The sequence below is a fragment of the Taudactylus pleione genome, unplaced genomic scaffold (assembly GCF_031769625.1).
Source record: "Taudactylus pleione unplaced genomic scaffold, aTauple2 ptg000016l, whole genome shotgun sequence".
In the NCBI taxonomy this organism is placed as follows: domain Eukaryota; kingdom Metazoa; phylum Chordata; class Amphibia; order Anura; family Myobatrachidae; genus Taudactylus; species Taudactylus pleione.
Window position 1 is genome coordinate 26,868,069 of NW_028284418.1, and position 72,089 is coordinate 26,940,157.

Sequence of the window (72,089 nt, forward strand, 5' to 3'; positions counted from 1 at the left end):
AACGGTCAAGCCAGCCGGCCCTTTACTTATGACACAGGCGCACGCTTGGCACTACTTTGTTGATGCACGTGCGGCTACTGCGCGCACAATTCACAAACACAGAAAATAATTTTTCTTTTGGTTTGGAGTGTACTTTGGGGGTTACAGCACCCTTTAACGGTCAAGCCAGCCGGCCCTTTACTTATGACACAGGCGCACGCTTGGCACTACTTTGTTGATGCACGTGCGGCTACTGCGCACACAATTCACAAACACAGAAAATATTTTTTTTTTGGTTTGGAGTGTACTTTGGGGGTTACAGCATCCTTTAACGGTCAAGCCAGCCGGCCCGTTACTTATGACACAGGCGCACGCTTGGCACTACTTTGCTGATGCACGTGCGGCTACTGCGCACACAATTCACAAACACAGAAAATATTTTTTTTTTGGTTTGGACTGGAGTGTACTTTGGGGGTTACAGCACCCTTTAACGGTCAAGCCAGCCGGCCCTTTACTTATGACACAGGCGCACGCTTGGCACTACTTTGTTGATGCACGTGCGGCTACTGCGCACACAATTCACAAACACAGAAAATATATATTTTTTTGGTTTGGACTGGAGTGTACTTTGGGGGTTACAGCACCCTTTAACGGTCAAGCCAGCCGGCCCTTTACTTATGACACAGGCGCACGCTTGGCACTACTTTGTTGATGCACGTGCGGCTACTGCGCACACAATTCACAAACACAGAAAATAATTTTTTTTTTTGGTTTGGACTGGAGTGTACTTTGGGGGTTACAGCACCCTTTAACGGTCAAGCCAGCCGGCCCTTTACTTATGACACAGGCGCACGCTTGGCACTACTTTGTTGATGCACGTGCGGCTACTGCGCACACAATTCACAAACACAGAAAATATTTTTTTTTTGGTTTGGAGTGTACTTTGGGGGTTACAGCACCCTTTAGCGGTCAAGCTAGCTGGCCCTTTACTTATGACACAGGCGCACGCTTGGCACTACTTTGTTGATGCACGTGCGGCTACTGCGCACACAATTCACAAACACAGAAAATATTTTTTTTTTGGTTTGGAGTGTACTTTGGGGGTTACATCACCCTTTAGCGGTCAAGCTAGCTGGCCCTTTACTTATGACACAGGCGCACGCTTGGCACTACTTTGTTGATGCACGTGCGGCTACTGCGCACACAATTCACAAACACAGAAAATTATTTTTTTTTTGGTTTGGACTGGAGTGTACTTTGGGGGTTACAGCACCCTTTAATGGTCAAGCCAGCCGGCCCTTTACTTATGACACAGGCGCACGCTTGGCACTACTTTGTTGATGCACGTGCGGCTACTGCGCACACAATTCACAAACACAGAAAATTATTTTTTTTTTGGTTTGGACTGGAGTGTACTTTGGGGGTTACAGCACCCTTTAATGGTCAAGCCAGCCGGCCCTTTACTTATGACAAAGGCGCACGCTTGGCACTACTTTGTTGATGCACGTGCGGCTACTGCGCAGACAATTCACAAACACACAAAAAATATTATTTTTTTAGCACTTGGGGGGAGCACCCCTGATGGACAGAGCACCCCCTGGACAACACTACAGCACCCCTTTAGGACTGGGACACTGCACAGGACTTTGGAGTGGACACAGCCCCTATGGAGAACTGACTGCACAACACAGTCCAGCCAGCCCCTATGGACTTTGAAGTAGTGGACACAGCCCCTATAAACAACAGCAGCACAGCACAACACAGCCAGCCCCTATGGACTTTGAAGTAGTGGACAACAGCAGCGCAGCACAGCACAGCACAAACTACTCTGCACTACACTACACTACACAGCCCAGCCAGCCCTAACTCCCACCCTCCCTCTTCACTGTCCACAGCCGAGTGAGAAAATGGCGCCGACGCGGGTACCTTATATAGGATCCAAAACCCGCGAGACTCGGAAGGCGGGATGATGACGTTTTGCCTCGATTTCAGATCCGAGTCAGGCGGGAAAAGTCGAGCCTGACTCGGATCTGCCTCGGATCGGGGGGGCTCGGGGGGGTTCGGATTTCAGAAATCCGAAACCGCTCACCCCTAATATATATATATATATTTATATATATAGATATATATAATGACTGTAGAAACTGCCATATTTATCCATGAATTAGAAAAGTGAATCTTCAGACCATGCTCTGATTTATATTTGCATCTTTTATTTATACGGCACAGTGTTTGTAATAGTTATTCTAACAAAGAATCCATGCCATGCCAACTATCCCGATTTAGGCACAACAATTCCCTTTTGAGGGGACTGCCCAGCTGTCCTGATTGCTGGGACTGTTGGGAGTTGGATCCCGCTCACAGCAGTTTGAGTGACAATGCAGTGTTTTAGGGCAGGGAAGGAGAAAAGGTGCCAAAAAAAAGTGGCACGACCAATGTGATGTGGCGGACACACCTCCAGTGGGGCATGACCATACCCTTTATTAAACAGCATAGGCCTGAATCAGTAAGGATCGCTATTGCGATAGCGATTACGCACGCACTTCAACTGCGATAGTATGCTAATCCATTGCAATCGCTATGTCGCCGCAGTACTACATAAGGATGCCCACTTTACCTTACACACATCCGTAATGTTTAGTAAAACTGTGAAAACATCGGTACAATTGAGTACCATCACAGCCTCATGCACAAGGTCAGACCTTACTCAGGAATTGCTAATTTCCTCGCATGCTATGAAGCCTCAGGCTGTGTATGGCATCGCAGTTGATAATTTATGCACGCACCTGTAACAGCGTTCAAACGCATTGGCACGCCTGCGTTTCCCTGACCACCCCCCCCCATCACCACCCACAAATGGCAATTTCTGTCAATCACTCTGTGATGGGTCTGCGTAGTCCCGATCGAAGTACGCAACAATCTGCCAATCATGTACGTATTAGCAACTGTGATCCAAGCTGAATCAGGCCCAGTGACTGTGAGACATGACAAAGTTCATTTTTACTTATACCTCACTTGATGCACCACTAGGGGTGTGCACCGGCCACTTTTCGTGTTTTGTGTTTTGGTTTTGGATCTGGATCTTTCTTCGTGTTTTGGATCTGGATTGGTTTTGCCAAAACCACCCTTCGGTGTTTTGGGTTCTGGGTTTTGTGTTTTGGATCTGTATTTTTTTTTTAAAAAAAGCATAAAAACAGCTAAAATCACAGAATGTGTTGATTTTTCTGCTCCTATGCTATTATTAACCTCAAAAACCTTAATTTCCACTCATTTCCAGTCTATTCTGAACACCTCACAATAGTGTTTTTATGTCCAAAAGGTTGCACCGAGGTAGATGGATGACTATGCTAAGCGACACGAGTGGGCGGCACAAACATGTGGCCCATCTAGGAGTGACACTGCAGTGGCCGACAGGATGGCAGTTTGAAAAACTAGGCCCCAAACAGTACATAATTCAAGAGAAAAAAAAGAGGTGCAAGATGGAATTGTCCTTGGGCCCTCCCACCCACCCTTATGTTGTATAAACAGGACATGCACACTTTAACAAACCAATCATTTCAGCGCCATGGTCTGCCACACGACTGTGGCTGAAATGATTGGTTCGTTTGGGCCCCCACAAAACAAGCTGGCAATTAATCTGTCCCTGCACAAACTGGCTCTACGGAGGCAAGATGTCGTCCTCATCCTCATCCACCGATTCCTCACCCTCTTCAGTGTTGTGTACATCCTCATCCTCACAGAGTATTAACTCGTCCCCGCTGGAATCCACCACCACAGGTCCCTCTGTACGTTCTGGAGGCTGGTCTCCCTGGAAGAGTTGATAATTCATTTTTATGAACATCATCTTTTCCACATTTTGAGGAACCAACCTCCTACGCCTTTCACTGACAAGGTTCCCGGCTGCACTAAACACTCTTTCGGAGTACACACTGGAGGGGGGGCAACTCAGGTAAAATAGAGCCAGTTTGTACAGGGGCCTCCAAATTGCCTCTTTTTCTTGCCAGTACAGGTACGGACTGTCTGACATGCCTACTTGGATGCTGTCACCGATGTAATCCTCCACCATTCTGTCAATGGTGACAGTATCATATGCAGTGACAGTAGACATGTCAGAAATTGTTGCCAGGTCCTTCAGTCCGGACCAGATGTCCAAACTTGGTCCTGCCTGCCCTGCATCACCGCCAGCGGGTTGCTTAGGATACCTAAGTTTTTTCCTGGCAGCCCCAGTTGCGGGAGAAAATGAAGAAGGAGCTGTTGACGTGTCACGTTCCGCTTCAGCTGACAGTGTTTTCACCAGCAGGTCTTTGCACCTCTGCAGGCTTGTGTCGGCCGGAAAGAGAGACACCACATAGGCTTTAAACCTAGGATCGAGCACGGTGGCCAAAATGTAGTGGTCTGATTTCAACAGATTGACCACCCTGGAATCCTGGCAAAGCGAAAGAAGGGCTTCAGCCACAAGTCCCACATGCTGAGTGGAATCGCTCCGTCTTAGCTCCTCCTTCACTTTCTCCAGCTGCTTCTGCAAAAGCCTGATGAGGGGAATGACCTGACTCAAGCTGGCAGTGTCTAAACTGACTTCACGTGTGGCAAGTTCGAAGGGCTGGAGAACCTTGCACAATACGGAAATCATTCTCCACTGTGCTTGAGTCAGGTGCATACCCCCTCCTTTGCCTATGTCATAGGTGGATGTATAGGCTTGAATGGCCTTTTGCTGCTCCTCCATCCTCTGAAGCATATAGAGGGTTGAGTTCCACCGCGTCACAACCTCTTGCTTCAGATGATGGCGGGGCAGGTTCAAGAGTGTTTGCTGGCGCTCCAGTCTTTGGCACGCAGTCGCTGAATGGCGAAAGTGGCCAGAAATTTTTCGGGCCACCCAAAGTGTCTCCTGCACGTCCCTGTCGCTTTTCAGAAAATTCTGCACCACCAAGTTTATTGTGTGAGCAAAACATGGGACGTACTGGAATTTGCCCAGATGTAATGCCCGCACAATATTGGTGGCATTGTCAGATATCACAAATCCCCAGGAGAGTCTAAGTGGGGTAAGCCACTGGGCGATGATTTCCCTCAGTTTCTCTAAGAGGTTGTCGGCGGTGTGCCTTTTACTGAAACCGGTGATACACAGCGTAGCCTGCCTTGGAACGAGCTGGCGTTTCTGAGATGCTGCTACTGGTGACGCTGCTGCTGTTGCTGCGTAAGGTGATACATCTACCCAGTGGGCTGTCACAGTCATATAGTCCTTAGTCTGCCCTGTTCCACTTGTCCACATGTCCGTGGTTAAGTGGACATTGGGTACAACGGCATTTTTCAGGACACTGAGGACACTTTTGTTGACGTTTCTGTACAGTTTCGGTATCGCCTGCCTAGTGAAGTGGAATCTAGATGGGATTTGGAACCGGGGACACACTACATCCATCAACTGTCTAAATCCCACTGCACTAATGGCGGATACCGGATGCACATCTAACACCAACATAGCAGTCAAGGCCTCAGTTATACGTTTTGCTTCAGGATGACTGCTGTCGTACTTAAAGGACTGTTGGAGGGTCAATTGTTTAGTAAAAGTAGTGGTGTTCCTACTTCCTCTCTGGGATGATGAACGACTCCCAGCAGCAGCAACAGCAGCAGCGGCAGCAGGAGGCGTAGCAATGCAGGATCCTCCGTAGGAATCCCGGATAGGAGAGTCAGTCATGCCAGTGACATGGCCTGCAGGACTACTTCCGATCCTGACTAAGGAGGAAATTGACAAGGAGGGAGTTGACGGTGTGGTATGCAGGCGCTTGGATACATCAGGACAACGGGATTTAGGTGTCCCTGGACTGCTTACGGTCTTAGCCAAAGTTTCTGAACTTGACAGTAACTTATTATGAATGTGCTGTAGGTGCCGTATAAGGGAGGATGTTCCTAGGTGGTTAACGTCCCTACCCCTACTTATTCCACGTTTACATATGGTACATATGGCAAGACAGTTGTTGTCCGGATTTGGATAGAAATATTGCCAGACCAAAGAGGTGGAATGTTTGGTCTTCTGCCCAGGCATGACCGTGATGGGCTTTTTCATCCCACGGACAACAACTGTCTCCCCCGGAGCCTGATTTAAACAAACCACATCACCATCAGAATCCTCCTCGCCAACTTCCTCCTCAGCGCCAGCTACACCAGTATCCTCATCCTGTTGTACTTCAACAGTGACATCTTCAATTTGCATATCAGCAAGTGGACTGTGGGTGCTCCTTTCAGCACTTGCAGGGGGCGTGCAAATGGTGGAAAGAGCCACCTCTTCCCGTCCAGTGCTGGGAAGGTCAGGCATCGCAACCACCACCACACTTGGACTCTCCTTGGGGATTTGTGATATCTTCTTAGAACGCACAGTTCTTTGCTGTGCTTTTGCCAGCTTAACTCGTTTGATTTTTTTAGCGGGAGGAGGGCTTCCATCGTCATGTGAAGCTGAATCACTAGTCATGAACATACTAGTCATACTAGTATGACACACACTAGTCATAGGGAAAGACCTTAGCCATTCCTTGCCACTCTGTGTCATAAATGGCATATTGGCAAGTTTACGTTTCTCTTCAGACGATTTAAATGTTTTTTTTAAGGTCATTTTCCTGAACTTTGTCATTTGGGATTGTATGTGGCTTCTACTATGACATTGGGCATCGGCCTTGGCAGACGACGTTGATGGCATGTTATCGTCTATGTCATGACTAGTGGGAGCAGCTTCAGCACTAGGAGGAAGTGGTTCTTGATCTTTCTCTATTTTATTTTTATCGGAGAAAGTTTGGTCCCCCATTTATGTTATATCGATTTGATATATACGTGCGGCTAAGGCGCACACAAACACAGAAAATATTTTTTTATTTTTGCTGGAGAGTAGTGCACTTTGTGGGTTACACCACCCTTTAAGAAATGAGCCAGCCGGCCCTTTACTTATGGGACACAGGCGCACGCTTGGCGCTGCTCCTTTGTTGATGCACGTGCGGCTACTGCGCACACAATTCACAAAAACAGAAAATATTTTTTTATTTGGTTTGGAGTGTACTTTGGGGGTTACAGCACCCTTTAACGGTCAAGCCAGCCGGCCCTTTACTTATGACACAGGCGCACGCTTGGCACTACTTTGTTGATGCACGTGCGGCTGCTGCGCACACAATTCACAAACACAGAAAATATTTTTTTATTTGGTTTGAAGTGTACTTTGGGGGTTACAGCACCCTTTAACGGTCAAGCCAGCCGGCCCTTTACTTATGACACAGGCGCACGCTTGGCACTACTTTGTTGATGCACGTGCGGCTACTGCGCACACAATTCACAAACACAGAAAATATTTTTTTATTTGGTTTGGAGTGTACTTTGGGGGTTACAGCACCCTTTAACGGTCAAGCCAGCCGGCCCTTTACTTATGACACAGGCGCACGCTTGGCACTACTTTGTTGATGCACGTGCGGCTACTGAGCACACAATTCACAAACACAGAAAATATTTTTTTATTTGGTTTGGAGTGTACTTTGGGGGTTACAGCACCCTTTAACGGTCAAGCCAGCCGGCCCTTTACTTATGACACAGGCGCACGCTTGGCACTACTTTGTTGATGCACGTGCGGCTACTGCGCACACAATTCACAAACACAGTAAATATTTTTTTATTTGGTTTGGACTGGAGTGTACTTTGGGGGTTACAGCACCCTTTAATGGTCAAGCCAGCCGGCCCTTTACTTATGATACAGGCGCACGCTTGGCACTACTTTGTTGATGCACGTGCGGCTACTGCGCACACAATTCACAAACACAGAAAATAATTTTTTTTTTGGTTTGGACTGGAGTGTACTTTGGGGGTTACAGCACCCTTTAACGGTCAAGCCAGCCAGCCCTTTACTTATGACACAGGCGCACGCTTGGCACTACTTTGTTGATGCACGTGCGGCTACTGCGCACACAATTCACAAACACAGAAAAAATATTTTGTTATTTGGTTTGGAGTGTACTTTGGGGGTTACAGCACCCTTTAACGGTCAAGCCAGCCGGCCCTTTACTTATGACACAGACGCACGCTTGGCACTACTTTGTTGATGCACGTGCGGCTACTGCGCACACAATTCACAAACACAGAAAATATTTTTTTATTTGGTTTGGAGTGTACTTTGGGGGTTACAGCACCCTTTAACGGTCAAGCCAGCCGGCCCTTTACTTATGACACAGGCGCACGCTTGGCACTACTTTGTTGATGCACGTGCGGCTACTGCGCACACAATTCACAAACACAGAAAATATTTTTTTATTTGGTTTGGAGTGTACTTTGGGGGTTACAGCACCCTTTAACGGTCAAGCCAGCCGGCCCTTTACTTATGACACAGGCGCACGCTTGGCACTACTTTGTTGATGCACGTGCGGCTACTGCGCACACAATTCACAAACACAGAAAATATTTTTTTATTTGGCTTGGACTGGAGTGTACTTTGGGGGTTACAGCACCCTTTAACGGTCAAGCCAGCCGGCCCTTTACTTATGACACAGGCGCACGCTTGGCACTACTTTGTTGATGCACGTGCGGCTACTGCGCACACAATTCACAAACACAGAAAATATTTTCTTATTTGGTTTGGACTGGAGTGTACTTTGGGGGTTACAGCACCCTTTAACGGTCAAGCCAGCCGGCCCTTTACTTATGACACAGGCGCACGCTTGGCACTACTTTGTTGATGCACGTGCGGCTACTGCGCACACAATTCACAAACACAGAAAAAATATTTTGTTATTTGGTTTGGAGTGTACTTTGGGGGTTACAGCACCCTTTAACGGTCAAGCCAGCCAGCCCTTTACTTATGACACAGGCGCACGCTTGGCACTACTTTGTTGATGCACGTGCGGCTACTGCGCACACAATTCACAAACACAGAAAATATTTTGTTATTTGGTTTGGAGTGTACTTTGGGGGTTACAGCACCCTTTAACGGTCAAGCCAGCCAGCCCTTTACTTATGACACAGGCGCACGCTTGGCACTACTTTGTTGATGCACGTGCGGCTACTGCGCACACAATTCACAAACACAGAAAAAATATTTTGTTATTTGGTTTGGAGTGTACTTTGGGGGTTACAGCACCCTTTAACGGTCAAGCCAGCCGGCCCTTTACTTATGACACAGACGCACGCTTGGCACTACTTTGTTGATGCACGTGCGGCTACTGCGCACACAATTCACAAACACAGAAAATATTTTTTTATTTGGTTTGGAGTGTACTTTGGGGGTTACAGCACCCTTTAACGGTCAAGCCAGCCGGCCCTTTACTTATGACACAGGCGCACGCTTGGCACTACTTTGTTGATGCACGTGCGGCTACTGCGCACACAATTCACAAACACAGAAAATATTTTTTTATTTGGTTTGGAGTGTACTTTGGGGGTTACAGCACCCTTTAACGGTCAAGCCAGCCGGCCCTTTACTTATGACACAGGCGCACGCTTGGCACTACTTTGTTGATGCACGTGCGGCTACTGCGCACACAATTCACAAACACAGAAAATAATTTTTTATTTGGTTTGGACTGGAGTGTACTTTGGGGGTTACAGCACCCTTTAACGGTCAAGCCAGCCGGCCCTTTACTTATGACACAGGCGCACGCTTGGCGCTACTTTGTTGATGCACGTGCGGCTACTGCGCACACAATTCACAAACACAGAAAATATTTTCTTATTTGGTTTGGACTGGAGTGTACTTTGGGGGTTACAGCACCCTTTAACGGTCAAGCCAGCCGGCCCTTTACTTATGACACAGGCGCACGCTTGGCACTACTTTGTTGATGCACGTGCGGCTACTGCGCACACAATTCACAAACACAGAAAAAATATTTTGTTATTTGGTTTGGAGTGTACTTTGGGGGTTACAGCACCCTTTAACGGTCAAGCCAGCCGGCCCTTTACTTATGACACAGGCGCACGCTTGGCACTACTTTGTTGATGCACGTGCGGCTACTGCGCACACAATTCACAAACACAGAAAATATTTTGTTATTTGGTTTGGAGTGTACTTTGGGGGTTACAGCACCCTTTAACGGTCAAGCCAGCCGGCCCTTTACTTATGACACAGGCACACGCTTGGCACTACTTTGTTGATGCACGTGCGGCTACTGCGCACACAATTCACAAACACAGAAAAAATATTTTTTTTTTAGCACTTAGGGGGAGCACCCCTGACGGACAGAGCACCCCCTGGACAACACTACAGCACCCCTTTAGGACTGGGACACTGCACAGGACTTTGGAGTGGACACAGCCCCTATGGACAACTGACTGCACAACACAGTCCAGCCAGCCCCTATGGACTTTGAAGTAGTGGACACAGCCCCTATAAACAACAGCAGCACAGCACAACACAGCCAGCCCCTATGGACTTTGAAGTAGTGGACACAGCCCCTATGGACAACAGCAGCACAGCGCAGCACAGCACAGCACAACACTACTCTGCACTACACTACACAGCCCAGCCAGCCCTAACTCCTACCCTCCCTCTTCACTGTCCACAGCCGAGTGAGAAAATGGCGCCGACGCGGGTACCTTATATAGGATCCAAAACCTGCGAGACTCGGAAGGCGGGATGATGACGTTTTGCCTCGATTTCAGAATCCGAGTCAGGCGGGGAAAGTAGAGCCTGACTCGGATCTGCCTCGGATCGGGGTGGCTCGGGGGGGTTCGGATTTCAGAAATCTGAACCCGCTCACCCCTACTTTGTAATGTACACCAATAAAGTTTAAACATTTTATATACCGGCTGATCATACAGAAGTCAGCAGGGAGTGTCAGTGAGTCTGGTTCTGTGCCCACCAGGCAGATAAGCTACAATATTCATAGGAGAATGGTCAGGGCCACAATTGAAGGTTTAGAAACAAGCTAAAGGTCAGGTACACAGAAAATGTAATAAGCAATAAAGCGCATGAACAATGATGTAAAAGAATTTAATAGATGGGCCTCACGCTCCAAAGGAGACAGCTAGTATCTGGTATCTCTCTGGAGCTGAGCTCTTCACAAGACTGACAGTCTGATAACATTCTGATGGCTTATGATGTTTTCTTGGCAAGCTCTGAGGGCCTGAGTCCCGGGTGTTCTGTATTGGCCGCTGCTAGAGGTAGAAGATGCTCCAGAGTAGCAGCAGATAGGAGGTGGTTGATGGTGGTGGAGCATGGTGCCTGCTAGTTCAGCTCTGATATAAGTGTCCCTGGCCACAGGCTGGCTGCAAGAAAGGCCAGTTAGGATGAGGCAGGCTAGGTGTTTCTGGTCTCCACAGGTGGAATTAGGAGATATTGGGCCCTTTGCGGGCTTTGATGTTTCTTTTTTTTTAAACAGAGCAGATGTTATATGATAGATGTTATCAGGGGCCTTCAGGTGTTTCGAATGGGCCGATTTGTGGTGGTGATGGAGGAGCATTCGGCTGTCCCGGGTGAAGGTCTTTATACTCCTAAAAATAAAGTGTTGTAGGAAGTGAGCTAGACAAACCATTGTAGAGATATAGGAAACTATTGACCGGCTAATCTATAGTAATAGGTGACACGACCACTAGCTATAGTAATAAGTGTCAGGACCATTAATCGAATTCCGAAAAAGCATTTTTTTCAAAACTTGATGGTGTTGCTGAACGCCATCCTGAGATGAATGATGAATGCTAGAACCAGTTTTAACATTCAGAAAGGTTACTGCAGATCAGTGCTGTAACAAGGCTACCGAGTGCCCTGCACCAACCCCAGCCAGTAAACATATTATGTCGCACATAGGGCCCACAGAGCCCTGAGTGGCAGCACTGCTCGCACACCCCAAGTTATGGCCCTGCTACAGATACTGCTGATCAGTGATGAGTTTATCTTCCAGAGGCTGGATGGTTTTATTACTGGATCTACCTTAGTATTTCCCACATAATCAGAGCTTACTATCTATTATATAACCTTGCCAGACACCTATCTCTTGCATATGCAGTGAGAGGCAGGAGGGAGGCATGTGTGTGCCCTACCTCTGCTCTAACTGGCACCGGTGACAGATGACACCAAGGACCGGGAAGAAGTGGAACTGGCTGTGCCTGTGCGGCATAACTGGACCTGTTTGTACTGAAGTAGCCGAGGCATGTGCTGTAAATGCATGTGTGTAGCACACGAACATGACTCATGATATCTTACACATTACAGGGTTTGAAAAGTTGATTGGTGTCACTGTGGCTGGGCAGCCGATCACTGGCAACGGATGAATTATTGAGACAGTGCCCACAAAACTAATAAAAGATGTGGGGGTAGGAGACAGAGGGGAGAAAATTAAAACCCTGAGTTACAACTAATAACGTGGCAATTGACGATTCCAATATACTAGTACAGAGGTTCCCAAACGCGGTCCTCAAGGCTCCCTACAGTTCAGGTTTTAGAGATATCCATGGTTGAGCACAGGTGACTTAATTAGTACCTCAGCCAATGTGATTTAACCACCTGTGCTCTACCATAGATACCTCTAAAACCTGAATTATTGGGGATCACAGTGCGCAAATCAGCCACTGCAATCGGGACTGTGATCGCAGGGGCTATACAGACCCAACGCAGAGTGATTGACAGGAAGTGCCTTTGGGGTGGTGACGGGGGATAAAAGCAGGTGTGCCAGTGCGTTCCAATGCCATTGCAGGGGCGTGCATAAAATATCCACTGCGATGCCATAAGCAGCATGAGGTCTCAGTGCATGCGCTGAGGTTAGCAATTCCTGAGTAAGGTCAGAGCTTGTGCAACTGTGCTTGAGGACGCAATGGTACCAATGGTTTCACAGTCTTGCTAAGTATTACGGATGTGTGTAAGGTAAAGGGGGCATCCTTATGTTATGCTGCGACGGCATAGCTATCACAATGGATTAGCATACTATCGCTGTGGAACTGCGTGCGTAATCGCTATTGCATTTGCAGTTGTGATCTGTAATGAATCAGGCCCTTAGTGTCTGGGGATTTTCTGAAAGGATTTTGTTTCCTTGTTTTTACTTCTATGATTGTCGCTGTAACTAGTTTTTTTTTTTTAATACTTTATTATTTTCATTGTGTATTCCAGGAACTTCAATAGTATGGCTGTGGATTAGGAAATATATTATCACAAATGTATGTAAAGTCTGTCTTACTGTGTGTCCATTAAAAGGAGAATCCCGGGATCGGATGACTTCCACTCCTGTACTCCAGTCCAGGGAGGGTCTGGAGCTCCTGATGGTGCTACAATAATAAGAAATATTGATTTAATAACCACTGCTTACAATGTCTTCTTCTTACCTTATGCTTATGTACCCATCATATGTACATATGTTTCAAGAGAGGAGGAGGCCCGTGTGTGGTCTCTGTCTGGGGCCCCATCCTTTCTCACCTGTGGCCGGCAGCGCACTGAGCGCAGCATCGCAGTGGTAGACTTTGGGTACTAATCTGTGCCAAGAGTCTACAGTGCATGCGCCGGTCACCGGTAAAATGGCGCGGCAGCCATTTTCCATGTGTAATCCATACTGCGCATGCTTAAAATGCTGAAATAATGTACATGCTGTCCATTTTTCAGCATTTTACAGCGCTGACAGCCGCCGCTGACTTGGGACTCCAGAGTGGTAAATATAATATGGGTGCAGGGTGTGCGGTCTAGGCCCTGCACCCTTTATAAATACGCCCCTGCATATGTGTCCCTTTAGTGCAAACTAGCATATGAGAGAATCATAAAGAGTCCAATTAACAATAGGGCAGAGAGGGGCAGTTGCCCAGGGACCCCACACTTAGGGGGTCATTCAGACCCGGTCGTTAACGCCGATGCGCTCGGACCGGGTCGATGGCCCCCCACAGAGCATGCGCACGACGGCGCCGGCGCCGTCGTGCGCATGCGTGAGACCCGCTACGACCGACAGCACCGATCGTAGCGGGTCTCAATCCAAAGGGGACGAGTTGTCGATGTTGATTGACAGCTCGCCCCGTTTGGAAGGCGGGCCGGGGGGGTGGCAGCCCAAACGGGGGTGTTCCCATGGGAACGCCTACCGTTTGGGGGCGGCCCCGCTGACATCACTAGTGATGTCAGTGGAGAGCTTCCGGCTCAGACAGAGCCGAAAGCTCTCCGGGGCTTACGACAAGTGAGACCCTACCCTAGGGTCTCGTCATAAGCCCCGATGGTCGCGATGGTCTTGACCATCGCGACCATCACCTTAGGCGGTCGTAAGGCTGTGGGTGTTAATCCACAGCCTTACCACCGCAAAGGAGGACGTCTTGAAGATTCAAGAGGTCCTCCCCTCATTCAGACAGACCGCACGCTCTGTGCGACCGGCTCTGAATGAGGTCCTTAGTTACATCACCATATCTGAACTGCGGTTTCTTTGTGGTATAATGTGAACTGGGGGCACTACAGTGTGTTTAACTAATTTGTGGAACTGGTAGTATTTACACATTATACCTTTAATAACATTGCAAGTATATCTTATAGGCAATTGTATTGGTAATGGCCCCCACAAACTTTAATCTAGCCCTGCCATCATGCTAAAACTGACTAACTGTACTGTACACTCATGTCAGCTTTACTTTTCCTGTTGGTAACAGTCTGGATTTACAGTTATGGGGTTAGAAATGATTACATTGGCAGCCAGATTGTAGAAACTACTGGTCATACATCACCCTGCTTACTGTGTAAGTATATAGACACATCACATTCTGGCAGTGCAGCCACCTCATACCTTCCAACAATTCTAATTTGAAAATTGGGACTTTCACACACCAGAGGGGTGCCCAAAACGGGGCACGGCTTATCTGTAAAGAGGGCATGGCCTAATTTGGACTGCCCCACAGGCTCTCCCCTCACAGTGAACAGATGTGGTGCAAATGTACACAGCAACTATTCACCCGCTGCTCTGCTCAGAGCAGTGTGAGAGTGCTCTTCCCCAACTTCCCTCCCCACCGTGAGACACTGTGGCCCATGGGTGGGACAGCGGGACAGTCCCTGAATAGCACCACCAAGTGATGTCTCTGGAGTCTCCTATAGTATATGAGCCATGCAGTTATGGCTTCAGATACAAGATATTACAAATAAACCCAAGTTGAGATGGATCCTTATAGCATACTTACCGACTTTCTAAATCTCCCAGGCTTCTCCCTGGGAGGAGATTCTGTTGCCATTTTCAGGGGGCATGGCTGGGCTGTATGCATCATTAGGCCCCACCCACAACAGAAAAGCACTTCATTTGCGGGTCCACGGTTAGGGGATGGGGCTAAATGATGTCATTTGCATAATTTTAGCCCCGCATCCTACTCACAGACCCCAAAATTAATGGTAAAATCTCCCTATCCTGCCCGCTTGGGCAGGATGCGGGAGATATGCCTACTCCTCCGGGGCTGCGGAGGATTATCCGAAAAATCGGGAGAGTAGGAATGTATGTTCTATAGTAACTGCTGGATCAGTGACTACTAGCATGGATTTATTAGTGCTGACAATAGGGGAAATCAGATACAAGGCATTACTAATAAACCCAAGCTGAGACGGATCCTATAGTAACTGCTGGATCAATGACTACTAGATCTAATGTAGCATGGATTTATTAGTGCTGACAATAGGGGAAATCAGATACAAGGCATTACTAATAAACCCAAGCTGAGACGGATCCTATAGTAACTGCTGGATCAATGACTACTAGAGCTAATGTAGCATGGATTTATTAGTGCTGACAATAGGGGAAATCAGATACAAGGCATTAATAATAAACCCAAGCTGAGATGGATCCTATAGTAACTGCTGGACCAGTGACTACTAGAGCTAATGTAGCATGGATTTATTAGTGCTGACAATAGGGGAAATCAGATACAAGGCATTACTAATAAACTCTAGCTGAGATGGATCCTATAGTAACTGCTGGACCAGTGACTACTAGAGCTAATGTACTGTGTAGCATGGATTTATTTGTGCTGACAATAGGGGAGATTAGATGGAATCTTTTGGGAATCTTCAATGTCTCCCATTTCTGAAAATAAGTATCTAACAAATTTCAAAGCACAGAGAGGGACAGTTTGCGCGCCATAGGTGCGCGTGACCAAAAAGGGGTGGGGCTTCAGGGAAAGGAGGAGGAGCCTCAGGAAACCAGGGCGGAGCCTCACAGATTTCCTCCGTTTACGTCACTATGGGGGGCATGCCCAGCACTCTTCGAGATGCTTGGCAGCACCCAGGCTGTCAATATACTGGTGAACAGATGCCATGCGCATGTGCACAACATCTGTTCTCCTCCTGCACACCCGCTGCTCAGCAGTTTGTGCTCTCCCCCGACTTCCCTCCCACCGCGGGACACTGCGGCCTGTGGGTGGGATAGCGGGACAGTCTTAGAAAAATGGGACTGTCCCGCTGGATGTGGGACAGTTGGGAAGTATGTAATAACCACAAAATCAAGGTGTGTTTCTGGTCCTAAAGCTGCATTCAATCTTAGATAACAAAAATAAATATTTAGTATAAACTGTATATTTCTAAGGTTAGGTTAGCATTCTTATTATATACAAATAACTATATTATGCCTATCTCTTGTGACAAAATATATAAAAAATATGTCTATACCCAAAGGATGTATTGATCTTTCTTTAATTACATGTAATTTCTCAAATACAACTACCTGGTTCCACCACAGGTTAGATGGCCTCTCTGGTAGGGTATATCTAATAGTGCCAGACCCTAATAAAGTCAGGGAGGATGGGCAAACTATGAATACATGTAATATACCCATGCCCAATGCCGCATTACTGTACCTGCCTGATATCAGTGCATGTCAATTAAGCAGCACAAGTAGAACTTTCTTTTGATTGCACATTGGGATAGACATCTAGCCAGGTGCAGTGTAAGAAAGGAGGAGGCCCGTGTACAACCTCTGTGCCAGAGTCTACTGTACATGTGCAAGTCTCCGGGAACATGGCATCCATGCCATGTTCCTAGAGTCATCTCTAGTTTGTGTGCACAAAACATCGGGAAAATGGCTGCCATACTATTTTCCCAGTGATTTCAGTATGCATCCCTGGCCAACGCGGGGCGCCAGAGAGGTTAGTATAATATTTGCATGGACCTAGGGGCCCATGTGCACTGCACACCCTGCACCCATTATAGATACACCAATACATACTGTATAGTGGTAATTCCCTGTATTTAAGTGGTAACGTACCATAAATGGCAGGAATGGGGGTCTTACTCTCCTCCTCTCTATGTCCCTCCAGCAGATGGTGCGCAGGAAGGGACGGTCACGGATATTATGTGACGCTATAAGGCGATGTTCTGCCTTCTTTTTCAGTAGCTGTAAATTGAAACAACAAATACGCATCATGTCACATTTTTTATGTATAAATATTGTTAAATATGATAGAAAATTTACTTTAATCTTTAATTATGTCCTACAAACATTGTATCTTTTAGGGTACCCCAAAATGGTCTTTTGTGGACCGGTTAATCTACGGTTTGTTTATTGCAGGTTTATGTATTTATGTTTTATTTGACTGTCTGCTACAGAGGTCCCTGCTCTGCAGTCACTTCTACCAAGCTGGCTACTGGGGCCAAGCTCTGGACTTGCTTCAGTACTGCACTGCCAAATTGACCATGCTTGGAACTTGGCCCCAGGAGCTAACTCCATCTTCAGATGACGCTTGTCACTGTATAGCTAGCCACCCTATAGGCTATGCTGCGCAAAAGGTACAGGGAGAGGGATCCGTAGCACTTTTCCCTCCCACATGTACGGTCAGGAGACCGCGCTGCACAGTAGTGCTCTGGCCATGGAAACTGAAAGTAAAGTGATCACATTAAATTTACATATTGAAGGAAAGGGCTCCTATTGGAGCCTTTAGGATAAATTTACTAAAGTGAGAGTTTTTAGAAGTGGAGATGTTGCCCCTGGCAACCAATCAGATTCTAGCTATTATCTTCTAGAAGGTATTACTTAAATGTTACGTAGAATCTGATTGATTGCTATGGGCAACATCTCCACTTCTAAAAATTCTCACTTTAGTAAATATACCCCATTGACTCTGCATGTGTAGTTTAATACATGCCAGAGGTACATAATTTCTTATCACCGTAAAAAGAAATAATAATTATTGAGTCTAAACCCTGATAATAAATGGGCCCCATAGTAAGAGTTATATGGCTTTAATACTGCGTTTATAAACTCACCTCCTTCAGGAAATCTTTCGCCTCAGGATGGAGCCATGATGGAAACTTTGGCTTCTCCCGCAGCACAGATTTAAAAAAAAGCTGTGTGTGCGGGCCATCATAAAATGGGGAGTGTCCTGTCGCCATCCTGGTTATTGTGATCCCCAGGGACCACCAATCCACAGCTACTCCGTATGGCTGATCTAGCAGAACCTGATAAAGAAGTGATGGATCATAATATACATTATTCTATCTGTAATTACATCTTCTGTGTGCTTCTACATTGGCTTACACTTCTTTTTTATGACCCATGTCCTAATCTAATGTCTGTATTATCCCATGTAATGTATTCCCTGTGGCTTTATACTCAGTCACTATGGCTTTCTGCCTAGTGCAGCTGCAGGACAGTGTTTCACCATCCGCACAATGTCTACTTAGAGATATGACCCCTCCAGCAAGTTACGTAGCATCTTCTGCACAGACATTGCTGTAGCTGTTACTGAAGTGCCATCAGTTATACCCTGGATATTGCTTAGTGCACAGATACGTGCTTTCTTGTGAATTACAATTATATAAGTTCCTTTTTGTTTACTAGATGTTGGGACATGTTATGGTGACCTAGTGCTACCTTCCAGTCATTGGCTAAACAAATCCTTCTCATACAGTAACATGGAAAAATTGAAGTTCAGGAAAATAGAAAATTGTAACTAGTTCTCCAAAAACTGAATCTTAGAAATTCCCTCATCCCTGAGAAATAATAACTTTTAATGCATCCATATTCTATTACACCAGTAACTTTGCAGATAACACAATAAGTATTCTACATAGGGGGGAAATGCAATTAGATGTGGACATTACTGCACGACTTCAGCTCCTGTGTAACGTGTTATAGCTGGAGTGAGGGTCTATCAGTTGCAGCAGGGCAGTATCGTGGCTCAGTTACAGTAACAGAAGTACAATGCAGTTTATTGTACTGTGTAATCTATACCAATGTATAGATGTATCTTTCCTAAAACTAGAGTACATCTACTATTTAGTTTATCAGTTGGTTACATTAAAAACCAGAAACATTTTTTCAGTAATATAAATTTGCAAAACCTCTTTGTAACTTGCTCCCATATTCTGTATCTCACCTCTGGGGCCATGTATCTGTAGGTGCCAGTCTGGCCAGAAGTTGTTATGCCTCCAATCATGCCATCCTGGGCGAGGCCAAAATCTATGATTTTAATGTGGCCTTCCTGGTCCAGCATGATGTTCTCGGGCTTAATATCCCTGCAGTGAAATAAAGAGATGACTGGGTCTGAGTTTGGTATACAGTACAACAACTGGGTACATCTGGTAGATGACATCTCTGATCACTAGTAGAGCTGGGCAGTGACCTGGAGAAGATGATGACATGGAAAGAAAAATAGCAAAGTAGGAAACAACAATGCAACTTTTCCCATAGGCTGGCAGCCCTCCAAGGCTTTCTGTGTGGTGCTCAGTCTCCTTCTAAATGTCCATAGCCAGAGGTAGCCAAATATATTAGGTAACTGATGAGACCAAGGGCGGGATGTACTAACACTGATATGCAGTCAAACTTCCGAAAACTGACATTTTCAAAGAGTTGGACGCCATTCTCCATATGTATCCTTCTCTGGAAAGCAAAACTTTCTGAAGTTTGTACCCAATAGGCAATGCCATCAATAGTCAGATTCCTCCCAGGGTACCCTGTGGCTTGCACATGCGCTGGCCAATGGTGACACACAGGGGCATATTAAGAGAGGAGGTGGTCTGTATTCACTCACCATCTGGTGCCCCCTCCTCTCTTCCCGGCTCCTGTTAGCATACTGACAGCAGCAGTAGACTCCGGGCACTAGAGTGTGTCTGGAGTGTACTGCGCATGCGCAGTTTACCGGAAATATGGCGCGGCAGCCATTTCCCTGGTGATTTCAGCAGCGCTACTCTGTGGGACATCGGATTGGTAAGTATGAAAAAAAAATATGAGTGTAGGGTGTGCGCCCCCTGGACCCAGGGGCCCGTGTGCACCGCATACCTTGCACCCATTATAAATACGCCCCTGGTCACATATACGCATTAGAACTCCTGGGTCATAAACCCTCCCTGTGGCTGCTGCTGCATGTGCACAGACTGCTCGTACACACTTACCGATGGACATATACAGTGTGTCTGCAGATACATCTGTCCATCAGCTGTGCAGCACAGCCAATGCGATATGTCTGTGACTAACATCATTCACAGACATATTGCTCTTACACAATGGCTGACGGGCACCATATATATTGGCCAATATATCTGTCAGTGTGTACCCAGCTTAAAAATTGCGATGCTTGATACATCCCGCCCCCAGTTATTTACTGAGAGTAATAAAAGGTGCAAAGCTGCACTGAACCTAAATTATTGCCGTCATTAAATAACTTACACAATACAGACACAGTACATGCTAATTGCTGATTTCTTGCTGTAGTTTCTAACCCAAGTTTACATTTTTATTAGGGGTGAGCGGGTTCGGATTTCTGAAATCCGAACCCCCCCGAGCCCCCCCGATCCGAGTCCGATCCGAGTCAGGCTCGACTTTTCCCGCCTGACTCGGATCTGAAATCGAGGCAAAACGTCATCATCCCGCCTTCCGAGTCTCGCGGGTTTTGGATCCTATATAAGGTACCCGCGTCGGCGCCATTTTCTCACTCGGCTGTGGACAGTGAAGAGGGAGGGTGGGAGTTAGGGCTGTGTAGTGTAGTGTAGTGTAGTGTAGTGCTGCTGTTGTCCACTACTTCAAAGTCCATAGGGGCTGGCTGTGTTGTGCTGTGCTGCTGTTGTTAATAGGGGCTGTGTCCACTACTTCAAAGTCCATAGGGGCTGGCTGGACTGTGTTGTGCAGTCAGTTCTCCATAGGGGCTGTGTCCACTCCAAAGTCCTGTGCAGTGTCCCAGTCCTAAAGGAGTGCTGTAGTGTTGTCCAGGGGGTGCTCTGTCCATCAGGGGTGCTCCCCCCAAGTGCTAAAAAAATAATATATTTTCTGTGTTTGTGAATTGTGTGCGCAGTAGCCGCACATGCATCAACAAAGTAGTGCCAAGCGTGCGCCTGTGTCATAAGTAAAGGGCCGGCTGGCTTGACCGTTAAAGGGTGCTGTAACCCCCGAAAGTACACTCCAGTCCAAACCAAAAAAAAATTATTTTCTGTGTTTGTGAATTGTGTGCGCAGTAGCCGCACGTGCATCAACAAAGTAGTGCCAAGCGTGCGCCTGTGTCATAAGTAAAGGGCCGGCTGGCTTGACCGTTAAGGGTGCTGTAACCCCCGAAAGTACACTCCAGTCCAAACCAAAAAAAAAATTATTTTCTGTGTTTGTGAATTGTGTGCGCAGTAGCCGCACGTGCATCAACAAAGTAGTGCCAAGCGTGCGCCTGTGTCATAAGTAAAGGGCCGGCTGGCTTGACCGTTAAGGGTGCTGTAACCCCCGAAAGTACACTCCAGTCCAAACCAAAAAAAAATAATTTTCTGTGTTTGTGAATTGTGTGCGCAGTAGCCGCACGTGCATCAACAAAGTAGTGCCAAGCGTGCACCTGTGTCATAAGTAAAGGGCCGGCTGGCTTGACCGTTAAGGGTGCTGTAACCCCCGAAAGTACACTCCAGTCCAAACCAAAAAAAAAATTATTTTCTGTGTTTGTGAATTGTGTGCGCAGTAGCCGCACGTGCATCAACAAAGTAGTGCCAAGCGTGCGCCTGTGTCATAAGTAAAGGGCCGGCTGGCTTGACCGTTAAGGGTGCTGTAACCCCCGAAAGTACACTCCAGTCCAAACCAAAAAAAAAATTATTTTCTGTGTTTGTGAATTGTGTGCGCAGTAGCCGCACGTGCATCAACAAAGTAGTGCCAAGCGTGCGCCTGTGTCATAAGTAAAGGGCCGGCTGGCTTGACCGTTAAGGGTGCTGTAACCCCCGAAAGTACACTCCAGTCCAAACCAAAAAAAAAATTATTTTCTGTGTTTGTGAATTGTGTGCGCAGTAGCCGCACGTGCATCAACAAAGTAGTGCCAAGCGTGCGCCTGTGTCATAAGTAAAGGGCCGGCTGGCTTGACCGTTAAGGGTGCTGTAACCCCCGAAAGTACACTCCAGTCCAGACCAAAAAAAAAATTATTTTCTGTGTTTGTGAATTGTGTGCGCAGTAGCCGCACGTGCATCAACAAAGTAGTGCCAAGCGTGCGCCTGTGTCATAAGTAAAGGGCCGGCTGGCTTGACCGTTAAGGGTGCTGTAACCCCCGAAAGTACACTCCAGTCCAAACCAAAAAAAAAATTATTTTCTGTGTTTGTGAATTGTGTGCGCAGTAGCCGCACGTGCATCAACAAAGTAGTGCCAAGCGTGCGCCTGTGTCATAAGTAAAGGGCCGGCTGGCTTGACCGTTAAGGGTGCTGTAACCCCCGAAAGTACACTCCAGTCCAAACCAAAAAAAAAATTATTTTCTGTGTTTGTGAATTGTGTGCGCAGTAGCCGCACGTGCATCAACAAAGTAGTGCCAAGCGTGCGCCTGTGTCATAAGTAAAGGGCCGGCTGGCTTGACCGTTAAGGGTGCTGTAACCCCCGAAAGTACACTCCAGTCCAAACCAAAAAAAAAATTATTTTCTGTGTTTGTGAATTGTGTGCGCAGTAGCCGCACGTGCATCAACAAAGTAGTGCCAAGCGTGCGCCTGTGTCATAAGTAAAGGGCCGGCTGGCTTGACCGTTAAGGGTGCTGTAACCCCCGAAAGTACACTCCAGTCCAAACCAAAAAAAAAATTATTTTCTGTGTTTGTGAATTGTGTGCGCAGTAGCCGCACGTGCATCAACAAAGTAGTGCCAAGCGTGCGCCTGTGTCATAAGTAAAGGGCCGGCTGGCTTGACCGTTAAGGGTGCTGTAACCCCCGAAAGTACACTCCAGTCCAAACCAAAAAAAAAATTATTTTCTGTGTTTGTGAATTGTGTGCGCAGTAGCCGCACGTGCATCAACAAAGTAGTGCCAAGCGTGCGCCTGTGTCATAAGTAAAGGGCCGGCTGGCTTGACCGTTAAGGGTGCTGTAACCCCCGAAAGTACACTCCAGTCCAAACCAAAAAAAAAATTATTTTCTGTGTTTGTGAATTGTGTGCGCAGTAGCCGCACGTGCATCAACAAAGTAGTGCCAAGCGTGCGCCTGTGTCATAAGTAAAGGGCCGGCTGGCTTGACAATTAAAGGGTGCTGTAACCCCCAAAGTACACTCCAGTCCAAACCAAAAAAAAAATTATTTTCTGTGTTTGTGAATTGTGTGCGCAGTAGCCGCACGTGCATCAACAAAGTAGTGCCAAGAGTGCGCCTGTGTCATAAGGGCCGGCTGGCTTGACCGTTAAAGGGTGCTGTAACCCCCAAAGTACACTCCAGTCCAAACCAAAAAAAAAATTATTTTCTGTGTTTAGCCGCACGTATATATCAAATCGATATAACATAAATGGAGGACCAAACTTTCTCCGATAAAAATAAAATAAGAGAAAGATCAAGAACCACTTCCTCCTAGTGCTGAAGCTGCTGCCACTAGTCATGACATAGACGATAACATGCTATCAACGTCGTCTGCCAAGGCCGATGCCCAATGTCATAGTAGAGGGCACATACAATCCCAAATGGCAAAGTTCAGGAAAATGACCTTGAAAAAGACATTTAAATCAGCTGAAGAGAAACGTAAACTTGCCAATATGCCATTTACGACACGGAGTGGCAAGGAACGGCTAAGGTCGATCCCTAGTATGTTCATGACTAGTGGTTCAGCTTCACATGACGATGGAAGCCCTCCTCCCACTAAAAAAATCAAAAGAGTTAAGCTGGCAAAAGCACAGCGAAGAACTGTGCTTTCTAAGAAGATATCACAAATCCCCAAGGAGAGTCCAAGTGTGGTGGTGGTTGCGATGCCTGACCTTCCCAGCACTGGACGGGAAGAGGTGGCTCTTTCCACCATTTGCACGCCCCCTGCAAGTGCTGAAAGGAGCACCCACAGTCCACTTGCTGATATGCAAATTGAAGATGTCACTGTTGAAGTACAACAGGATGAGGATACTGGTGTAGCTGGCGCTGAGGAGGAAGTTGGCGAGGAGGATTCTGATGGTGATGTGGTTTGTTTAAATCAGGCTCCGGGGGAGACAGTTGTTGTCCGTGGGATGAAAAAGCCCATCACGGTCATGCCTGGGCAGAAGACCAAACATTCCACCTCTTTGGTCTGGCAATATTTCTATCCAAATCCGGACAACAACTGTCTTGCCATATGTACCATATGTAAAGGTGAAATAAGTAGGGGTAGGGACGTCAACCACCTAGGAACATCCTCCCTTATACGGCACCTGCAGCGCGTTCATAAAAAGTCACTGTCAAGTTCAGAAACTTTGGCTAAGACCGTAAGCAGTCCAGGGACACCTAAATCCCGTTGTCCTGTTGTATCCAAGCGCCTGCAAACCACACCGTCAACTCCCTCCTCGTCAATTTCCTCCTTAGTCAGGATCGGAAGTAGTCCTGCAGGCCATGTCACTGGCATGACTGACTCTCCTATCCGGGATTCCTCTGGAGGATCCTGCATTGCTACGCCTACTGCTGCCGCTGCTGCTGTTGCTGCTGCTGGGAGTCGTTCATCATCCCAGAGAGGAAGTAGGAACACCACTACTTTTACTAAACAATTGACCCTCCAACAGTCCTTAGCGAGGAGGATGAAGTACGACAGCAGTCATCCTGAAGCAAAACGTATAACTGAGGCCTTGACTGCTATGTTGGTGTTAGACGTGCGTCCGGTATCCGCCATTAGTGCAGTGGGATTTAGACAATTGATGGAGGTAGTGTGTCCCCGGTTCCAAATCCCGTCTAGATTCCACTTCACTAGGCAGGCGATACCGAGACTGTACAGAAACGTCAGAAAAAGTGTCCTCAGTGTCCTGAAAAATGCCGTTGTACACAATGTCCACTTAACCACGGACATGTGGACAAGTGGAACAGGGCAGACTAAGGACTATATGACTGTGACAGCCCACTGGGTAGATGTATCACCTTACGCAGCAACAGCAGCAGCGTCACCAGTAGCAGCATCTCAGAAATGCCAGCTCGTTACAAGGCAGGCTACGCTGTGTATCACCGGTTTCAGTAAGAGGCACACCGCCGACAACCTCTTAGAGAAACTGAGGGAAATCATCGCCCAGTGGCTTACCCCACTTAGACTCTCCTGGGGATTTGTGATATCTGACAACGCCACCAATATTGTGCGGGCATTACATCTGGGCAAATTCCAGCACGTCCCATGTTTTGCTCACACAATAAACTTGGTGGTGCAGAATTTTCTGAAAAGCGACAGGGGCGTGCAGGAGACGCTTTGGGTGGCCCGAAAAATTTCTGGCCACTTTCGCCATTCAGCGACTGCGTGCCGAAGACTGGAGCGCCAGCAAACACTCTTGAACCTGCCCCGCCATCACCTGAAGCAAGAGGTTGTGACGCGGTGGAACTCAACCCTCTATATGCTTCAGAGGATGGAGGAGCAGCAAAAGGCCATACAAGCCTATACATCCACCTATGACATAGGCAAAGGAGGGGGTATGCACCTGACTCAAGCGCAGTGGAGAATGATTTCCGTGTTGTGCAAGGTTCTCCAGCCCTTCGAACTTGCCACACGTGAAGTCAGTTCAGACACTGCCAGCTTGAGTCAGGTCATTCCCCTCATCAGGCTTTTGCAGAAGCAGCTGGAGAAAGTGAAGGAGGAGCTAAGACGGAGCGATTCCGCTCGGCATGTGGGACTTGTGGATGAAGCCCTTCATTCGCTTTGCCAGGATTCCAGGGTGGTCAATCTGTTGAAATCAGACCACTACGTTTTGGCCACCGTGCTCGATCCTAGGTTTAAAGCCTATGTGGTGTCTCTCTTTCCGGCCGACACAAGCCTGCAGAGGTGCAAAGACCTGCTGGTGAACACACTGTCAGCTGAAGCGGAACGTGACACGTCAACGGCTCCTTCTTCATTTTCTCCTGCAACTGGGCTGCCAGGAAAAAACGTAGGTATCCTAAGCAACCCGCTGGCGGTGATGCAGGGCAGGCAGGACCAAGTTTGGACATCTGGTCCGGACTGAAGGACCTGGCAACAATTTCTGACATGTCTACTGTCACTGCATATGATACTGTCACCATTGACAGAATGGTGGAGGATTACATCGGTGACAGCATCCAAGTAGGCATGGCAGACAGTCCATACCTGTACTGGCAGGAAAAAGAGGCAATTTGGAGGCCCCTGTACAAACTGGCTCTATTTTACCTGAGTTGCCCCCCCTCCAGTGTGTACTCCGAAAGAGTGTTTAGTGCAGCCGGGAACCTTGTCAGCGAAAGGCGTAGGAGGTTGCTTCCACAGAATGTGGAGAAGATGATGTTCATCAAAATGAATTATCAGCTCTTCCAGGGAGACCAGCCTCCAGAAGGTACAGAGGGACCTGTGGTGGTGGATTCAAGTGGGGACGAGTTAATACTTTGTGAGGATGAGGATGTACACACTGAAGAGGGTGAGGAATCGGTGGATGAGGAGGATGAGGATGACATCTTGCCTCCGTAGAGCCAGTTTGTGCAGGGACACATTAATTGCCAGCTTGTTTTGTGGGGGCCCAAACGAACCAATCATTTCAGCCACAGTTGTGTGGCAGACCCTGGCGCTGAAATGATTGGTTTGTTAAAGTGTGCATGTCCTGTTTATACAACATAAGGGTGGGTGGGAGGGCCCAAGGACAATTCCATCTTGCACCTCTTTTTTTTCTTTGCATTATGTACAGTTTGGGGCCTAGTTTTTCAAACTGCCATCCTGTCTGCCACTGCAGTTTCAAGCCTAGATGGGTCACGTGTTTGTGCCGCCCACTCGTGTCGCTTAGCATAGTCATCCAGCTACCTCGGTGCAACCTTTTGGACATAAAAACACTATTGTGAGGTGTGAGGTGTTCAGAATAGACTGGAAATGAGTGGAAATTAAGGTTATTGAGGTTAATAATAGCATAGGAGCAGAAAAACCTACAAATTCTGTGATTTTAGCTGTTTTTATGCTTTTTTTAAAAAAAATACAGATCCAAAACACAAAACCCAGAACCCAAAACACGGAAGGGTGGTTTTGGCAAAACCAATCCAGATCCAAAACACGAAGAAAGATCCAGATCCAAAACCAAAACACAAAACACGAAAAGTGGCCGGTGCACACCCCTAATTTTTATGCAACATTAGTAAATGACTCTCAGTAACAGAAATGTAAAAGCCATCTTTAAAATTAAATTGCAAGGTAAAAGTGATGTATCGGCAGTATATTTTATTGCTTGGTAAGGACTAAATCCTACATTTTGTCCTTTAAACTGTAACATGTAAGACTATTGTACTAACCGATGCACAATGCCTCTGCTATGGAGAAACTGCAGGCCACAAATCAGTTCTGCTGCATAGAACCTGAGCAATAGAAGACAGTGATGTCATTAAATGATTATATAACTATCCTAAAGACCAAACGTTTTGTGTGTTGTATAAATATAATGTGTCATCAGTGTAACAAATAGAGATTCCTCTCTCTGTGATACTCCTGTGATGCCTTTGTACTCTACACACAGTCATCTATATTATGTGATGTGTTACCAATGTTATCCATACTCAGGACAGAACTTACACAGCGCACTGAATGTACAGCACAAATCACCTTGGGCTCTCACCCCTGTGCCCTCACCCCGGGGTACACACCATACAATGGTGCAACCCAGCGACTGCTACAACATGTCCCATTACCTCTGACAGCTCTGAGCTGGTGCGAATGCTCATATGCAGAATGGAAATGGCTGTAAGTGTTTTCGCACAACAAGTTAGACACCTAACAAGTCTCCTCTTCTTCCCTTCATATTATTTCATTAGTCGTGTTTGCAGAAATTAAATTTCATTTTTACACTACCCCACAGGAAGACACTCAGGAACGCTCTCACTCTGCCCGACTACTCCTATCGCCTAATGCAAACTTCTCCTCTACCGCAAAATCCATTTTCTCCTATTTCTAATTTGCTCCCAAGTGTGACTAAGGCCCTGTATGTCGTCTTTCCACATGCAACAAAGTTCCATCCTATTATTCTGTAGCAGTGCTTGTGTTTTGTGTCTCCTTCATCTGACGGTTCTGTCACCTTCATTTTATTCCTACCCACCCTCAGTGACTTTTCTCATCTCAACTATAGTAATTTACTTACTGCACTTTGTCCATGTCTAGGTAGCTACATAGTTTTATTAGAGCCTCCATACTGCCACCGCCAATATACTCCATGATGAAGTATGCGTGGGCCTATAACACAAAAAATATCAGATAAAGGAAAATATTCATTACAAGCATAATTGTTAATTTTATGATCCCAGACGAACATGAAGATCCACCAAGTGCATTAATGGGCACTGAGAGGGGGGGGGCTCAGAGTGCCAACATAGCATGGCCACAGCCTCTATGGCCCTGCTGCATAATGGTGGCACACAGCTTATTTAGAGAGCCCTGGTAATTACAAAGGAGTGTGGTTACACCATACTTGCAGACAATCTGACTACCTCCTCTGGGAGGACGCAGCCAGATCAGCATAACAGGGGGCATAACGCTAATTTGGGGATGGTTCAGGGGCATTTCTGCATGATCGCGTCATTTCAGCCACGGCCTGCCACACGATGCCGTGATTACCGAGACGTCGGGGGGGATGCCGAGATTAAGTGGACGTCGGGGGGGAAGAGCAGAGACTTGCCCAATATTCCGGGGTGCCGGGAGCAATACTCGATTTTCAGGAGGCTCCCAGCCGTCCCAGGAGAGTAGGCCACTATGGGTTACACCCCAAGTACTGAGGCACGAGTGATCTCTTGGAGTTCCTGGGTGTATGAACCTCTATCACAGGAGCCTCAGGATAGATAATGTAGGAACTTCACTGACCTGGTGGATTAAATTTCGCCCCTTGGTGCCATAAGAGAGAGTAATTATGTACAGCACATATACATGTATTTATAGACCAGAGTGAGGAAGCATATTTACAGCCACATGCAACAGGGTTGAGTGAGAGAGAAATTATTCAGGAACAAACATAGGACGGCACACCGTACAGGAGTTACCTAAACAATAGTGAACAATAAATTTGTTGAAGCATCACCTATCTGGAGTGTTGTCTTATGTATGGGTGTGTGTGTATGTATGTATAGACATTTATATATGGAAAACCAGCACTCAGAGATGAGCACTAACATCTGGTTAGCGCACATCTCTGAATCAGCCCCATTGTTAAAAGTGTTGTTTCCCAAAATGCCTGCATGGTGTCATAATTATACTTTTGAATTTGTGGTTTTTGTTTTTAAATATATGCTTTTATGTATTATATCCATTTTTTATTGTATTTGTTAATTGTTAACTATTAAATGGTATAATAAGGTTTGCTCCTCTCCTTTGGTAGTGGCAGCCCATTTGCTGTGCTAAATTGTTATGAACAGGTGTGATCAGCCTCCAACAGCGCCCCCTGGTGTATTTGCAGTTTTGCACCCCTTAAGGACAACATGGTGTGAGGACAACATGATTTGTACAGGTACACAGTTACTTGACAAAGCGGCGGCGGGGGTGAGAACAGAGTGGCGGCAGAGGCGGATGACAGAGTGTCGGGGGTGAGGGCAAAGCAGCAGCGCATGGGGGACAGAGCAGGGGCATTAGGGAGCCAGCACTGCAGTCTGTGCATGTCACATGGGCATCAGATTTTTTTTGTCTGCCAATTTTTCTCTGAGGCACCTCTGATTGGCCAGCATTAGAGAAGGGGGCGGAAAGAGCAGGAAGACAGCTGCCTTCGCTGCTCCTCTCCCCTACAGCAGGCTCATTGTGCCATCCTGAGATGGACATTTTATTGTAAAAGCGAAACAGATAGCTGAGCTTTCCATGCTTCTATGAATAACTCTCCCCATATTTGTGTATGGGGAAGTGATCCCGATACAGAGCTGATTTCTCCATGGTAACCCCTTCTGTGAATAGGAGGAAGCAGTGAAAATCCCTGTTATCACTCTGGGCTCTATTTATTAACATTATTTTTACTAAAATAAAGTGAAAAAGGGTGTTTTCACACCCTTTTCACATTATTTTAGTTTCACCTTTAGTTATTACAGGGCAATTGGAGTAGAATTAGTAAAATTCTACTCCAACCCCCAGTATCACTTATTTTTAGTAAAGCAGATTGCATTTCCCATAATTGTAATGGGAAATGTGATCCGACCACAGTTACTAAAAATAAATTGTAAAAAAATACTGGGGGAAGCCCTGTGATAATAACGCCACCTGGAGGTGGCGTTATCCAGGGTCTCCCCCGGTTACCGGGCTCCCACTCTGCTCTAACGGGGAGAGTAGAGGCGGGAGCCGGTACCAGTAATCAGCTATGTGGTCTAAGCAGACCGCAAGCTGATTACTGTAAAAAAAAGAAAAAAAAATTAAACATTTTTTATTTTATTTACCTGAATCCAGGGACCGGTGATCGGGCCTCCGGTGATGGCTCCTCTCCGGTCAGCTGGTCTCCCATAGTACACTGGGGCCCGGTCATCAGGTGATCGGGCCCGAGTGCAGTATGGGAGATCACCTGATCGGGAGGCCAGGAGAAGAACACCGGAGGCCAGGAGGATGCAGGTAAGTGTAATGAAGGGAGGGGGGGTCGCGGGGGTCCGCGATCACAGGGGTGGGGCTTAGCACCAGGGGGCGGGGCTTAGTGTCAGTGGGGGGGTAGTAGCGGTGGTCGGTCGGCGCATGCGCGGGCTCTTAGTCGCGGTATTTTTTCCGAAAATACCGCGACTAGAGTGCGGATGGGATCTGCAGGGACAGAGCTTTATCGCAAGCTCTGTCCCTGCAAGGGATTTATAGTAAATCCCTGTGATATTGCCTGAATTCGCAGTGCGAATTCACTCTGTAATATCACACTACAATCCGCATTCAATATGCGGATTGTAGTAAATAGAGCCCTAATAAAGTGTTTTTCACTGTTCCATGAATAGACTCCAATGTGCTGTGATTTAGGTTCCTGGAACCAAATGAGAGACTTCCTTCCACCCTCTCTCTGTCTGTATCTCCCCAAGTTCTCATAAGGAGCTAGAACTAGCCATGATAGGTCTATCCCCAGTTGTTATTAGGAGCTAGAACTAGCCATATCACTTCTATCCCCCAGTTGTCATTAGGAGCTATAACTAGCCATGTCACTTATATCCCCCAGTTGTCATTAGTAGCTAGAATTAGCCATGTCAGTTCTATCCCCCAGTTGTCATTAGCAGCTAGAACTAGCCATGTCACTTCTATCCCCCAGTTGTCATAAGCAGCTAGAACTAGCCATGTCACTTCTATCCGCCAGTTGTCATTAGTAGCTAGAACTAGCCATGTCACTTCTATCCCCCAGTTGTCATTAGTAGCTAGAACTAGCCATGTCAGTTCTATCCCCCAGTTGTCAGTAGGAGCTAGAAATAGCCATGTCACTTCTATCCCAAAGTTGCCATTAGCAGCTAGAACTAGCCATGTCAGTTCTATCCCCCAGTTGTCATTAGCAGATAGAACTAGCCATGTCACTTCTATTCCCCCAGTTGTCACTAGGAGCTAGAACTAGCTATATCACTTCTATCCCCCAGTTGTCATTAGCAGCTAGAACTAGCCATGTCACATCTATCTCCCAGTTGTCATTAGCAGCTAGAACTAGCCATGTTAGGTCTATCCCCCAGTTGTCATTAGGAGCTAGAACTAGCCATGTTAGTTCTATCCCCCAGTTGTCATTAGGAGCTAGAACTAGCCATGTCACTTCTATCCCCCAGTTGTCATTAGCAGCTAGAACTAGCCATGTTAGTTCTATCCCCCAGTTGTCATTAGGAGCTAGAATTAGCCATGTTAGTTCTATCCCCCAGTTGTCATTAGGAGCTAGAACTAGCCATGTCACTTCTATCCCCCAGTTGTCATTAGCAGCTAGAACTAGCCATGTTAGTTCTATCCCCCAGTTGTCATTAGGAGCTAGAATTAGCCATGTTAGTTCTATCCCCCAGTTGTCATTAGGAGCTAGAACTAGCCATGTTAGTTCTATCCCCCAGTTGTCATTAGGAGCTAGAACTAGGCATGTTAGTTCTATCCCCCAGTTGTCATTAGGCGCTACAATTAGCCACATTAGAGTTCTTAGAAAATAAACCATTCTCTAATGTAAAATGACATTTGAACTTGGCAGATGATAGGCAAATAGTGGGGATGTAAGAAGATGGTACTTGTCAAATGCATTATAACCAGTGCTATTTGAGATTATACAGTAGTTGGGAGGGGACATTTCATGCTGTGCCCAAAGGGTGTGTCTAACTCTACCTATGGGCATATCCATTGCAAGTATGCCTCTTACCTATTCAAAGTCCAGGATGCACTCCTCACACCCACACAGTGCCCAGCATACTCACAACCTCCATACCCATACTGTGCTTAGCAAACACCTCCATACCCATACAATGCTCTGCTTACACCCCCATACTCACACAGTGCCCAGCATATACCCCCATACATTGCTTAGCATACACCCCCATACCCACACAGTGCTCAGCATACAAAAAAAATACCCATACAGTGCCCAGCATATGCACACCACCCATACTCACAAAGTGCTCAGCATTCACCCTCATATACCCACACTGTGCCCAGCATACACCTCCCCAAATACCCACACAGTATCCAGCATACATCCCCCCACAAACCCATACAATGCCCAGAATACACCCTTACAAAACCACACACAGTGCCAAGAATACACCCCCATACCCACACACTCAAACAGTGCCAAACATATACCCCCCATTCCCATAAAGTGTCCAGCATGCACCCCCCATACCCATAGTGTCAGGCATATACTGTGCACATAACAGTGCAGTAATAATTAAATACTGTATACCTGTAGCACAGCATCTGCCATAATCCCATGTCTAGTTGAGGGTAATTACTATCCTCGCTGCAAAAGTCATGTTGCCAGAGTCTTGTAATACCGGATACCTCTCTCTTACAGGCTTTCACCATCGTGGCTGCTGGCTGCAGCTAGAGGGTGCTCTACATACATACAGGTTATTCCCATGTAAGCCACTCTGTGACTGTTACTAGGGTAAGACAGCACTGCGCACGGACAGGGGAATGTGGGGATTTTAAGTTAACTAACCGGGGCATCAGGAGACTCTACATTGATCCGGGAGTCCCCTGCAAGATGCAGGAGGCTTGTCAAGTATGGATAACATAGAGAAAATCACTTTTCGCTACAGTATCTGCAAACACCTAACAATTTTGCCATCACCTTATAATTGTACGGTGACTGAAAATCATCATTCAGATCATTCAGATGTTATTCAAAAAAGCACAATAAGAGCACTTTTGTGGGTTTATATTTTTTCACAAACTGGCAGGATTACCTGCTCATACATGGCTAACCTACGGTGCATTCTTAGATAATGTGCCTGCGCATTGGGCCAGCCAGGAGCTATGACACAGTGCATCAGCACGAGACTGACGCTCTGAGGATCTTGCACAAATTGCTGGAGGTGGATGTTTTCTCTCCCCTACTCCAGTGGCCGGGATGTTAATGCATGCTTCTTATAGAGGTGAAGATGGAAGACCTATAGCTATAAGTGTACATCTCCCCCCATAGTTAAATAGAAAGAGTTGGGCTGTTCCTGCTCACAATTTACTTCTGGTCCAGATGATTTGGGGCTGTAACCATACAAGGGTATGAAGGGTTCAAACCTCAGTAATACATTTAGAATCATATTACTCTACATCATAGAGCGTCTCCAGTATCATAGTGGGGAATGTAATCACTGATAATAACATTACATACTAATAAGATGGTGACACAGTGTGACTAGGGGACAATCTACTGGCTAATGGCCTATAGAATATGGCAGAGCAATGAGCAGTTCCTGTACCTTGGACTGAAGTGCAGCATAAGCATGGCTCAGGAACGGGCATCCCCGTGCCTCCAGCAGGATGTTCCTCTCCCTCATCAGGCTGCTGGTGTTCTTTTTTTTTATCATTTTAATTGCAGCCAATTTGTGGATGCTGGGGACAGATGCGAGGACAACCTGAGAAAGACAGTGAGAAAACTGATAAGTTTAATGATGTTCAGTGATCAGATATTCAGTAATAGTTACAGAGCTGTTAATCTCCATAGTAATTGTATGATGCTATAATGGAAAGCAGCATAGTTGATGCATTAGGATCATTATCAGTCTCTATTGCTCCCAGTCACTCCAGAGATAGTAACACATAAGTGAGCACTGCTCCACCTGACCTCAGGTATTCATCCATGTTCATTGTGTTCCATCAGGTGCCCACTGCAGGCAGCAGTAACATGGCAAGCCAGGACTAGTGAGACTCCATCCAATGGGTTAAATCTGCTCAACCCCATAACTGCCAGTGCCTACACATTCCTCTGACTGTTTCATCCTTGGATTTGCCAAAACCACATGAATGCCAGAGAACAAGGACAGAACATGTATGGTGCCTTCATGGTATCTACCTATAGTCATCACAGAAAGCTGGCAGCTCAGAAACATTATATGTTGTAAAATGACTTTCAACCTGGGTCTATATGACATCACTAGTTCCACTTCTATGGGGTCTGACTCTGACACCAGAAAACTAGAAGAGAGAAGAACTGTAACTCATCAGTGATTGGGTGATAGATAGGATATCTCATGGCAGAGGGTCATTCACACCCTCACCTAAGCAAGACACTCTGTATATAGAGCAGAAAGATAGAGGTAATCCATGTCATGCACACTCATATGGTTGTAATATAGTGGTAATCCATGTCATGCACACTCATATGGTTGTAATATAGTGGTAATCCACGTCATGAACACTCTTACGGCTGTAGTGCTGTAAATGGTGCATCCTATGTGTGTACAATCTGCTTTTCTCTAACTGTGTCAAAATCACAGAATGATAATGGCCCATCACATACACACACACATATACATACATACGAGGGCTGACTGAAAAGTAATGAAACTGCCTGTTTTTCTGTCCTATAGGGATAGATGTAGCAACTCTATTCTGGTTATTATAAAGTTCATACATTAATGTATCTGAACCTGCAGTTGGACTGCCGTAATCTTCTTTGTTTGGTCACAGCGAGTGGAAGGTCTTTGCACGTTTTGTCATGGTGATGAGGAAGACATTGCTGGCATGTGGCGATGGAAATACCATAGGTGTGCAGCGGGAGGTTTCATACATTAAAGATCATCACAGGGAGTTACCTTACAATCAGACAGGACCAGTCTTGAAAGCAGGGGTATCTTAAGAGAGGAGGGGGCCCCGTGTGTACTCCCCATGCGGGGGCCCCCTCCTCTCTCCCCGGTGGCTGGCAGCTGACTACCGTTGCTGGCCAGCCACCGGAGCATTAGTAGATTCCAGGCACTAGAGTGTGCTCGGAGTCTACTGCGCATGCGTAGAACGCCAGAAAAAATGGCTATGGTGGCCATTTTCCCGCGTTCTGTGCATGCGTAGTAGACTCTGGGCACTAGAGCGTGCCCGGAGTCTGCTGCATATGCGCAGAACACCAGGAAAATGGCCACCACGGCCATTTTCCGGTGTTCTGAGCAGCACTGACACCAGATGTGAGACCACAGACAGGTAAGTTTAAACTAATAAGGGTGCAGGGTGTGCGGTGCAGGGCCCGCACACACTGTACCCATTATAGATATGCCACTGCTTGAAAGATATAACTTCTTTTTATATTTCTGGGTAATAGGATCAATATAAAGATGACAAACATCAGCTTTCAGTAACAGCTTCTTAATACAACATGAGCTCCATGGCTCACCTTCATTTCTCCTTCACTAGAACACACACATGTGTGAGAGAGGAACAAGCAAGTACAGGAATATATAGCAGGCAAACAAATACACATGTATATGAATATATCGCCATCTGCTGTCCCTCCAAGATAAGTACATGCATATGAATAAACCCACAGTCTGTTGTACATATTTCAACAGACATGTCTGTGAGATTACGTCAGAGATGTGTGACTGAATTTTGTTTTAAATTTGGAAAAAGTGAAAATAAAACTCATGAAATGTTGCGGTAAGCATATGGTGGAGAAACAATTAGATGTGCTGCAGCATTTCAGTGGTGGAAGCACTTCAAAGAGGGTAATACACAAGTGACTGATGAAGTGCATTCTGGGAAACCGTCCACTATGGTTACAGATGTCAACATTGCCAAAGATCCGGAGATGTTGCAAAACAGAAGATTAACTTTACGTGAACTTTCGGCTTCACTTGGCATCTCATTATTATATAAAAAAATGAAATGAGGGTACTAGATCAAAGTTCCCCTCGGTAAACAGATACAATATAGATTCAAATTCCATCAATAAGATCTCTACAAAAACAATGGCCTCTCATTTAATCTGATGAATCGCTATGCCTTTCTGGGAACAGTTTGATGCCTTGTTATTCCAGAGGCCAAAATTTATGAGACTATTTGGTGAAACCCGATATGTCAAAGATTAAACCCCCAGTAATAGAATCAACTACTTTTTTCCTAATTAAAAAACTGGGATGTGTGAGATGCTCATGTGTTACCTGTCAATTTTTACTTCTTTGCCCATGTGGGCTCTCATACATTGGCAAAACGGAAAGGAAATTTATGGAATGGATGGCGGCACATTGATTCACCATCCGTAATGCCCTGAATGTGGGTTCTAGCGACCAATCGGTCGCTCGACACTTTTGCGAAATGAGATACACTGTCATTAGTTTTAAATACTGCATGATCGACCACGTACCCTTACAGATTAGAGGTGGTGATCGAGGTACTAAACTAATACAAAGTGAGGCCCGATGGATCGCACGTCTGGACATTATTCAGCCGAAAGGCTTAAATGAGAGTATGTCGCTATCATGATTTATTTGATACATTTATCATAGATTAAGTACTTTGTGTAAGATTGCTGCTGTATTGAATGTTTTGTTTTCATCTTTTGAAGTTACTATGGTGATGGTGACACATTAGGAAGCGCCGGCTTCATGGTTAGGAGCCGTCAGGCTGCTGAGCGGTCCCGGAGAACGGCATGCACATGGGGTGGATCGGCTATATAGGTATGTTGTATTTTTGTGTATACTTTATATATTTTTGAGATATACTGTAATTTAAATAAAGCCACTTTGTCACACACATGTATAGCAGGAAGTGTGGACTCCAGAGAAATAATCTTTATCATTGTGGATATTTTTCAAGATAGATATTGTAACTGCTATGGCAATAAAATAATGTTACATTGTGACAATAAGTTTTTTTAATGTTTTAATGGACGAGACAAATGACAATATAATAACTTACACTTATCTCCAATATAAGTTTTATCCTAACTAGTAGGCTGCATAATAAAAACATTAATGATAATACCATTTTAGTGATAAATGTCACATTTGTAGAAATGTGCTAATGTTTTTACAGTATTATATGTTTGTATAGAAATTGGTATTGCCTATAGGTATAATATGAAGATGCCCCTTTGTTATATAATCATATGTGTTACATACATAGGTAGTGATGTCTCTTGGGTGGCCTATAGGATAAAGGGCACATCTGATTGCCCATGTGGCAATGCTCATGTAACAATGACGATGTCTGGAATAAAAGACCATGTGTATGACCAGATAATGTGTTACATATAAGGAAAGTCCTGCTGTGTTACAGGCACGTGATGTTACTGACAGCATGGCTGTACATTAATAGTCAGGTTTTATGTATAACAAACATTTAGTGGGACATTTTATACATAATAGTGTAGTTGTATAATCTCAGAAATGATGTAACTATAAGTAACTATACAATGTATAAAACATCTCCATTACATTATATAGTGCTTATAAAGCAGATAAAGCTCCACCATTCAATACATAAAGAAGATAAAGCTCCACCATTCAATACATAAAGCAGATAAAGCTCCACCATTCATTACATCTTACCCACTAATATGATTAAATCAGATATTCATCTCAGATTATATAATCACACAATGATGTGACTTTTTATATAGTTGTGTAAACTACAATGTACATATTTACCATAATTCACCAGTTGTGAGATGTGACTTTAACCACTTAGCTGGTGTGGTCATACTGTATGTAATGCGACTGGAGCCAGAAGTGCTTCCTCTGGCCAGGTCACATTACATGCCACCACACAAGCTGCTGTGTCCCTCCGTTCTGCACTTGGGCAGAACGGAGCTCATCCTTCTGCTCCGGCCCCCCTATAGTGATGCGGCGGTCGGTGACCACTGACATCACTGCCAGAATTGTGCCCCAGAATGCTGTGCGAACAGCATGATGATTAGATCCCCCTGTACGACGCTCCTCTGCGCTCTACATCAAGGAGGTGAGGGGGCGGTGCTAATCACAGGGGAGGGGGGGCATGGGGGGACATCTGTTGGCACTAGGGGGGAATTATGATCAAAGGTAAAATATTTTTTTTGTCTGTGGGCACATATAAATATATATAAAATGTATGACTGTATATAGTGACACATGGAGAGGAGGGATGCTAAGCTTCGGACCCATTGTCCCTGGAGGTAAGGGTGGGGGCTCTGCTAGCAGACCTATTACCACTAGCGGGGTGGGGGTTTATTTTGCAGGTGATTTTTTTTTTACACTTGGGCAATATTGTAATGGTGGGTGGGAATTGAATTTTCAAAGGGGCCTATGGACACGAGGGTTGGGTGGGGGTACAAAACACACCCTATATATATTTTTATAAATAAATATTTAAATATGTTTTTTAAACACTTTTTAATCTTCATTAAATTTAAATAAACAACAATTTATGTGCCTTTAAAGAAAAAAAAAATGCCAGTTAAGTGGATAATAGAAAATAAATGTGGACAAGCCTGAAATGGGTTTAGACCACAGTTTCTCAAACTCGGTCCTCAGGACCCCAAACGGTGCATGTTTTGCAGGTCTCCACACTGAATCAAGTGAAATAATTAGCTCCACCTGTGGACCTTTTAAAATGTGTCAGTGAGTAATGATTACACCTGTGCTCCTGCTGGGTGACCTGCAAAACATGACCTGTGTGGGGTCCTGAGGACTGAGTTTGAGAACCACTGGTTTAGATGATCACAACATGATTTGGGTGGGTAAGGACATTTACTATTTTGTCCTATTTTCTGATTTGGGGGGAGATGTATCAAACCATGGAGAGTGATAAAGTGGAGAGAGATGTTGGGCCAGCCAATCAGCTTCTAACTGCCATTTATACAGGTTGTTGTTGAAAAATGACAGTTAGGAGATGGTTGGTTGGTACTTTATCTCTCTCCACTTTATCTCTCGCTGAGCTTTCATACATCTCCCCCTTGATAAGATTAGCAGGTAAGAATCTATTATGTAATACACATCACCTACTTTGCCAAAGCTTCCTCTTCCAAGGGTGGCATGAACTTTAATCTTTTTAAGATTAAGTGGCTTCCTCTCTGCTGACTCCAATTCATTCACAGCTCTCTTATTATTGTGCCCAACTTCCCGGCTACCTCCTCTAGCTTTCTTCCTCCCTCTTTCTTCTTCACCCTCTTCCTCAATCACTCTGTGCCGTTTGGCATTCCTATAATCAACATCCATTTGTGGATGGATTCCATCAATTCTCGTCAGGTGCACCCGGATGGATTTGGGGCACAGACGTTTTATTTTTTTCCGCATTTTTATCCAGTCTGATGATACAGACATGGAACACTCCATGATGATATTATTATGGAGGTAAAATATGGCTCAGCTACATGTAGAATAAAGTCTATGAGGTATTGATAAAAAAAATACTCACTCTATCAAAACCTTTTCAAAGACTGAGATTTGCTTTGAAAATTCCAGGCTGTGATGTCATGGACACTTATGATGTCATAGACAACTGACTTGTAATGTAACATCATGGCCTTAAAGACAACTCAACCATTAAATACTCAAAATGACACATACCTAAGACTATAAGATTGATAGGATAATGTACTGGCTTCCATAAGTATTTGGGCCATATTCAATTTGAGGCGAAAAGTCCGTTGCCAGACTTTTCGCCGTCATCGGAGGTTTTGCAGGTGAAAAGTTATCGCGCGCGTCCCTGTGTATCCCCGTATTCAATTTGGAATCGGCGAAAACGGGACCCGGTGAAAAGGTATTGTGTGAAAAGTCCTGTCATTTTTGGTGAAATCAGCCTGACGCCCCCCAAAAGATGGTCTGACATGGGGAATCACTATGGGTACCTTCGTATTGCCCTGCTAAAGGTATTTGGGGCACTTAAATGGTCTCAATGGGTGCTTTTTTGCGCCTTTGAGATAGTGGTGAAGGATAGCATTTAGCAACTTTTTTTGGAAAAATAACTAGTCCCTTCAAATTTGGGGTACATGAAAATGGGTGCAAGCCTATTTTTAAGTGGCTAAAGTGAACTTGTACACCTGGGACATACTTGGGGACCCCACTTGAGTCTATTTTGCTAGTGTAAAAGTGTGTCCCCCTTTTTTTTGCCCCCAAAATGAAAGTACCTTTTTTGGGGTGTCCTGTGGTATTTTTTGACACAGAATACCATAAGGGGCCTGTCCCGGGGCTGCACGTTGGTTTTTAGAAGTCTGCATCCCAAAACCCCAATTCTGCACTTGTTCTCGCCACCTATTCATATTCAATGGGGATACTTTTTTTCTGGGTTCGAACCTCTGACTTTCCGCACCTGCGAAAAGTCATCCAAATTGAATACTGGGATAAGTGAGAATAGCGAAAATGACGGCGATAAAGTATCGCCGATAACGGGTTTTCGCTCCAAATTGAATACGGCCCTTTGAGAGAGGAGTCAAAATGTGTATTAATATACTGTATATGGTGGCACAATGTTTAGATTTGCTGCCTGATAGCACTGTGGTCATGGATATGCTTCCAATCAAAGTCCTGTTAGTTTGGAGTTTGTATGTTTTCCCTCTGCTTGCATGGGTTTCCTCTGCGTAGTCCAGTTTCCACCCATAATCCAAAAGCATATTGGTTTCTAACAAAAGTAATAACCCTATTGTATATGTCAGTATGTATATATATGGTAGGGAATATAGATGGTTAGCTCCACTGGGGTAGGGGCTGATGTGAATGGCCAAATATTCTCTATAAAATACTGTATAATATGTGTGCACTATATAAATAACTTTTAATAAATACATGTGAACTACACTCTTTTTTATTTTTTAATGTATATAACTAAAATAGTCGTAAATTGGATGTAGTTACGAGACCGGCAACCGCGATGCCAACGGCCTCAATACTGACAGGGGAAGCCCGATAAGGGACTTAAAATAGGCGTTGAAATACAGATGCCTATCTTAATCCTGACGCCGGAACACCAGAAGGTCGGCAGCCCGAACGAGGTAAGTCCGGGACGCCCTTAGTGTTAGCCGTGAGAGGAGGGTTAAGTTTAGGTACCATAGTGGGGTTAGTGTTAGTTTTTTTATGGGTTGTTAGGATTAGGCACCCCTAGGGGGGAAGGTTAGTTTTTTTAGGGATTGTTAGGGTTAGGCACCAGTGGCGGGGGTTAGGGCTAGGCACTAAGGGGGAGGGTTAGGTTAAGGCATGAAGTGGGTAGACTTAGGTTTAGGCACTACCGGGGAGGGTTAGGGTGCGGGGTGGGGAGAGTTAGGGTTAGGCTACAAGAAGGGAGGGTTAGGGGGAGAAGGGGGGAGGGTAAGTATACTTTCCCGACCCCTGTCAGGATACTAACCATCGGGATGCCACTGTCGGTATTTTTGACAGGAGACATCCCAATAGCCGGCATTACATACCGATTCCGTTATAAACGCCTTATAGCAGCTAACCAGTGTACTGTAATATAATGTATTAATGCATAATATATATACTCAAAAAAGAACACTCTTTGATAAAGCTCCCATAATAGAAGCGAAACATGTCAGAGGTATAGGACTTCATTACTTCTATTGTGTGGACTGATCTAAAGGACCCCGGCTTTATTTCTACGGACACGCTAAAGATTTTTACTACTCAATACCTGCATACTATGGCAGTGCTGACATCACTCTGATAAAGCCCATAAACAACAGATGGCTGGAGACCTCAGCTGAACACTGCCATTAGCTCTGGAGAGCCAGGTAACAGTGTGTGCCGATTTGTGGCCAGCCTGTTAGTGAATGCCTTTTACTAACTAACGGCTGAGCCCTCTATACGCTGGGACAGTTCCTATTTATGTTCATATCATTGCGGCTCCATAGATCGTGGACTGTGGATGTCATATTGTTTGTCCCAGGAGTACCTTTCTTACCACACTAAAGAGAGAATCTATAGGTTGAAATCCATCACAGCTTATGGAACGTTGATACATAAAGGATTCTCCCTATTATACTGTACATCTTTCTTCTGGATAATTCATTTTTATGGAACTCATTTTCATTAATTCCCCCGGTGGAATACTAAAATGTGTATTGTACTGTCTTTTTTGAATATAGAAATTGATTATAAGAATAATTCATGTGCAGTTTTTTTTATATGTGCATTAGATATATATACAATATATTTTTAGATGGAATAAAATTGTTCCATTATTTATATACACACCTTGTTCATAAGATTGTGTGTATAATATATATATACTGATACTATAGACAAGTAAGGTTTACACTCTTTTTTTTAAGTCTGACATACTGTCAGTTTTAATAATACTGAACAAAGTTTTTGACCACAAGAAAAAAGTTTGTTTAAATTGATACATTTGGACAAGTGCACCACCTATTGCAGTAACCCGCAGCATTGAAAAGTACAAATACGCGTTGGAGGAAGCTGACCAGCGCCATTGACTGCACAACCCTTGAACTTACTATACCCGGCCACCTCGGATTCCCGATACCGCGTGGAATCCAGAGTCCGGAGCCTGCACTCGGGAGGAAGAACCGCTGACGCTGCGAGAAGACCGGAGGGAAGTATCAGTGTCAGATTAGGGTAAGCAGGCTCATGTACCATATCCACCTATTCCCACATCCACCTGGCAATCATAGTTACAGGCGCAATCTATACTTATATATTGGGCGCTCCAGGACAGTGACAGGGAGGTGGCTAATCAGACACACGGAGATGCTGCATCTTATGGGAGTGTTATAGAAGCATTGTGGGCGTGTTGCTGAGAGTACTGTACACAGATGCTTATACCCCTTTAACATCGCAAACCCGGGTCGGACCCGGGTTTTGAACCCAGGTCAGACCCGGGTCAGGGCCTTTCACATCGCCATAATAACCCGTGTTATTGCAGATTTTGTGCCTTTTAACTCAACCCGGGGTGCCCATGTTAAAACAGTGTGATGTCATTTTTAAAGGATTTTATTGGCTCACAATTATGATGACGTTGCAGTAAAGAAAAAGGAGGGGCAGGGGAATGCTTGCAGTGCAGCAATCAAGGCTGACAGAGCACATGTCACAGATGCAAAGTGTGCAAAGGGCCTGATTCAGAGACGGACGCTCTGAAAGAGCGCTCGCTCTGAATCAGGGCATTTTTTGTTTGTTTTTTTGTTCGGCCTCCTGGCCGCTTGCATAGCTTTGGGTGACCACCCACAGCTATTGCGAGCGGCCAGGTTGATGGTCGCGATGGTCAAGACCATCGCGACCATCGGGCTTGCGACGAGACCCTTGCGGTAGGGTCTCATTGGCCGCAAGCCCCAGTGAGCTCCGGCTCTAAATAGAGCCGGAAGCTCACCACTGACATCACTAGTGATGTCAGTGGGGCCGTCCCCAAACGGCAGGCGTTTCTTCGGGAACGCCTCCGTTTGGCCAGCCACCCCCCCTGCCCGCCTACCAAAAGGGGCGAGCTGTCAATCGCGATCGACAGCTCGTCCCCTTTGGTGCGAGACCCGGAGCCCGTCGCTAGCCGGGTCTCGCCCTTGCGCACGATGGAGCTGGATCCGTCGTGCGTATGCCCAGTGGGCAAACATCGACCTGGTTGCGAGCGCTCAGCGCTTGCGACCGGGTTTGTATCAGGCCCAAAGTGTGCAGTGCAGGACAGTAATGTAAATACAGAGACGTGCTCTGTGTGCAGGCTGGTCAGCTGAGTGGAAAAAGCCAATCAGCACTATTTTCTCAGACCCGGGTCGAATATCCCGGGTCTGTACCATTTAAGAGCCAAATAACCCGGGTCCGACTCGTGTTTAACCCTTCTTTTAACCCGGGTTATTCATTTAGGTGCATATTAAAATTATGTCGACCCGGGTCAACCCGGCAACAACCTGGGTTATTTTGGCGATGTGAAAGGGGTATTAGTCGGTCACATTGGGGGCCGTACTCAGATGGAGAAGCTACACCTAAAATAGGGTAGGTGCAAGTTTCAATGGTGTGACCAATGGTGGCATCTATAGAAGTACCAAGCATGATTGTCACAGCTAAAGACACTAAAGACATTCAAAGTGGGCGTCTCAGTCCCTGCACATTTTGCTGCTCACCAGGGAGGGGCTATGTAGTGTCATTAGCATAAAGTTGGGACTGCGGCAAAAGATGCACTCATGGCTGCCGCTGGGCTCGACTCAGATCCTTAGTGAGCAGGGAAATAGGGAATAGTAAGATTAGCTGTAATTCTGGCTCTGATACTAGCCAGTGCCTCCCTAGCCATTTATCTCACCGCATGTCACTGGCTTGTACTACCTTCCTCCCACCTGCCCACTATCACAGACTGACAGTGAAATATACAAGGCACACAATGACTTATTTCAGGTGCGCTTGTACTATCTTCCTCCCAGTGGCGTAACTAAGGGGGATCGGGCGGGGTACGTGCGCTGGGCGCCATCAGACCGGCCAGCATTCAGGTCAGTGGTTAATGTGTAGTGTAGTCCGCACTGCACAGTAAAACAAACACACTGCCGCCAGTGCCGTGTAGTACACTCGTACTACCCGGTGGTGGTGTATTTGTTTTAGCAGAGAGTCAGACAAACTCTCATTGGCTGCTGCATGCAGGGCCGGAGACAGGCTGGAGCTCACTAATGAGCTCCGCCTTCCACACTGGATGAAGGGAGAGACGTCATGATGTCTCTCCCATAGTGTCAAGCGGGAGGACAGGGGAGCGGACAGCGGCGGGCGTAGGAACGGGGATTCCGGTATGTATACTTTTGTTTGTGTCTGTGTGTGTGTTTGTGGTTTATGTGGCCCAACTACTGGGGGCACTATATAAGGGGCACTGCATAGGGGGCACTACATTTTGGGCACTGCATAAAGGGGCATTACTGGGGGCACTGTATAAGGGGCACTACATATTGGGCACTACAGGGGACACTGCATAATGGGCACTACTGGGGCTCTATATATTGGGCACCGCATAAGGGGCACTATATAAGGGGCACTACTGAGGGCACTTTACAAGGGTCACTACTGGGAGCTCTACATATTGGGCACTACAGGGAGTACTGTATAAGGGGCACTACTGGGGGCAGTGCATAATGTGCACTACAATGGGGGGCATTGCATAAAAGGGACTACTACTGGGGACATTTCGGGGCACTACTACAGTGGGCACTGCATGAGACGCACTAGGGGCATTACATAATGGGCACTACTACAGGGGGCACTTTATATGGGACACTGCTACTGGGGGCTTTAAGGTGCATATGGAATGGAAAGGAATGCTCCCAGAGTGACAACAAACGGTGCTGTGTCATGTTGACACATCCCCATTTTCAGTGGCCACACCCACTTTTTCGGTGCATGCACACAGGGAAGGGGGGCTCCATTTTTCATCTTGCCTTGGGCTCCAAATACCCTAGTTATGCCACTGCTTCCTCCCACATGCCCACTACCACAGACTCGTGTTAATACTATACTCTGCCAATAGGTTATGGGGCCAGAGTGTTGTCACATATTACTCTGCTAACACAAGGTACCTTTACAACACCATTCAAAGTTGGGAAAATACACAGGGTCTCCATTACAGGTGTTGTGGGATCCACCTATGTGAGATATTCCAACAGAACCCTTAAGCATTTGCATGAGCACCTATGTTAGCACTGAGTGTTGAGACGAGGGTAGGGGTGGAGAGGGATATTTATTAATTATCTGGACTTGGGGCCTGATTCAGAGCCGCACGCTCTTTAAGCGCGCTCACTCTGAATCAGTGCATTTTTCTTGTTTGTTTGTTTCTGCCTCCTGGCCGCTCGCTAAGCTGTGGGTGACGACCCACAGCTTTTGTGAGTGGCTAGGTGATGGTCGCGACCATTGGGCTTGCGACAAGACCCTTGTGGTAGGGTCTTGTCCATTGCAAGCCCCAGTGGACTTCTTGCTCTAATAGGAGGAAGTCCACCTACTGACAACACTAGTGATGTCAGTAGGGCCGCCCACAAACGGAAGGCGTTCCCTCGGGAACGCTTCCATTTGTCCAGCCACCCCCCCTGCCCGCCTCAAAAATGGGGTGAGCTGTTAATCACAATTGACAGCCTCCCCGATTTGGTGCGAGACTCGTAGCGACGGAGCGCCTGTCGCTGGCTGGGTCTCGCGCATGCTCACGCCATTGGCGGCACATGCGCAGGGGGCAAACATCAATCCGCTTGCAAGCGGGTCTGAATCAGCCCCTTGGTCCGGATAATTATAATGTATCACCGGATATCATGGCAATAAAATATTAAGGATCACCCAAGTTTTTGAAAACGCATACGCGTTGTGTAAGGAGTAAAGTGATTACTCGGCTGCATTACTGCTCATGCAAGGTTTGCTGGCTGCGCATGTCTGAGCAACCATTGATATTCTGGCGCATGAAATGCAGATACGGCGATTCCGTATTAATCTAAAAGATCAATACAGGACCACTGATTGGCCAAATCTATTGTGAGGATGCCAGCTGCTATACTGATGCAGTGGCTCTTATTCTTGCTGCAGCGTTTCTAATGGCCCAGCCTTAATTACATGTGACTGAGCATGATCCCTTATTGGAGAAGCTCAGCACATGCTCTTCTGACCCCTGGTGCTGAGCCTCATTGCCCTATCCAGACATACTGTATACTCTCCAGTTCCAAACAATGTATAACAATATCAAAGAAACTATCAGCTCCTGATTAAGTAGTAATGCACAATTGATGAATGTGGTGATTTCAGGTTCCATACAAAAGGTTGACAATGATTTGGTCGACACCAGACAGTGACCATGGAAGGTCTACATGACAAAAGGTAGACAGTACAGAAGATCAACAGGTATGAAAAGTAACAGAACTGTTCGACGTTTTTTTTTTTTTTTTGCTTTTCTAACCCTAATCTTCCCCTACCCCATAATCGAACCCTCCCCTTGGTGCCTAAACCTAACCATTCCCCTTGGATCCTTAACCTTTTTTTTTTAGGGTTAGGTTCAGGGGTAGGCACTTACCTGGGGGTTAGAGTTAGGTTGCTTAAGGGATGGTTACATGAAGGTACTTACTGGATGTTTAGGAACCAAGGGGAGGGTTAGGATTAGGGTAAAGATTGTGGTTAGAAAAAAACAATGTCTCGATCATTTGTGTTGACCTTTTCCATGTTGACCTTTTGAACCAGTCAACCCTCTATACTGTCTACCTTTTGCCATGTTGACCTTCTGATGTCAACCAAATAATTGTCAACCTTTTGTATCACACCCGGTGCTACTGCTAGAATGCCTAGTGCAAAATTGAGTTCCTAACAGAATCCTAACCCTCTCCATCCCTACCTGGTGTCTAACCTAACCTCCCCCCTAGTGCCTAAACCTAATCTTCCCCTCCCCACACCCAAATCCTAACCTTTCCTCTTAGTGTCTAACCCTAACCCCTCCTAGTGCCTAACCGTATCCCTCCCCCGAATCCCAGTACTTACCGTCTGGATGCCGGCTATTGGGATGCTGGCGCCGGGATTCTGACAGGTGTCGGGATGCCGGTGCCTACATTCTCAGCGCCAGCATCCCAACTGTCAGGTTATTTACCTCATCCCCTTTCTCAAAAGTCTATGCGTCCCCTCCAAAACAGCCACATTAGTGCCTGGAAAGAACTGGCTGAAGAAGAAATTGGACGTTCACAGAATTGTGAGGAGAGTCTCAGGGTGTCCACGAGTGCTACGTATGAGTCTGACATAACAGATTCTGATGCTGTAAGTACAGAGCAGCCTTCCGCCTCAATATCTCAAACATTTGGAAAGATAAGGATGATTATTTAGGATGCTACTGTGAAAGTGCAACATGATAATCACACTTCTGACCAGAATGAGGATAACAAGGATGAATGTGTAGGACTTGAAGAAGATAATGAGAATGACGTTGATTGTGTCAAAGTAAGGAGATGCGTACAACTGAATTCCTTATAAGACTGATATGATGCTTTCACAACCTGCAGCGTATGTAAAACATCAGTAGATGGGCCCACATTCTGACTTGCAGGTGACTCTGAATCAGGCCCAAAGTTATTAAGCTCCTAGAAAATGCCACCGTACTGACTGTATGTGGGCAATGTCAGGATTCAGTGACTGCTTATAGAACATTACAGCAACTGCAAAATATTATGGCCTCTTTGCCACCAACTGAAGCAAGACATAGCAACCAGGGGGAATTCCACACTTTATGGTGCAGCGACTGGAGGAACAGCAATTAGTCATCAAGACAGGATTTAGTTATAATACCGTCAGTCAGGATGCCGGCACCTGTCAGAATCCCAACATCACGATGGTAACTAGTGAGGTTAGGGGGAGGGTTAGGTAGTAGGGGGAAGGTTAAGGTTAGGAACTAGGGGAGGAGGGTTACGTTTAGGCAGCAGGGAGGGAGGGAGGGTTAGAATACCTATCAACAGGTGTCGGTATCTTAACCCTGTCGGGATACCAGTGTCGACATTCTGATCACCAGGATCTCGTACCCAACCCATCAACACCTACACATCAAAGTTACGGTATTGGAAGAGGTTGGACTTGTTACCTTACTGCAGCACTTGGGGAATGATTTCAGATTTATGCAAACTACTCAAACCACTTGAAATTGTAACAAATGAAGAGCTAAGACACTGCCAGCCTAAGTGACATTCAGAGGTAACTAAGGTTTTTGGCGCCCAGGGCAAAACCATAAATGGTGCTTAACAAAAAATAATTCTATAAAAGCATGATAAAAGTCTCATATAGATACATACACCTGGTTCATTGCTACAAATATGAAACTTTTATTGTTGTTCTTAACTATTTAAGCAGGGTCTGGGGTTTTGTTATTTTTACTAATAAAGGTTTTTTTATTACACTGCAATTTAGATTTCAGTTTGGACATACCTCTCCCAAATACCCCACCTGCATTGCTACACAGTTTTACCAAGATGCACAGTTACTTGCTCTATCTTACACTATTCCCAAATCTGAATCAGGCCCAGAGATCTGATTCTACCCTCCACATTTAGGGATCTATGGCTGGGATATGCAGTCAGGATAGGCATGTATGCTTCCCAGCCATTGACCTCACCGCACGTCATTGGTCTATGGGGCCGATTCAACGTGCAATGCTGAATGCAGATTCCAGATTATCGGGAATCTGCGCATGCGCAGGACCCATTCTGTGAGTGTGCAGACTGGGTCCTGCGTAATCAGACGAAGCCCCTTCTGTGCCTCTGTCTGATGCAGGCAGAGGCATTTAAGGGGCGGGGGCAGCCGCCATTCCTGGAAACGGGGGTGTATCTGCTTCATTTTCCGGCAGTGGCAAGGCCAGGGACTGTCGACCGATGCAGTTTCCTGGCTTTGCAAGCCGACCACTACACAATTGCCTACACCCTCTCCCACTCTCTCTGTAACAAGCACAGTATAACACCTATCATTAATCCTCATGGTTTCTAATGTCAGGCGAGAGCAGGAGGAAACAGTCTATGTTTTCCAAAACATGAGATCCAAAATTTCCCGGGAAAGTAGGTTTTGCCTCATTGTCCAACGATGATTTGGTGGGAGGAGCTGAGCTGTGACTCAGTTTGCTCCGATTTCCCAAAATTCTGTTCTGTCCCATTCTTCCAAATCCAAATTGCTTATCTCTGGTCCATAGGATGTAGGCTTTTACCTGATATTAGAAAGCATTTAAGATAAAACCAATAGCAAGTTATTGAGGGTGACTATCAAGGTGCATGAGAAGTCTGGCAGGTGTAAAATGGCTGCTGGGAAAGAATATACTCATAATCTTTACATGAACCAGTTACTAGAATAACCCCACTCACTTCCAGTTTACCACAAAAAAAAGAAGCATTTCTTTTAAATACCGACTCAGTCATCCACAATTAATTAATTCCCATTTGTACATGACCCATAAAGAAAGCAGAGGAATAAAGGGCTCCGTCATTTCCTTTCTGTCTCTGTTATCAGTGTCAGCATGTTATAGAGGATGAAATGAGGCTGGTAGTCAGATATAGGGTTTATTATAAATAGAAACATATAAAAAGTGGCTAGAATTTGCATTGTGCAGTGTTTGGCAGCATGTACTCCTCTGTCATGTTATGTGATTTAATGAGTAAGTCTCTGCCACACATCGGGGATCCAGTTTCCAGTGTTAGACAAGCAGCTTTGTTCCTGAGGCTGAGTGTGCTGGTCACTTCTTTCGCACCGTGGGCTGAAAAACAGAACACAAGTGGTCTGTTAGGAATAATATAATCCTCATTTCCTGATCATACAGAGAACTACGAACTTGAGAGCACTGGCAAGGATTACCCAGACTGCCTTGGGATTCAGTACAGAATCGCAGCTAGACACCCTCCATTCAGCCTGTATCCCCTCCTGTACCCTGTGTATAATCTGTAATATATACTGTACAATTAAAGCTAAATAGTGCAGATACAAACCCAATATCTGAGATACTTGCCCCTCCACCCCCTCATTATATTTTTCCATCTGGTGATGCCTCCACTTCTGGTCAGAATCTCCACATAACTATATGTAGATTCTAAGAGCTATATGGGCCTATGTACTTAGCCTTGGAGGGAGATAAAGTGAAATAAAGTACCAAACAATCAGCTCCTAACTGTCATTTTTCAAACACAGCCTGTAAAGTGACAATTAGGATCTGATTAGTTGGTACTTTATCTCCATCCACTTTATCTCATTCCAAGACTTGGTACATAGACCCCAGTATCATCTCTCTGATCACAGAGCTGTTCATAATACAGTGAGCATCTCTGTAAAATCTGAATGAACAAATACCCCAAGACCATCTACAAGATCAGTACATACAGTGCCAGGACACACTGGGTTCCACTACACAACCTGGCAGCAATCCGTTTAGGTAGGGGAGAGACAAAGGTGTCCCATTAGTTCTGTGTGTCACATTGCAGGTACCAGCAATTACTACCAGCTCCTTTGGTGTCACAGATGAGCAGAATGCTGGCCTCACACCTAATCTATGGCCAATGCAATCTCTATGGTTGGTCTTCCACCAATCTTTGCAGTCACTGATTAAGCCCAGATTACCTGTTACATGAGCACCACTTAGTCCGTACCGGTGGTGCTCAGACAAAAGAATAACTACAGGGAATACTCGCGAGTGGAGAGACAATATGTAATAAAAAGTATCCTTAAAATCCCACGTGTTATTTGATGAAAGGTTCACCTTAGAACGCCTTGTCCTGTTCTCATAAACTGAGTGGAGTTTTTCAATGAGGAAACGTTTGTCCTCTCCCTCCTAGAAAAGAGAAACAATAGTTACAAGTACCTTGTGTACACCACTGGTGTCTGCAGATAACATATAAAAGTACTGTGGAGTTGGGCATCCTTATATGGATGGGGATGTAGTTAGCAGACAGGCGGACAGGATGCAGCCAGTCTAAATCCAGACGGTGCAAGCCCAAAACGGGATCTAAGATAGGCATCAAAATACAGACGCCTATCTTAATCCCGACACTGGAATCTAGACAGACGTCATGCTGAACGAGGTAAGCCGGGGCGTCATAGCTGTTCACCTCTGAAGCTTTCTACGTTGATCGTACATATATTATATGACTTTGTGCACAGATTTGAAAAAGTTTTCTTTACTTTGTTATGCAAGGAGGAATATTAGATCTGTTATATGCTAGAGGATTTTTTAGTTACTTAAATCAAAACTTATAGTGAATGTACTTTTTGCTATTAAAAGAAAAATAAATGTTCTAGTGCTTATGACCTGGTTGTGTGTTATGTATGCCTCATGTAAACTTGGAGCACATGCAGACTATTTAAGAATAGTATACACTGAAAATAACAGCTCTGAAAAAGTCTGAGAATTTTGGATGAAATGCATCTGCCAGGACACACTGTAGATGGCAGAGAGCAAATGCTATACGCTTAAGATTCAGAGCAAGATTCAGGGTATAGAACACTGAATAATTGATTATCTGCAGATTAGTATACAAGATATTGCTGCAGCTTCTAGATAACCTGTTTAAAGCGAGGCCGAGGTCCATATAAAGCATATACTGTGCATTTTCCAAGCATATACTGTGAGTAAAAAAGGCCCAATGTCCGTACAGTAGATCTTCACTTTCTGCCAGAGGGACTCAATACTTTTTACCATTGCATGGAGATTGTTCACTCCTAATTAAATAGTGGGTTACCTAATTAGAGTTCTATCCCATACTATAGTGGAGGCTGAAAAAACGATTGCTCGCTATGTGTATGAAAATGCATACTGAATAATACTCTCCGCTATTACATATCTGAAATATATGAATGCCATTATAAGTGTTTTTCTTTCCCTGGATAATTGTCTGAAGATTATAAGCACTTCTTTATGATGTTGTATTATATTATTTTTGAAGTAAATATATAGTTAATATTTGGAGTCTCTTCCCTGGTATAAAATTTTGCCATTAAAATAGATTTTTTCTCTTCTATATAAAATATAATGCTTGTGTAGGCCTACTAGCATGAAACCCTATTCAACTGATGATTTTTTCTAATTTATTTGGACAACAAAATGATGGGAACAAAAACAAAGACAACAGATAAGAGATAGAAAATCACTTACATTATCAATCTGATCTTTTAGTAATTTTATGATTTTTCTTTGTCCATTTACAATCTGTATATGGAAATAGATCACAACCCTAGGACACAAAACAGCACTTAAGTTGAATGACTATCACTAAAATGTTTATTTTTGTAGTAACTGAATTTACAATATTACGTCATAATTTGCTAAGACACAGCAGAAAAACTGTGGCTGCGATTTAATAGCCTGCACATTTGCAGTGACTTATAGGCTGCTGCAAATTGCAGTGATTTTGCTGGATGTAATAGCCAGCGATTTGGTGGCCAAACTGCCAGCAATGTGCGTCGCCTTATAAACCCACACATCGAAATCCCGAACCCATAGTGAATACAGCCCTGTGCTGACCATCTTAGGGCTGGTTGGGCACTACGGCAGGGGTACCTCACTCTGTGTGTATCCCTGCTAAAGTGAGGTGTAGCACAAAATTCGTTGGATTATATTCTCTTTTTCACCTAAATCTTTCCACAACTAGCTTAGGCTATAAGTGGCACAGTGGTCAGCACTGCTGCATCTCCCATTTTCACCTGGATGCTGCTATCTATGGAGTTTATATGGTCTTACTGGTATAGGGAGAAGGGGCAGGTCTGCACGTGTAAATGCCATTGCCAGGTTGTGCCACCCTGTGTGTAGAGGAATAATGTATCAGGTGATACATAAGGATATAACATGTCAATTCTGAGTTCTGTGACCTGTATACAGGGATAGATCTATAATGGGTGCAGAATATGTGGACACTGTGGCCCCTAGGTTAAGGGGGACCTACACCCTGCACCCATTTATGCAATACTTACCTCTCCAGAGTCCCGCGTCGGTGGTAGCAGCGTTGTACAAAGCACCTGCAAAATGAAGCGGCTGCCATTTTCCCAGCGTTTGTGCATGTGCAGTCGAGAAATAGATGGGAAAATGACTGACGTACCATTACCCCGGTGACCTGCACGTGCTCAGTAGACTCTGGCACAGCGCTAGAGTCTTCTAGTGCCCAGAGTCTAATGCTGTTCTCAGTGCACTGCCGGCCGCCAGGTAGAGAGGAGGGGGCCCCGAACGGAAACTGCACACGGGCCCCCTCCTCTCATAATATGCGCCTGCCGGTATAAGAGCAGTCTGCCTACAGTCTCATACTTTTTTAAGATTTCACCATTGAGAGTGCATTATCCTTAATTTTATCAATGTCAGACAGCACAGAAAATGACCATATGTTATACAGTAAATGTCGTTTGGCATATTCTCTTACTTTTAAAGTGTTTGACTGAAGATACTGTAAAGGTAACCAAAAATATTTCAGAGATGAACAAAATTGTAAAACTCTCAAAGATATTATAATGAACTAATGATTCGTATCACAAGGCCCTGTATAGAAAATTCTATATGTTACAGACCGATTTATTTATAGTAAAACCTTATTCCAACAACCGAAGCCCGTCAAGATCTTACAGAAGGATTCCAGATGCCAGGTAGATGAAGAAAGTATTCTCCCAAAGGTAGTGATAAATCCAGCTGACCCAGCCTAGCTCAGGGTTTGTCACCTCCATCTTCTTGATATAGAGCTTCCCAGCTTCATACATAGTATTGAGAGAGCGGAATGGACCACACAAGTCTGAGGGCTTCACTCTAAAAATAGAGGGAAGACATAATGGTACAAGTACAAGACATAATGGTAACGCATGTGATGTGGAGTAAACCAAATACCAGTGTACAGCTGGGAAACTGCCTGGCTATATAAAGGACGATTTTGTACACACACACTAAATTTTTTTTATTGACATTTAAAAAATAAAATTAAAAAAATGATGATTTTTTTAATGATTTGCCCGATCCTGACGGTTTGGAACGACAAATCGTTAAAATCGTTCAGTGTGTACGCACTATGTTGTGCGGTGCACGCTCCCGTGGGGTCATCAGCCGCATCGTCAGGCCAGCCCTACAAGCAGGCCAACCAGACTATGCGGCTGACTACCCCATGCAGCAGGATGTGGCAGGGGCAGACATATCAGGTGCCAGATCGTCTAAAGTGCGCGGGCCCCATATGATTGCTTTATTTTATGATCAGTAAATGTATTGATTGTTGATGACCCTTCTCCTCTAACAAACAGTACACAAGCTTCCTCCTGGAAGACAGTGACAACTAGGGTCAGGATTTTGCTACTATCACAGACAAGCACCATATGTACCAATCACATAGGCATCCATATTGTTTCCTCCATGATCCGTTATCACATAACTAACTAATACACAATACTCTAGTTTTTTTAAATGGGGGCCACAGTGCTCAATGGGACAGGGCTGGGGGCCAAAGTGTTTTTACCTATGTGTGCCATGTATCTTTAGACAAAGGTAGAAACAAAAATGCAGACGCAGGCTCCGACTCTACAGATGCCAGGTGACAGATGTGAATTCAGGCACGGTTTATACTTATGTAGGGAGGATGCAGTTGTGTCTACAGTTATGATGCAGACATTGTTGAAAAACACAGACATGGAAAACATGTCGACATTGTTGAAATGGCGACATCCACAGAATGCTGACACATTCACAATGTCAACATGTGAAATATCAACAGTCTATATGAACAAGAGGCTTAGGATTAGACTGCAGATGTTAGGGTTAGGCTATGGGAGGAGAGGTTAACATTTAATAAGTGTCAAAATTGTGAATGTTGACAATCCAAGCATTACATTATGACCATGTCGACATGATGAATGTTGACAAAATATACAGAACCTTTATGTGGGTGGGACTTTACTTTAAAATATGACAAATTCAATGTGGGCTTACTGGTCAGTACTGCGAATGCTCCCTCACTTACCCCCAAGTACATGCATCCTAGTGAGCTGGTCACCTTCCCGTGTGTGCTCCTCCATATATAATCAGAAAGGAGTCCTGAGTACAGGCTGTAGCCAGACAGGTGTTTCTGGCAGTAATCCTGTGCTATCACAGGAGATGTGCCTGATCCCTCTCTTACACCTTGGCTTTTATCAATGTACCCGTCCTGGTCCACTATGGCACAGTGCAGGGATGCTGTGCAGTCACATTTGCCTGGTCTGCTTCCTCTCTCATTCCCTCATCTAACCTGAGCAGCTCACAGACTGTTCATAGGGTAGCACACAGAGGGATGGGCAGGGCTAGGACAGAGATTCCTGTCTTGGCAACATCATGAGTGAGGGTTAGAATGGACGGAGCTGCTGGGAAATCTATAATACTGTGTAAGCAGCAATACAGCTATTGCTGGTCTGCATTTCAGACACCACTGATCTGGATAATGCCAGTGCACACTTTTACCCACCATACTGAGCTGCTACTTACGACCAAACTGCGTAGGAGAGGAATACCGATGCCCCTAGGAAGGAGGGGAAGCAAAGCAGTGTGAGGAATGCAGTGCTCATATGAGAAGCTCTCCAGGGCTTTCTTGGGGAGCGACAGTTCCTCATCAGGCTAGCCTAAAAGATTTAAAATACATTATATTATCTGTACTGTACTGATCTAACACAAGTATTGTATCTGGTGAAGTCGAAGGGCCAAATTCAATTAGGAGCATTAACACGTTATTTTTTCAATTAAATTTGCCGGAAATTACCGCTCCATTGAAATTACTACAGTACATGAGCGGGTGAGTATCCTTATTTTAAAGGTAAAATGTCAGGACTTGGGGCCCGATTCAGACCCGCTCGCTAAGCCGCGATCGCTCGCTATGGGCATATGTGCAAGGCAGTCACTGCGATTGGGAATCATGCGCTCGTAGCATAAAGACTGATCGCTACTTTGAGTGACAGATAGTGCCGTTTGGTGGTAACAGGGGAAGGTCCTGGAAAACAGGGGAGTGGATGTGCGAACGCAGGCGTGTCTGGCCGTCAAAATGGAGTTTTATGGGTGTGCATAATTAGCATGGAGACGTCATTGTACACGTCACCTGGTTGTATTTCAGGATGCAGTGATCGCAGTGCTTGCAGCAGGGTAGGGTCTACCTTAAGGGATGCGAGCAGCTCCGATGGCTCTCGATGTTACTAATTAATCATACACTTCCTGGAGATGACGTGTGCTAAGAAAGAAAATGGGGCATCTTTACACCGGTCTGCGATCACTCTGCCGTCACTCTCTAAGACATAGAGCGCGTCCTTTAGCCTGGCTGTGCGATCGCTGCATTTGCATGCCCGGCCACTTTTGGCTGCGAGAGAGTGCAGCTTAGCGTCCGGGTCTGAATCGCCCCCTTGGTTCAGAACTCCTGGTGCACCCTCCCTCTTAATGATTAATCAGATGTTTTTAATTAGCATAATTAATGACATTTTATTCTGCAAAATGCAGAATAATTGGTTAAATTATGTGGAACAAGTATATGGGGCGCTGTATGGATAGGACAAGTGTTTTTGAGTCTGGCACCATTTGCTACTGCTTTATTCAGGATTCCCATTATCAATACACAATAGGGGAATTCCCCTCACCATACACAGTACATATTCAAGCAAAATTGGGCCAAAACGTTAGTGCACATCTGAGAGCGCCAGATGCTAGGTAGTCAATGACTGCCTACGTAAGTGATAGCAAATAGGCAGATGATCAACAGTACAGGGACTAATGTTTGATTAGAGGTTCAATCTTCATAAGCAGAAAAATAACACATATATAAACATTTTAAACATGAATTTATACAGAAAATTTTCATCTAGGGCAGTGGTTCCCAAACTTTTTTGAATCACGGCGCCCCAGAGTATCAGTGTCACTGTTTTCACAGCACCCCTAAGTTTAAGTATGTTATTGAGAACTTAAAAAAAAAATGTAGAAAACTGGTAAAGTGAAGTAAATTGTGCTGACTTGTCATCCTTAGGTCCAGTTATGTGGTGTTGGACAGGTTTGCGCTTCTGTTTGTCCACATATTTACATTACATTGACTATAAATAATTTGATTTAGTGCTGGACCATCAACCTGAGGCACCCCTGCAAGTGTCCCAAGGCACCCCAGGGTGCCACGGCACACAGTTTGGGAACCACTGATCTAATTTTTAAGTATGTTTTGTTATTTTTCTTTCATATTTACATAAACACAGACTCACTTGATATCAAATATTGCAACAAAAAAGATATGGTGCCAATAATTCTTCTCTGTATTTAACTATTGCTAACCTGTGTTATATATATATATATATCTTTGGATTTATGTATCTATTGCAGTTTTTCACTGACTTTTTGGGGATTTAAGTTCCTATTACAGAACATATTTATTCACTGCTAACACTGATAAACGGTCATCAGTTTGCATGGTGATTAAGCTAATTTTCATACAGAGAGAAAAATATTTATCAATTGATTACACTATTGGCAGATATTATTAAGTAACCTCTTACAAATGGAAAAGAGGATTCCATCTCTAAATCTATATTAGGAATAAATAAATAAATATAATTTATGACTGAATTTCTGGTTCTAGAATAGGGAATGTAGTTATGAGACCGGCGGCCACGATGCCACCGGTCTCAATTCCGACAAGGAAATCCCGACAAGGACTTAAAATAGGCATTGAAATAACAAGAGATATGGTAAGAACTTACCTTTGTTATCTCTGTTTCTACGAAGTCCATAGGGTCCACAGGGTTGACCTTGGGGTATAGCTGGATCTGGATCCATGGGCACCATGCAGTTAAAGCTTTAGCTGCTCCCAGGATGCACTTGGGTCCGTCCTCCTCTATACCCCGCCCCCGAGCCACAGCACCTCAGTTGGTAAGCAGCCAAGGCCGGAGGAGGAGACTAAACAGAGAGAAGGAAGACTGGAACACACAAGAAATCATACTCACAGAAATGGGAGACGGAAAACCGGTGACCAGCCACACAGCCCATTTGAAGCCAGGTGCGTCAGGGCGGGCGCCCTGTGGACCCTATGGACTTTGTAGAAACAGAGATAACAAAGGTAAGTTCTTACCATATCTCTTGTTTTCTACTTCAGGGTCCATAGGGGGTCCACAGGGTTGACCTCGGGGATGTCCCAAAGCAGTTCAACTAAGGGCGAGGATGCTCCTGTGCTGAAAGGAGCACCCGGCACCCAAAGGATGCATCCTGAGAGGCGAAGGTGTCAAACGCATAGAACCTCAAAAACGTTTGAATTGAAGACCAAGTGGCCACCTTACACAGCTGAACAGCAGAAGCGCCACGTCTAGCAGCCCAAGAAGGACCCACAGAACGAGTGGAATGAGCCTTAACAGAGGCTGGCACAGGTAAACCCTCCTGTGCATAAGCCTCACAAATAACAGAACGAAGCCAACGGGCTAACGTTTGTTTGTTGGCAGGCCAACCCCTCTTGTGAAAACCAAAGAGGATAAACAAGGAATCAGACTTCCTAACCGAAGCCGTCCGGTCCACATAGATTCTAAGCGCCCGGACCACATCTAAGGAAGTCTCACCAGCTGAAAGATCAGGGGACTGAAAAGCTGGCACAACAAGTTCCTGATTAATGTGGTACTTCGAGACCACTTTGGCCAAAACTCAGGACGAGTGCGGAGCACCGCTCTGTCCTGGTGAAAAATCAGGAAAGGAGGGTGACAGGAAAGCGCCCCCAATTCAGACACCCTCCTGGCCGAAGCAATTGCCAGGAGAAAAACAGTCTTAAATGTTAGCCACTTGAGCTCCACCGACTCAAGAGACTCAAACGGAGGACCCTGCAGGAACCGTAGAACCACCGCCAAGTCCCAAAGGAGCCAAAGGAGGCACAAAGGGAGGCTGGATCCTGAGAACACCTTGGAAAAAGGTGTGAACATCCGGCAGTATTGTAATGCGCCGTTGAAACCACACGGACAAGGCGGACACATGAACCTTCAGAGATCCAAGGCGTAAGCCGAGGTCCAATCCTGACTGAAGAAATTCCAAGATCCTAGAAACTCGGAACACCTGAGGATCATAATGTCTGGACTCACACCACTGAAAGTAAGTGTGCCACACCCTGTGATAAATCCGTGCTGAAGCAGGCTTGTGTGCCCTGAGCATGGTACCAATAACCGAACTGGAGAAGCCCCGAGACCTCAAGACAGCTGTCTCAAGAGCCACGCCGTCAGAGACAGCCGACCCAGATCCGGGTAAAGGCAGGGCCCTTGAGACAACAGGTCCCGATGCTGAGGAAGAAGGTACGGCGCGTCGATGGAGAGGCTCCTGAGATCGGAGTACCAAGGACGTCTGGGCCACGCCGGAGCCACCAGCACGAGCGTGCCGCCGTCCTGCTTGAATTTCCGCAGAACCCGAGGAAGTAGGGATATCGGAGGCAACAGATACGCCAGGTGAAACGCCCATTTCACCGACAACGCGTCCGCAAGACTTGCGCCTGCGTCTCTTGTCCTTGACCCGTAAACGGGCAACTTGTGATTGTGACGGGAGGCCATCAAGTCCAGCTCCGGCAGTCCCCACCTGTCCACGAGTAGCTGAAACACCTCTGGGTGAAGCGACCATTCCCCGGGATGCACGTTGTGACGGCTAAGGAAGTCCGCTTCCCAATTGAGGACTCCGGGGATGAAGACCGCCGAGATCGCTGGAATGTGACACTCCGCCCAAGTCAGGATGCGAGACACCTCCGATATCGCTGCCCGACTGCGAGTTCCGCCTTGGTGGTTGATATACGCCACCGTGGTGGCGTTGTCGGACTGCACCTGTACCGCCCTTCCGTGAAGAGCGGGACCGGACGACTGCAGGACCCTGTATACTGCCCGCAGTTCCAGGATGTTGATGGGGAGAACAGTCGGGACCGACAGACGGTCCGCAATAGACACCAGCACGGTGGTTCCTGCGTCAGAGAAGGTCTGGATGGACCAGGAGCCACCTGGCACCGACTACACAGGCCATCCTGTGACAAATCCTCCCTATCCACTCCTGCAGAACAGCGTCCGCAGGAGGCCAACACCGGAGCCACTGAGCGCTCAACCTCCTCGTCTGACATGACAGAATATATTATATAGACAAAAAAATATATATCTGGCAACAGGGCAGAAGTAAACGCACTCACCGGTGTTTTGAACAACAGCCCACAATATGGCACTGTGTAGCACACCACTGTATGTGACTGACCTCACAAATACGTGATTTATATAGGTGAGGTCTGTAGAAACGCCCCTCCCCCACACACCTGTAGGGCTTGTAGGAGAAGTAAAGGGACAGGTATAAGCTGACAGTAAGTGGAAAATAAGCACAGACAGGCAGCACTAGCAAAAGTCACATACCATGCAGAGAAGATATACTCACTGCACCTTTCCACTACAATCAACCTGCCCAGATTCAGTGTCTGGGAGGGCTATAGTGCTGTGTACGCTGTCCTTAAATCGGGGGAGAGGTACACAGGGGAACGGTCCGCGTGCTCCCTGAGATCTGCGTTGCCACAGAGAAAATGGCCACCAGAGACCTCAGAGGAGGAGTGGCCGAAGAGTCTGCAGCTCAGCGACGCCAGACTGCGTGCTGAAAGGCGCGCTGAGCTGAGGGGAGGAGCCGCAAGACAGGGAAGGCTTTCCCCCTGGCTAGTCTCTTAACCCCAGGGCTTGCTGGCTTCCCGCTTGCCAGTATATCCCTGGTGGTCTAGTGGTCCCACGGGGTATTCCTCCTCAGAGGGGGAGCCCGCCGCCACCGCTAGCAGCCCCCGGTCTGTCCCCTAGGACCGGGGGCAAAGGACTGCATTTGCAGGCAATACCCGCAAGCCGCCGCTAATCGGCGGCTCGCGGCTTACCTTATCCCCGGCGACTCCGGCAGCAGTCCAGGGAGGTACCCAGAGTCCGGCTAGTACGGACTCTGGCCCCCCCGCCGCGATCCCCAGTGCAGTACTGGCGTCACAGCGCCAGCGGGGAAGGAGAGCGGCAGCGTGGGCGTCTGCATAGACAGCCCGTCGCTGCCACACTAGAGAGCCTCTGTTTAAAAAATCTAACAGGCTCCTTTTTTTTTTTTTTTTAAATAAAAGGCTTTTGGGGGCTGCTCCTGCAGCCCCCCTGCGCAGGTGACCCGACTCCGGCCGGGCACCAACTCAAACTGAGGTGCTGTGGCTCGGGGGCGGGGTATAGAGGAGGACGGACCCAAGTGCATCCTGGGAGCAGCTAAAGCTTTAACTGCGTGGTGCCCATGGATCCAGATCCAGCTATACCCCAAGGTCAACCCTGTGGACCCCCTATGGACCCTGAAGTAGAAACCAACGCTTACCTTAATCCCGACGCCGGAATGCAGAAGGACGCCAGCCCGAACGAGGTAAGTTCGGGGCGCCCCTTAGCATTAGCCATGGGGGGGGGGGGAGGATTAAGTTTAGGGAGTGTAGAAGGGTTAGGCACCCCTAGGTGGGGAGGATTAGGCACCACTTTAAGTTTAGGCACTAACGGGAAAGTGGGGGTGCAAAGTGGGGAGGGAGCAAAGTGGGGAGGGTTAGACTACAAAAAGGGAGGGTTAGGGCGGGGAAAGGGGGAGGGTAAGTATACTTACCCGACCCCTGTTGGGATACCAACCATCGTGCCGCCGCTGTCGGTATTCTGACAGGAGGCATCTCGTCAGCCGGCATTACATACCCATTCCCTAGAATAGTTAGAACTGTTATAAAGAGCTCTAAATTGCATGCATTATACATGTAATGTATATTTTATGTAAATTGTAGTCTTTGGGTCATATGTAATAGCCAGTAAGATGCAAGTACGGGCGCAATTCCACGATTCCTCAAATACAAAGGGCCTTATATAATGCAATGCTTGTATTTTTTAAAAGGCAATAATTTAAAAGGCTAAAACTTAAGTAGTTTCATGCTCTACTTTTTGGTATTAATTTGACTTGTTAGCGTTGTTTCTTTTTTGTTGTAATATTTAATACTTAGCAGTTTGCAACCTCCAAGTACAGCTACTTAATGTTTACTCCGCATCTTTCCCAGGGAACTATATATATATATAATATATATATATATATTTTTATTTATTTATTTATTTATTTTTAATTTTGAGCACTTGATATCACTCATAAACAATGCTTTGTACCACATTGGAAAACGGGTGTTTAAAGCACCCATAGATATGGTTACTACTCATATAGTATTGATGTAATTGTGTTGATGCACTTAGCAGAGCACTGGACTTTATTTTGCAGAAAGGTATCTTACCTTCTTTATGTAGAACAACAGTAACAGTTTCAGTGTCTGGACAACCGGAATGAGAGGACAAAACAGAACACCAAGCCTACATCAGAAGGAGAACAGAAGATACATGAATGATAGAAAGGTGCTACATAATCAAACAATGAATACGGAAAATAAAAGAAAAAGGAAAATGTACTATTGTACGCATATATTATTGTATTTACGAGCCTATTTCTTTGCTTGTACACGGATATTGTATTGCTTTTGTGCATGGCGTAAAAATGTGAAAAAAACAAATTGTGACGGTGCTCCATAGAACAACCAACATAGCTGTGTGACAGCGACCACAACTAATGACAATGTAAGAGTGTGAAAAAGCTATTTCTAATGTAGTAGGAAGAAATACATGACAAATTATGTTCCATGCCCTTGAAGACAGGGGACTGAGGGAAAAAAAACAACTTCTCCTTGTAACCCTCCTGCTCCTTCTCAGTCTTTTATTGAAGTGTTCTGCATAGGAGGTGTCTATAGGGCATTAGTAATAGTGATAAAGGTAGACTTCTAAGTCAGGTAACCAGACGTCACTCTCCGGTAAAGTACACATTAAAAAGTTCTGTACCAATATGGGCAATGAGCAATAAGCAGCAGTTTTTCTGGAAGGTAATGTGCCAGATGCAGACAGGAGAGACCCACAAGTAACCCTGTTGGCAGGTGCTGGAGATCAGGGCTATCTTTCTAGCATTTCCACTTTATAGAGTGCTCTAGTGTTCAAATCGCACTTATTTCTTAGTCCTGCTTTGGGTGTAGCACAGGGTATTCATATAGCTGTTGTGGAACTACACATCCTAGCTTGCATGCTACAATTCAGCTAAAACTGTGGCCCTGCATGATGTGACGTGTACATGATGGGATGCTATTCCAGTGCCTGAATTTAGTGTCCTTAGACATAAAGAACACACATATACATGTCCCTCTCCAGACTGATCATCAACATTTCTCTGGTTCACCTTCCAAAGGAATAGATTTCTAATTTTGGGTACTGATATCAGCTCTGTGTGTCTTCTTTATGGCAGCACTTTTCCATCAATAGGAAACACACACACACACACACACACACACACACACACACACACACACACAAACTGCCACTGTCAAGAGCTCCCACCCTCTAGTAGGTGTAGGCGGGAAGCCATTGACATCATACCATAGGTGGGGCTATATACTGCATCTTTTAAGGAGTTCTATGTAGACATATTTTAAAAATAACAACAATTTTGTATTAATAAAATGTTTGAAATATTACTTAACGAGTGAATTGTACCATCTTCTGGGTGCTTCTGGTATGAGGGTCTAATTCGGGATTCTAAGGGACAATGGTTCCATTACGAGTGGTTCATTCATGTTAAGAAGAAACTATTTATGAGAGGACTTCATTATTTAATTAGGACTCGTTTTATCTCTCAAACTCATTTGATGAAATTCCTAGAGTGAGATTATGTTTATTTAGGCATGAACTCTGGACAAACAAAGTCTACTATACATCTCATATGTTTATTGTAATTGTTGAAATTTCTTAATCATCATTTAATGTTGTGAGCACTCTCTTGGTTATTTTTGGTGTGTATGTGTTGGGTGTAGATCTTATACTAACAGGATATCTGCCGGGAGGTGCTGCTCTTCTACAAAAATCCTCTCAAATCCTATCAATTACTTTATTGAATACCGTTGAACATTGACATTTAGCGCAGGATAATTGTATTTTTTGGGTATAATACACACACACACACACACACACACACACACATATATATTTATTTATACACACACACACACACACACACACACACACATAATTACATACATCCAGACACACAAATATAACAAAATACAGCATTTTATTGTGGTTTATTTGAAACCGCAAAAATTAATATAACTCATAAAAAGAGGGAACTAGCACACATACTCTGCATGAGTTATAATAAATACTATGAATCAGAAATGCATGACATTGTGCCAGCCCATGAGCAGGAGACACTATGCAAACACTGTCAGATTTATCTACCAACACTGCTGTTGTGAAACTACAAGCCCCAGCATACCCTCCCACCGATCAGCTGGTAAAGCATGTTGGGACATGTAGTTTCACAACAGCTGGAGAGCCACAGGTTGGCCAGGGCTGGTCTAGTGCAGTGCAGTTTGTATATAATCCTTCCGTTTGTATTTCCTCCGGGTGCTCAGGTTTCCTCACAAATGACAACATCATACTGGTAGGTCAATTGGCTGCTGCCAAAAATGGACCCCAGTTTGTGTATGTTAGGGAATTAATTGTAAGCTCCAATGAGGCAGGGACTGGTGTGAGTGTCTAATATTTTGTGTACACCCCTGCACGATATGGCGGCACGATACAAATAAATTAGAAGAATAATAATTATAATGATGATCTCACCAAGACAGAGTCTGGCCATAAATCAGCTCTAGCACATTGCGAGCAATGTCATACTCCAGCCGGCACTTTTGTTTGCTTCTCTTTTCCAGGATTATCCTGTCACAAAGAAGGAGTACACATGTATGCACCAGTGTGAGAAGGGGAGGCTCTTGACGGGACTTTGGTCTTAAGGACACAGCTTGAAATGACAGATATTTACCTCCAAAGCAGCTCTCCAAATAGAGAGTCCAGCAGAGTGAAAATGAAATCCATGATCACAAAGCGGTACAACTCCTGCCCAACAAATGTTTCCCAGCACTGAAAGAACAAAGAGCCTGTTGTTCATATTCTAAGTAAAGAAATGAGAGAGAGAAGGAGCTTCTATGTTCCAGATAAGCCACAACAGGTGGGAAAATGATTGCTGCAAACTCAGTATTTATCATTAAGAAACTGATGTCCTGAAACTGAAGGGAAAATGTTATCGGGTAGAAAATAGGTCTTATATAGGTTCATAAATGTGTGGATAACAAGTGCCTTAACGTAGGAGATTTAAAACATGGGAATTTCTAGAGAACAGTATTACAGCGGAATCCATAATAGGTTGAAATCGTTTGTCATGGCCATAACACTTGATGATGGAGGCATGTCCTTACTATAGGGTGGAAGCTTCATCATATACCTTATTCTCCATGTATTTTGCTAACCAATGATAACACTTGATGATGAGGCATGTCCTTACTATAGGACGGCCGTTTCATTATATACCTTATTCTCCATGTATTTTGCTTCTCTTATTAACCAATGATAACACTTGATGACGAGGCATGTCCTTACTATAGGGTGGAAGCTTCATCATATACCTTATTCTCCAAGTATTTTGCTAACCAATGATAACACTTGATGATGAGGCATGTCTTTACTATTGGACGGCAGTTTCATTATATACCTTATTCTCCATGTATTTTACTAACCAATGATAACACTTGATGACGAGGCATGTCCTTACTATAGGACGGCCGTTTCATTATATACCTTATTCTCCATGTATTTTACTAACCAATGATAACACTTGATGATGAGGCATGTCCTTACTATAGGACGGCCGTTTCATCATATACCTTATTCTCCATGTATTTTGCTTTTCTTATTAACCAATGATAACAGAGAATGCCGAGGATGACAATCTTCAGCATAAGATTTCTAGGAGAAAGGACAGTAAGAGAAGACGGAGATTAGTTGTTGGTGAGGCGGCATGGTACAAGTAATAACTATCAGCAGTCACTTTGGATAGTTACTAACCTGCAGATGGCAAGATAGACTTCCAGAATGGGGGAGTCCAGGCGCTCCCAGTGCCCCAGGGCACGGTACATGTATGGTAGAAGTAGGTTACACAGAGATACTGCCAATGGCAGCGGCAGCAGCATTGCCTCCACTTCTGGCTCTCTGCTATATCTCAGCCGCATCCGGTGATCCTGTGCAAAGGTACAACGTGAGGCATTTCTAAAATCCAATACATCTTGCTCCTATTTACTGATATAACCCAGATATGACCACTCAGCACTGACCTTATGTAGATATTCTGCAAGGAGGAAAATGACCACTGCGGACCCCAACCAACTGCCCACACACAAAGCCCAGGAGAAGACATGGACACATACACTCTGCAGCCTCTTTCTCAAGTCATGCTGATGCTTATTCTGCTGATGCTCACTCAGCAACTCCTGAAATGGAAAACCCAGAGGTGTATACCAAACTGCAGGAATAAACACACATATCACAAAGAAAGCCGTAAGATAGGCCAAAACACTGGAAAATACCAGCATCAGACGCTGGGCTTACACCTGGACAATCTAAGGTGGAGATGACCAATATGGCCACATATACCAAATTAATGTGCATCATGCCAGCAAACTGAATATAATTATAACCATACTATAATGACATGTATTAGATATATAAAAAAAAAAAAAAGTTACTCTAGGTTATTAGTTTGATCATTATAGTGCAGGGACGTGCAGTCAGGGGAGGCACACGAAAGCATGCCCATGTCAGTCAGGCAGATGTGATTATACAGCGGATCCATCACTGGATCCGCTGACGACACTGGTGAGTAGTGGTCAGCAGGACGACAGTGGGAACACTGCGGAGGTGCAGGCTTTGCAGCGGCAAGATGCGGCATAGATAGCCTTACGATAGGATCAAGTCCCTGCCAGCCATTCAGCAGAGTTTGGCAGCAGTTCCAATTTCAAAAAAGGCGCCTCAGCATAATTTTTTAAATTAAAGATGGCAGCTGTGAGCCAATCATGGCTCACCACATCACCCCGCCCCCTCTAGCTGGCTTATAGAAGCCAGCACGACGCAGCGGCTGGCAGTCAGCTGGTGGGAAAGGAGCGTGCAAGAACTCCCAAACATAGAAGATGCAGTATCTTGGGGAGGCGGTGGCCCCCAGGTGAAGACGCCAGAAGCCCTATTGAGGAGTCGGCCATGATGTCACATAATAAACTTTTAGTAAAAAATTTAGTGCCTGGTATTTATTTTAATATTTTCTTTAGAGGCGGACTACAGGTGCCAGCAGGCCCTTAAGGTCAGGGCATGTAGGCACTTGTGATTCTCCAAATGCCGGCATTCTGGGACCTGTAGGATACCTGTAAAGAACAGTATTATCATACCATGAACCCTGCACCCACCGCCTCTAGGGGTCCGGGGCATAGCACTGCACTTTCAGCCCAGTGCTGGTTATTGTTTGGTCGGGGGGGACCCAATTTAAATTTTTTGGGATCCCCACTTTCCAGCCCTGGGATGACTAGTTTCGGGGTGGTTAATGTGATGGCAGGGGGACCCCATACTGAGTGTACCCCCAGCTATGGCATTATCCCCCCATCTGGTTCAGCCGGTGCTGGTTATTATTAAATAGGGAAACCCTACACTGTTTTTTGTTTCTTTTAAAGAGGGGGAGCATTATTCAGGCACTACCTCCACAGCCAATGACCTCACCGCACATCACTGTTATAGTGACATACTTGTCTTTTTTTGATAGGTAATCTATCTATATATGGCTAAAGTTGTACGGAGTATCCAGGTACTATAGAAACAAATGATAATGATGTAAATCAAGAATACTTGTGACGTAGCCCCCATGGTGGTCTTTGGTACTTTCAAGCAATGGCAGTGATGAAGGAAAGCATCAAAAGACTCTGCTCTTTATGTCCAGACAATGGGAGGGCTGGCAAAGGGCAATTGCATCTGGCAAACCCATCTACCCACTTGACCAGTAAACATTAGTTTTAGCAGTTTTAATTACACAAATCCAAAAATCAGGTGGATCTGTACAACTGGCATAGGTTTACTCAGCTGCAATATTCTCCAGGATGCAGGATAAATGAAACGGAATCTGTATGAAATACCGGCTGATGCATGGCCGGCAGTTCGATTCCCGGCAGAGGCAGCCCGACAGATGCAGAGATCCCGGCAGCGGCAGCCCGACAGAGCTGGAAATCCTGATCATACCAAGGTAAGTAGAAACTAACATAACCCCCCTAACCCTCCTTAGGGGTGCCTAACCCTAACCTCCCCCCCTGTGCCTAACCCTAATCCCCCCCTTCCCCGCTGCCTACACCTAAATCCCCCGGGGGGGTGCCTACCCCTAACCTCCCCCCGGGGGTGCCTAACCCTAACCCCCCTTCCCCTAGCCTAACCCTAACCCTCCCCAGGGGGGGGCCTAACCCTAAGTCCCCCCCGGGTGCCCTAAACCTAAACCCCGCGGCGCCCCGTCGATCGGAATGCCGGGCGCCGGTCTCGGATCGGGCTTACGTCAGTCGGTTTCCCGATTGAATACCCAATGAGACACTCAGAGCAAATTTACTACTTGGGACAGGAAAGGGGGGAGGGGGCAGTTTTGGCAATAAATTGGCAATTTAATATTTAAAGTAGATACAACACCTGACCCAAATGACATCCATGTGCTAAAGAAACCATGTTCTGTCAGTCACAAACCACTGTTTCTTAGAAATATTGGCCCTGATTCAGAGCCGGACGCTCTGACCAGAGCGCTCGCTCTGAATCAGGGCCCACCTCCATAAATATGGAGCGTCCTCCTGGATGCTCGTATAGCTGTGGGTCACCACCCACAGCATATACGAACGTGCAGGATGATGGTCGCGATGGTCTTGACCATCGCAACCATCGAAACTGCGAGCAGAAGCCTGCGGTTGAGTTTCTCAACCGCAAGGCCAGGAGTGATTTTGGCTCTATCAGAGCCAAAATCACTCCCACTGACATCACTAGTGATGTCAGTGGGACCGGCTTCAGACGGTAGGCGTTCCCTTGGGAACGCCTCCGTCTGGCAGGCACGCCCCCGGCACGCCCACCAAAGGGGGCGTGCTGTCAGTCAACATCGACAGCACGCCCCCTTTGATGAGACACTACAAGCGAAGGAAAGTCCTTCACTCGTCGCGTCTCGCGCATGCGCACGACGGAGCTCCCTCCGTCATGCGCATGCGCAGTGCAGACCATCGACCCACTTGTGAGCGGACAGCCGCTCGCGAGTGGGTCTGAATGAGGGCCATTGTTTTTATATTGTTACTTAACTGCATGAGGTTGTTACCACAATAGCGTCATATAGCAGAATAATGATATGAAGTTCACCTTTAGCTGCATGTGGATATTCTCCCTCTGCCTCTGCACAGAACGGATACGGGTCACTTTGAAATCCCAAGAACTGAAAACTTTTAATGCCAGAGCTCCAGAGAAAAACCCTACTCTGAAGTTCTCGCCAAAGGAACAGGACATTCTGCAAAAGAAAGAGGCAGTGACATATAGCAGACATGAGGAATGGTAAGGCAATGTGCTACAATGAGACACCATGTACAGCACATACTTGTATACCAGAATAATGCATGTGCTCAGGAAGCCAACTCCCACTGTGAACAGATAAGCCAAGGGCATGTGGTAGGGAAGCCAGGTCCTGCCGCTGGGACACGCAGACCTGTTATACCCGGGGTAACAGACATCATTTAGGGTAACGTTGCTGTAATACCCATAATACATTACAGTGTCAGAGAAATAACCCTGAAAAAAAAATGAAGTGTTTGATAGATTAGGTAAACTAACATTTATCTATTACGCAGGCATGCTTACTTTTTTTACTACTATGTGTATGTGACTAATGTAAATATTAAGAGACAAGTATATAACAAGATTCCTGACGCAAGACTTTACTATATCGATGTCACTACAGCTGGGTAAACACCAAACAATATATCGTCCCAACGTGTATTGGTGTTCATTGCATCGTCCCATAGCATGTGCTGCACGTGTAGTTGCATGCAGCATGTAATGATACATGGATCGTGCAGTGCGTATGGTGCACGAGATGTATTGTTACATCGCTGGCCGTATCGCTGGGTCCACCGCCATAAGGTATATACACAGCTTAAGTCTGCTGGCGCATATTATTAAACCCTAATGTTCTTGCTTGTCCATATAATCCTTAGAGCCCAAAATGGACGGACACAACTACTTAAAATTGTTCATAGCCTGCACAGAGGGATATATAGGTATTCGCTCTTAGTTACAATTAATTAGAGGCTCCATCATACATAGCTGAAACAATGACAGAATATAAATTCTGTGTATTAGAGACTAGCCATGTAGATCCCATTCACAGCTGACTGAAGACCAGAGAACCATCATCATACACACTTACAGCTCCAGTGAGGAGTTCCAGGCTGGTGAAAGCACGTGTGTTTGGGGAAGCAGGAGGATGCACAGCCTGTGGAGTGACAATGAACAAAAGCCACAAAAGGCTCATGAAGATATTAAATTCCAAGAGAGTCTTTAGAAAAAGGAAATATGACAAGACACTAGATCCAAATCGCCCTCCAATCTGCTTCAGAGCCACCTGCCAAGGCTGCAAAGCATAGAGTGCCGGGAGGAATGAGAGCCAGCATTTATGTGTAGCCTGCGGAAAGGAGACAGATATATATTAAAGGTTACCCCTGTATCCTAATTTATAGCACTGATGGAATGAGCAGCTCACAATACAGGTTTCTCTCTGGTCTTACCATACTGATGTTATCTCTTATGGAGCTACAGCATGAGTTTTCATTCCTTCGCTTCCAAGATCCGCCAGCATCTAATGTCAAGTACCTGAAACAAATGGGGAAAAGGTAAATGCAGTGGTTTTTCAGTCAGTGACTAAAGAAAATATAGGACAGTAGGGTGTGCGGGACTATAGGCCCTAGACATGTGCAGCATATGCTTTATAGGAACATATATATGGGGAGAAGTATCAAACCTAGGAGAGAGATAAAATGGACAGAGATAAAGTACCAACCAATCAGCATTTCTCACTTTACAGGTTGTGTTTTAAAAATGACAGTTAGGAGCTGATTAGTTGGGACTTTGGACCTTATTCAGAGTCGGTCGCGAGCACCGATGCGCTCGTAACAGACTTGATGGTTAGGCCTTTGCACGCGCAGCGGCCGCACTGTGCGAGCGCAAGCCCCAGAGCGACAGAGAAACTCTGTCGCTCTGGAGC

At 45.6% G+C, this 72,089-nt stretch overlaps 2 protein-coding genes across 2 annotated transcripts in view; both read right to left on the reverse strand.

The window, feature by feature from the left end:
- Nucleotides 1–13,110: 13,110 nt before the first annotated feature.
- Nucleotides 13,111–39,850, reverse strand: LOC148541889 (protein kinase C theta type-like). Its single transcript, XM_088475207.1, has 8 exons — nucleotides 39,521–39,850; nucleotides 34,034–34,189; nucleotides 28,315–28,406; nucleotides 27,476–27,538; nucleotides 19,234–19,372; nucleotides 18,122–18,313; nucleotides 17,124–17,252; nucleotides 13,111–13,188 (listed from the first exon to the last, which is right to left on the reverse strand). Exons 1-8 carry the CDS (start codon nucleotides 39,848–39,850, stop codon nucleotides 13,111–13,113), a joined length of 1,179 nt encoding a protein of 392 aa, XP_088331333.1.
- Nucleotides 39,851–50,455: 10,605 nt separating this feature from the next.
- The window catches only part of TMC6 (transmembrane channel like 6), a 31,218-nt gene continuing 9,584 nt past the window's right edge, over nucleotides 50,456–72,089 (reverse strand). Inside the window, exons 7-21 of the mRNA XM_088475197.1 lie at nucleotides 71,614–71,698; nucleotides 71,256–71,510; nucleotides 70,428–70,618; nucleotides 70,196–70,340; nucleotides 67,117–67,272; nucleotides 66,851–67,023; nucleotides 66,670–66,751; nucleotides 65,772–65,869; nucleotides 65,573–65,668; nucleotides 63,151–63,226; nucleotides 56,373–56,506; nucleotides 54,504–54,680; nucleotides 53,049–53,127; nucleotides 51,657–51,728; nucleotides 50,456–50,663 (exon numbers count right to left, since the gene is read on the reverse strand). Coding sequence (XP_088331323.1) covers nucleotides 50,643–50,663; nucleotides 51,657–51,728; nucleotides 53,049–53,127; nucleotides 54,504–54,680; nucleotides 56,373–56,506; nucleotides 63,151–63,226; nucleotides 65,573–65,668; nucleotides 65,772–65,869; nucleotides 66,670–66,751; nucleotides 66,851–67,023; nucleotides 67,117–67,272; nucleotides 70,196–70,340; nucleotides 70,428–70,618; nucleotides 71,256–71,510; nucleotides 71,614–71,698 — 1,840 coding nt within the window. The 3' untranslated portion in view covers nucleotides 50,456–50,642. The remainder of the gene's footprint in view (nucleotides 50,664–51,656; nucleotides 51,729–53,048; nucleotides 53,128–54,503; nucleotides 54,681–56,372; nucleotides 56,507–63,150; nucleotides 63,227–65,572; nucleotides 65,669–65,771; nucleotides 65,870–66,669; nucleotides 66,752–66,850; nucleotides 67,024–67,116; nucleotides 67,273–70,195; nucleotides 70,341–70,427; nucleotides 70,619–71,255; nucleotides 71,511–71,613; nucleotides 71,699–72,089) is intronic.

Bases quoted from the DNA above. Each gene is read 5' to 3' on its own strand.
- LOC148541889 (XM_088475207.1), bottom strand. From the start codon at position 39,850: ATGGAGTGTTCCATGTCTGTATCATCAGACTGGATAAAAATGCGGAAA. The intron at 28,407-34,033 runs GTACAGGAACTG...TTTGTGTTATAG, and splicing joins ATGCTGCACTTCAGTCCAAG to GCCCACGCATACTTCATCAT. The intron at 13,189-17,123 runs GTACGTTACCAC...TTATTATTGTAG, and splicing joins CCCCATTCCTGCCATTTATG to CACCATCAGGAGCTCCAGAC.